Here is a 72,089-nt window from a genome sequence, read left to right as displayed (position 1 = left end):
CCTGTAATTTTCATTGTACTTTAACTCTAGTTATCCATACTTTTTGTGGATAGTTACATATATAGTTATATTCATATATTCATATATCCATATATATATGTATGCAATTATATAGTTATTTATAGAAATAGAGTTGCCCATATTTTATATTCTTTCAGTGTTAATGGGAGAATATCAGTTTGAAAAGGGTTTTGTTGTATGGAGAACCTAGTTTCTTTAAATGAATTCAAGTCTCTTGACCCAGATGAAATACATTTCAGGGTACTGAAAGAATTTGCAAATGTGATTGCTAAACCCCTGTTGAGCTTTGAGCAATCCTGGGAGATTGGATAAAAGTGCTAGAAGACTAGATAAAAGTCAATGTTTCCAAGGTTTTCAAAAAAGGTAAATCTGAAAACTTTAGGCCTCTTAGTTGGACATCTATTCCCAGATCACTGGATTATCAAATGGATAGTATGTGAATACCCAGAAAGGGTATCCAGAAAGGAGCTAGTGTGGATTCATTAAGAAGCAGTCATACCTAACTAACCTCACTTCCCTTTTTGATAGTGTTAATAGACTAGTAAATTAGGGAAATGTGGCAGATGTGATTTGTCTGGATTTGTGTAACACCTTGAATAAATTCTTTTGTGATGTTCTTGGGTAAAGGATGGAGAAATATAGGATATGTGACAGTATAGATAAAATGATTTGAACTGTTTTCAACATTTTATTACATTGAACTCATTTTAAAAAATAATAAATATTTTTTTAAAGTTTTGAGTTCCACATTTTATTCCTCCTTTCCTCCCTCCCTTCCCCCCTCCCTGAGGCAGCAAGCAATCAGATAAAGGTTATACATGTGCAGTCATGGAAAACATTGCCATATTAGTCATTTTCTATAAGAAAACTTGAATAAAAGAGTGAAAAATAGCATGTTTCAGTCTGTGTTCAATCATTATCAGTTCTTTCTTAGGAGGTAGATAGTATGCTTCATCATTAGTCCTTTGGGATTGTCTTGGGTCATTGTATTGTTGAAAATAGTTAATTCATTCACAGTTCTTCATCAAACAATATTGCTGTCACTATGCACAATGTTCTCTTGGTTCTATTCACTTCACTATACATCAGTTCATACAAATCTTTCCAGGCCTTTCTAAAATCATCCCGCTTGTCATTTCTTATAGCACAATAATATTCCATCACCATCATATACCACAGCTTATTTGGCCATTCCCTAATTGATTGGCATTCCTTTGATTTCCAATTCTTAGCTACTACAAAAAGAGCTGCTATAAATATTTTTGTACAAATGGGTCTTTTTATCTTTTTGGGAGATGATGTTGAACTCTTAGTACATATAACTGTTTGCCACATACCCTTTCCATCCCCTATTAGACTATGAACTTCATGAGGGCAAAGTCCTGATCTTATTTGTTTAAACTTTATAACTCCCAAAATGTTCCCCACATAGTCGGCACCTTCTGAATGATGGTTAATTGAATTAAATTGAACTGAATAGACTTTATAGCCAAATGACTGTTCCAAAAGAATGTTAATTAATTATCATTATCATTAAGAAAGATATTTCTGGGAGGTGTTTGGAAGAATGTTCAATATTCTTATTAGTGTCTTGTAGGAATATGTAGATAGAACATTGATCAAATTTGTGGAAGATATAAAGACAGGATGGGTAGCTAGCTAATGTGCGATATGATAGAATCAGAGATCAAAAATATTTTATAGGCAAGAAAAATTTACAAACCTAATAAAGTAAAATTGAACATAGAGTAAAGAGATTTCTATCTAAATGGTTTCTGAGTGCTTGAAAATGTCAGAGAACACCAGATACTTGCCAACCATACACTTTACTCAGTAGTTTAGGTATAGTTCTGGACAAAGAATACTTTGGTGTGAAATATTTTGGGGTCCAGGGGCAGCTAGGTGGTGCAGTGGATAGAGCACCAGCCCTGGAGTCAGGAGTACCTGAGTTCAAATCCGGCCTCAGACACTTAACACTTACTAGCTGTGTGACCCTGGACAAGTCACTTAACCCCAATTGCCTCACTAAAAAAAAAAAAATTGGGGGTCCTTTCCAAATGAAATCTTATTAACCCCTTAATATTTCTCTGAAATAGGAAGTAATGGCAAGGTAAACACATTTTAATAATAATAATAATAATAATAGAAACAAAATTTTTGTAGTTAACCAAACTTAACAAACAAACATTTTATCTTAGAAGAAGACATAGCCTGTGGAAATAATTATTTTACCAAAAATGATCCCAGGACTAGTGAATTATTCACCAAAATGTCATTGCTCTCTTCTATGTTTGAGCAGCAGACAGTTAAATAAAATAGTCCAGGACCAAAAAGGTCCCCATGTGAACATTGTATCACTAATGTCAAACATAGTCTCTACCCACTAGACCCTGTTTGCAAGCTCACTAATAATAGCAAATCATATCTGTATGTAATTGGGAGAACTTGCGGCTTTAGTCTTGAATTATCCAGAATGGAAATTTACACAGTCTAGATTCACAAAATAACTTCAAACTTTGTATTCATATTAAGAACTTGATGTCCTTAACTACCTGCTCCTGGAAGGAATCTGTAGTAGGCTAGGGAATAGAGGGTTAGAAGGCTTTTCTAGGGAAGCTCTAAGACATGGTATGGCATAACTTCCATGGGACTGATCAAAATCCTCTTGCATTGTGGTCATGGGGAGAAAGTCCAGAAAGGATGCTTTTTCATAGGCCAGAATATGACAATGGAGTAAAATTATCATATGGACCAGTAGATATATCTTGGAAATGAGTGGTACATAGTGAGCTCTAAAGCTGAAGCCTAGTTTAGAAGTCAAGATTATGGATCACAGGGCTGCAAAAAGCTGGAAAAGTCAGCATTGAAACAGGAGCAAAATTAGTATTGCAACAATGTCTAGAGTGGATAGGAAGAGGCATGATCTTGAGGTTTAGAAACAAAAAGTTTTGCATATTGGGTGAGTGACAGGACATTTATCTAGGCAGAATCCAATTTGTTACACTCACCAATTTTCAAGCACATGCATATTTCTTAAAGCCTTCTTGTGGGGGGCAGCTAGGTGGCACAGTGGATAAAGCACCAGCCCTGGACTCAGGAGGACCTGAGTTCAAATCCGCCCTCAGACACCTTGACACTTACTAGCTGTGTGACCCTGGGCAAGTCACTTAACCCTCATTTCCCTGCCAAAAAAAAAGGGCTTCTTGTAAATAGCCAAGTCATATCTTCCTGAATCCCTTTACTTCAACTGAAGAGGACCCACTCTTTGTCTTCCATTGCAAACATGTAGAGCCTATACATTGGAAGAAATCATTCTTCCCTCCTAAATCTCACCCAACCCTCAGGTCTTCCTGGATTCTGAGTCTAGGCTTGGTAGGATGCCATTAACATATTTAGGCAGTTAAGTGGTGGGTCTGTAGTCAGGAAGACTTGTGTGAAAATCTAGTCTTACAGACACTTAATAGCTATCTGATCTGGATCAATTTACTTAACCTCCATTTGTCTCAGTTTCTTCATCTATAAAATAAAGATAATAATAGCACCTACTTGCCAGGGCTGTTGTGAGGATCAAATGAGATAATAATTGTAAAGTGCTTAGCACAGTGCCTGGCACATCGTAAACACTAAATAAATGTTAGCTATTACTATGATCATATGCCACCAATGCTAACACTGGAAGATGCTGTATTATTTCCCAGGTTCTTTTCTTGTTCATGTATTTTTCATTCCATGGAGTACTGGAGGTTACCCCTCTGTCTCTCTACTTGAGTCAATAATTTCCTTCACGAGTAATTCATTTTTACCAGTAACAAGGTAATGTATTCATCTGGCAAAGGTAGGACTAGGGTGCTATGTGTATGGTGGAACAAGGACTAGTGAAATGCAGGGTTAATGCTGATTTAGAAGACCAGCTTTTAGTGAATAGACCACTGAGCTTAGGAATTTAACAATGGAGAAGAATTCTATAGCTTAGTCTGCCAGTTTCTTTATGGGGTTGTTCATATAAAGAATTGGTGTACTCAACTATAACCAGTCACTTACTTGTAAAGGCTTCCCTGTATTATATGGCTATTTATCTCTTAGGGGGTAGCTAGGAAGCACAATGGGTAGAGCCTGGAATTAGGAATACTCATCTTCCTGAGTTCCAGTATGGCCTTAGACACTAACTGTGTGACCCTGAATAAGTCACTTCACCCCATTTGCCTCAGTTTTCTCATCTGTAAAATGAGCTGGAGAAGGAAATGGCTAACCACTCCAGGATCTTTACCAAGAAATTCCAAATGGAGTTCAAAAAGAGTCAGACATTATTGAAAAATGATTGCCCTTAAAGGCCTCCTTGGTTACTTATAAATATCATGTCAATCAGCCAGAATCATTTTCAGCATTTCATATTAGTCATTTGTTCCTGGCATGGTGGTATGGAGGAATGAATTTGAAGGAAATCTGAGATTGGAAACTTCAGTTTGAATTCCATAGAAAGGAGTAGATCATTTTGGGCAGGGGTTGGATCAATCATTCTAGTAAGAGGAATTATAACAGTGGAACTGTTGGATTTCTTTGGTCATCAAATTAGGGAAGGGAGGAAGTTGATAGCCATTGGAACAGAGGAAACAACCTGGAGGATGGTGTACCAAAATGGAGCAAATCTATGACAGGATTATGCATCAGTATTCTTAGAATTGTAGAATGATAGAGCTGGAAGGGACCTTAGAGATCATCTAATTCTGTCTTTTTTGATTTATAGATTAGTATAATGAGGCTGAGAGGTGGTGTGGCATGATGTAAAGAACAGCACCAGATTTTCTACCATGAGACCTGAGTTCAAATGATGACTCTGCTGTCTAAAACCTGTGTGCCCTTCTTTGTCCCCTGTGAGAATCAGGGTGCCACCCCCTGCTGAGAAAGACATTGTGAGAAACAGGGCAAAGCCCCCCTGAAAAGAATGCATGTGACTATCCTCTGGAACCTGCCTGGTGCCTGGAAGTTATGTCTATTCATAGACCAACTGTAAGTCATGTCAATCAATGTACCAGTCAATTAGCTTGGAGCTGTGTGTGGGGACTGCCCCTCTTCTGCTCCCACAGGAAGCTTCCACTTGAAGAGACTGAGTAACTGTCTCTTGGGTTGCTGGGACAAGCTCGTGGTGGCAGAAGAAGCAGGCCAGGGGAGATAGGCTTTTTCTTAAACTTTCTGAACTCCATGTGTTCTCTTTACTAACCCCTAATATACTTTAATAAATGCTTAATGCCCAAAGACTGGTGCTAAAAGCTTCTAATTTAAGGTGATCACACATTAGATTTTAAACATCACACCCTCTGGGTTGTAGTTTACTAATTTATAAAATGATGGGGTTGGATCAGTAGGACTAGATGACTTTGAAGGTATGTTTCTATCCTAATTCTACAGTCCTTTAAGTGACAAAAGATAAGATCTCATAGTGGATAGAGGCCTGGACTTGGCATAAGGAAACCCTGGTTTCAACAACTGGTACATACTGATAGTTTGATCACGGACAATTCACTTAATCTTTCAATACTCCAAACCATCCTTTAGATTATGGATATTACAAGTTGCTTGTTCACATTGGTGGAAGAGGTTTCCATGTTAATAAAATCATAGGTCTGGAGAAAAAGAAATAATTTACTCAAAGTTATACAACAAATCTGTGGAAAAGAGATTAGAATTCAAGTTTTCTTATTCCCTATCCAGTGCTATTTTGAGTGTATGGTTTGGTCTAAAGCAAAAAGTGTTTTACCAGACACCTATACATAATAAAGGTAGCACTTAAATAAAAAATTTAGGCAGAAGGAGATACCTGTGAAGTGGTTTTATCTGCAGAGCTTTATTGTGAAGGTAGACTCCAAAACCATACTCAATAAGCATGGTTTGGCACTTAAGACATCGGATAGGGAATTTACAGGGACTTTCCAATATTATGTCAGACAGAGATTTCAGACAGAGACTGATATTAGTGTGGTTAGTGAGGTTAAAAAATAGACAATGCCTATGGACACTGGTTAGCTGGCTAATTAATTCCAAAGAACTTGACTCCTGAGCCCAGGACTCTCCTTGTGGAAAAGAAATGCTTCTTAGGGTCAAGGCTTTGAGGACTGACAGACTCTCCTCATGAGAAAGAAAAAAAAAGTCAAGGATTTTCTCTAGTCTCATAACTGGGTGTATATAGACCTTGTAGTATTTTCTAAAAAAGTAGATCCAAAAGATGTATAGCTTCTGTGTTATAAGAGAGAAGGTAGAATCAATTTGTTTTCTGTAAGGGGAAGAGGTAGCACCTCAGCTGAGAATTCCAGCTGAAGCCAGAAGCAAGAGCCAAATTCCAAATATACTTAATAGATCTTTGGCCCGGTAGCAAGCAGTAGTACCCCCAGAATCAGTGATGCCTGAAGACAGGAAGACCTACATGACACACCCATTGGCCCAGCAGAGACTACATATCTGGTCAAGACTGCCCAGCACATCACACCAGACCATCAGAGAGTAGTTCCCAGCAGATACAACATAATGACATGACCAGAAGACATATATATCTTTGGTGCATTAATGGTATGAACTGCTGCTCTACACATTCATTTTGACAACACGTACTCCCAATATGTGTATCCTTCCCCAGATATTCCTGGGTCCATCTGTTTGTGCCTCTCCATGCATGTTCCTTAAGAGTGTCCAATCTTCTGGTGGCATGTGTATTTACTGGAGAATGCACCTGAGGTTTATGAGGGAAATGTTCTCTCCCTACTTTTCTTACCATCCTGTTTCATTCAATGTCTTTGCTTTGAACTAATTATGTTCTCTGACTGAGTAGTCAAAATAAACACATCTGTTGAGGATTGTAAGCTAGGGCTTTTAATGGATGTGGTCCCACAGAGAATTTTTGAACCTGACTTAGCTTTTTCGGGGAACCTATGTGGAAATTGGGACGGGGAGATGCTCCCAGGTTCTATAGTCATATTTCATGCTGTCCCTCAGTGTTTGCCTTCATCCCTCCATACCTATGCTTTAGCCTTAATCATTACTTTATTCTACTTACCTCGTCCCTTTACATCATATTTATCATGCATTCCATGAGGTTTTTGGTGTCAAATAACTAGATGTTTATGAAGAAATATTTTGAAAAGATGATGATAGAGGATAGGAGGTTTGAGGAAATAATGGAATAGGGAGTGGATCTCTCCTGCCTCTGATCTTATTCTGCTTCCCAAAAGCAACGGCCTCCACTAAATGCCTTGTTATCCATATCTGCAAAATCCCTGCGGCCATCTTGGCATAGATCTCTTTCAATGGATGCCTGGGGCCAGGCACCCAGGCCTAGAAAGAGCAGCATTTGTGAAGTCATCTTCTAATAAGGGCAAAAGCCCAATGCATTCTGCAGCTCTGTGGGGTGCTTTACAAATGAGAGTAGGAGCGGATTGTTGTACTTGTTTGGGGTGCTTCATTTGGCTCCTGAGTCCGGTGTTCCCGAATCTATCTGTGGAACATGAATGGCATGGGGCACTGAAGAAAGCACAACTCTGAGCATCAGATGTCCCAGCATGCTACCTGATGCATGCAAAACAAGGGTGAAGGTTTTTTTTTCTAATCTGAGTGTTACTCTGCCTAGACTGGAAGCCGAACCAATGGAAAAAAAATTTAAAAATGCCCATGCTGTTTGCAAACCCTTCAAATGCTCCACTTTACCAAGTCTCTCAGTCACCTGCTAGCAGCCTAGGGAGCTTTTCCCCCCTCCTGCGGAGCAACGTAGGCTGTTAGTGGAAGGTGAGCAAGGACAACTGAGTGAGAGGAGAGCTCTGTAGGTTGTATTTTGGTGAACTTAATGAATAGTTTTGAGGCACAGAATTGAAGGCCAAAGCCTGACAGGCTGACAGGCCCTGATTGCCATTTGCATGAAAGGCGCTATGTAAGTGTAAGTGATTGATAGATTGATTGATTTGTTTTGCTGAGGCTCCTTTGTGGTCTCCTGGGTGGGTTTCTGGCCCCACCTCCCTGACTCAAAGCCCTTGCTCTGCCTGCTGTTGCTTTTTTATTTGGGGGTAATGAAAATTTGTTATAAGCCTTCCCTTTCATCTGTAAATGGCAAGCTGTCACACAGAAACGAGCCATTCTGGAGTTGTGCTCCTTTCCAAATGGCTAAATATTTTTTTTCCAATTGCTTCCCTAATGGGCTTGCATAATGGGAGCGGCATGCTCTCTGCCCACGCTGAAGATGCCAGAGCAGTTGTCCAGTGCACATGTGTGGTGGGCATCATCCTTTACTTCCTGGATGGGAGTCGGGACCTTGCTGCCGCTCCCCTCTTGTGGATGTATGCTCCTAGTGTGTGTTTCCCCCCTTGACTGTTCTCTTGAAAGCACAGGTGCCCTCACTGACTAGGGCTGTCAGCAGCTTACCTGACTGGGGAAGGAGAGCTGTGAGCTCGTCTCCTCGGGGGAGGGGAGTCCGCAGTACTCAGAGGCTGCAGAGCCCCTTGTACTGCGGGTAAGGAACAGCCGAACAGGGCTCTTGCTAATGGACTGGCCTGGCCAGCTTTTTATTGACTCCAGTTGCTGCTTTTCAGAGGGGCCGGCTCCAGTGCTCCCCACGGTCAGCAATTCCATGTGCTCTATGCTAAACTGTTGCTGACCCACTGCTTTATGAGCCTAAGTGCTTATCCAGGAACAGGAGTGAATAGGTTGTGTGTGATAAGAAAATAATTTGCCAAAACTGCAACAATAAAGAGGGCCTGATGGGATCTCTTATGGTATGAATAGCCTGGAGCAGCTGCAGATTTTTCTCTGCTTTCACAATTATTTTCATTTTTATAACAACTAAAAGCTAAATGCCTCATACAAGCTTGGTGAATCTTGCTTCAGTTCCCAACATTTCACTCTCTTCCTGTGCATCTTAAAGCCAGGGAGAACAGAATCCTTGGACAAAAGGCCCCTTAAGCATTGCAGCTTCAGCTGGTCTGATTCTTGTCCTTTCATGTCACCATGACAGTATATGTCCTCAGTGCTGAGCTTACAGCAACCAATCCCCTAGACACTGATAGCACCAAAAGCAAACCCCACCCCCCCACCCCACCCCATATGACAACAACAGCAACAACAACAAAACAAAAACTAACTCTGGCTTTCCAAGATAGGTGCTTCATAGAGCTAAGATCCAAAGGAAATGAATGCCTCTTAAAACTGCAAGTGCTGTTCCACTGACTAGGTGGGGGATGAGAGTGGGTGTCAGGGGAGGGAGGAACTGCAAGGGGAGAGTTGAGCAGGAACACTTTGTATTCCTTCCCAGAGGCAGGTAGTCATCAGCCTTTATTAAAGGAAGCATCATCAATATCATCAGCAGACATTTATTATGAACCTGCTCTGTCTATGTAGGGTACTAGACTGGAAGATGGAGACAGGGCAGTCAATTGGGATCAGCCCAACAGTCCAGGCAGAAGGTACCGAAGGTGCTTCTGCTACCAATTTCCCTTTTTAGTCCTACGGCTCTCTTCCATCTAAACCTGTGCAACCTTGTAAGCCCTTTGGGCCTCACTTCTCATCTGTAAAAGGAGGAAGTGGGATTAAATGACCTCCAAGGTCCCTTCCAGCTCAAGCTCTGTCACCTAAATGTTTATTGATTGATTTATGATCCCTGATCAATCATTCCCTTTCCATTAGTCAGTCAACAAATTAATTAATTAATGTTAGCTAAATTAATAAATGCAAATCTATTAAGCTTCTACTCTCCACTGGACACTGTACTAAAGACTGGAGTTACATAGAAAGGGAAAAAAACAGTGTCTTCTCTCAAACAGATTGTGGAGATAACATGCAATAGCTATGTACAGATAAGATTATGCAAATGTATATATGCATATATAGATAAGATAGAGAGATGATAGAGAGATGATAGATGATAGACAGATAGATAGATAGATAGATAGATAGATAGATAGATAGATAGATAGATAGATAGATAGAGATAGAAAGATAGATAGATAGATAGATAGATAGATAGATAGATAGATAGATAGATAGATAGATAGATAGATAGATAGATAGATAGTAGATAGATAGTAGATAGGTAGAGATAGATAGAAAGATAGATAGATAGATAGTAGATAGGTAGAGATAGATAGATAGATAGATAGATAGATAGATAGATAGATAGATAGATAGATAGATAGATAGATAGAAAGATAGATAGATAGAAAGATAGATAGAAAGATAGATAGATAGATAGATAGATAGATAGATAGATAGATAGATAGATAGATAGATAGATAGATATAGATAGATAGATAGATAGATAGATAGATAGATAGATAGATAGATAGATAGATAGATAGATAGATGATATGGATAGATAGATAGTTGGTAGATGATCAGATAGCAAAAACACTCGCATTAAGGGTGATTGGGAAAGGCTTACTGCATAGTAGGGGTTTTACCAGAGACTTGAAGGGAGACCCCAAATAAATGTTATGATTAGCTCTCTTCATGCTTACTCTCATGCCATTCCTGCCTAATTGTGGTGCCCGGTTACCTTTTTCCCATCCATCTCTAACAGTTTGTTGGATATCTCCATTTGAATGTCTCACCATCCCCTCAAATTCATTATTTATAGAACTGAACTCATCTTCCCTCCAGAACAACTCTACCTATGGATTAATGTAACATCATTAGTGAAACTATTATTCTCTCAGTAATACAGTTTCAAAACCTGGAACTTTTTCCTCTCCCTCTTTTTCTAAGGAGTTTGAACATTGGGAGTCCTTAGCATAGAGGTCATAGGTAAAGATCTGAGAGTACATGGGGTCTCCAAGGAGAAGTGTAGAGAGAAGTGGGGAGGATTTATGACTGAACCTTCAAGTCAGGAACTGAGAGGGCAGAAGGAAGAAGTAGTATCAATAGGTTTAGATAAAGAATGAAGTTTAGAGAAGGAGCAAGACTATATGTCAGTATGTTGTTCTGGAAGTTAAAGAGGGAGATACCTAGGGGCAGCTAGGTGGTGCAGTGGATAAAGTACCAGCCCTGGATTCAGGAGGACCTGAGTTCAAATCTGGCCTCAAACACTTAACACTTACTAGCTGTGTGACCCTGGACAAGTCACTTAACCCCAATTGCCTCACAAAAAAACAAAACAAAAAAAAGAGGGAGATACCTTGTTAAGAATGAAGAGGTGAGGAGGCAGCTAGGTGACACAGTGGATAGAGCACTAGCCCTGGACCTGAGTTCAAATCCAGCCTTAGACACTTGACAATAGCTTTGTGATCTTGGGCAAGTCACTTAACTGCTATTGCCTTGCCAAAAAAAAAAAGGAAAAGGAAAAAAGGAAAAAGAATGAAGAGGTGATCATTGATATTGCATATTGCATAGTGAAGATTGAGAAAAGGCCTGTTGGATTTGATGACTAAGAGTAGGCTTTTGGTGATTTTGAACAGAACAGTTTTAGGAGGATAGTAGAATCAAAAGAGTGATTGTAAGGAGTTAAAGGGTGAAAGGGCACTGAGAAATTGAAAGCAATAGATCATTGAGTTTGAAGGAGTGATACAGAAGTAGTAGATATGATGAATCTTGCAACACTCAGTCAGCTGCCTCCTGAATACAAAATTGCCTTAACACAAAAGGAGTAACTCTAATGATGGGAATTTAAGGCACAGTTGCAGGTTGGTAGAGAAGACATTTAAAGGGAATTTTAGACAGTTCTGAGACCACAGGACTTCAGTTTTCTGTTTCACTCTATCTTTATATGTATTTTATTTTTCAGAAAACCACCCCAGCATATACATTTACCTTTTCCCAAAATATCCTTGTGAAGTCCCATGTTAAGGAAGAGGAGAAAGGAAAGAGATTCACCATTGTCAGGGGACTGCAGTTGAAACTTGAATTAATTCATTCACTCATTCATTCACTCATTCATTCATTCATTCAATGCCTTTATACCTGATTCATGCCATTATGGAAATTGTTGAACCATCATTGGGAAGCCCCATTCCTTTATTTTCAATGGGGGTTCTCATCTAAAGCATCATGATAATTCAGATTTATGCAGTATAAGATTAGCCCAATGTGTTCCTCACAACAATCTTATGAAATAGGTAATGCAAATATTATTACAACTGTCTTACAGATGAGGAAACTGAGTCTCAAAGAAGTTAAGTGGCTTGTCTGTGGTCACCCAATTAGCAAGTGTCAGTGCTGTGATTCAAACCTATGTAAAGAAATTCACTAGGTTAATCAACTCCTGTTTGACTTGCCAAAAACTGTGGGGACCAATTTGTAATTTGGGGGGTGCTAGCTAAGCGGCTTGCCGCAATATTGGGGCAAGGAAGGAAACCGTCAGCCTCCCTCAAAACAGAACAAGATTTATTTTAACAAGAACGAACTTAAAAAAAAACACAAACAGGATCAGTAGGATCAAGGGAAAGGAAATAAAATGGGGAAAGAGAAATTATAATACCTGAATAATACCACCGCCCAGGAATCAGCTGAAAATACGCAGCAGAACGCCTGTCACTCTCCAGATTCCACCTAGAATGCTTAATTCTCCTCCCCCAATCCTAGAAACACCCCACACAGTCCCAGCCAATGGGATGGCCGTCTGACAGTCACATGACTGCCCTCACTAGGCTTCCAATCATTATAATTTTGCCAGGCCCATGTAAGCATTGGTGAGTGGTGATGACATGAGGTGCCAGAGCCCTGGCAATGGCTACAACCAGTGGGTGGAGCACTGTGCAGTTTGTGGAGCCCCAGGCCAGTGCTCTCCGAGGCATAAAAACCTCAAATAACAATTAATTCTTTACACCTATATCTTCTCATTCTACATCCACCAGTCCAGTATTCTTTTCATTATGCCCCAGTGCTTCTCAAAAATGAAAACTTCTTTTCACCTAGTAATAGTGATATAGAATGTTGATCAGGGGAGCCTCATCAACTTGATAAGGTCACAGGACATGAGCCTTTGGGGGGTGGGCTTTGATTCTATTTCCCTTTGGGAGGTGTGGACATGCCCAATTGTTTCACTGAGAGAACATCTTCTAGGTCTAGTAACTCATTCATACCTCATGAAGGAGAAGTCAGTATATCGAGTGTTCAGAGATGTGTTAACTGCCTAAGGCTAATCTCCCATGGACTAGAGCTTCCCCTTTGTATTTTGCCTATTGAAAAGGGGTTCTTTGGTAGTATGTTTATATCATCAGAGAGAGCAGTGGAATAAAACTAAGACCAGAGCTGAGCTCATGGACAAAGGTGAAGAATCTCTGCACTAGTGTAGCCTCCTTCAAGAGAGCCATTAATGGCAGCCTTGGTAAGGTAGGGAAAGAAAGAAGTGTGTTCCAGTTGCATGTGCTCTCAACTATTCAGACTGAGAGATGAGAGCCACAGCAAGTGGCTATGGTAGAGCCTCTCAACCATGATATAGAGTCACATGACAGCCTTCTAGGTAGAAGACCTTGTATATTCTGGACAAATTCTTGGCTGATTTCTTGGAGATATTGAGAGCCATGATAGAAATGAGCAAGAGCCTGGCTTTGCCCTCTACACTTTATTTGAGTTGTTTGAACTGTGCTAGCCCACTGAGGAGGGAAGTAGCATCTCTAAATATCACCAGTTTATTTCCTTTAAGAGGTGGTACAAATCCTTAGAGAGTAGTACTGTAAGTCTAGAGGTCTATCTAGGTCTCTGAAGTTTCCAGTATGAATGTTATCTTGAATGTTTGTAGAGATGCTGGGGACCACTGTGCATGGTGCATAGTAGGAGCTTAATAAATATTTGTCTACTTGACTTCTGTGGAGACCTAAATGTGTGCCATATTATGGGGTTCCCAGAGGAGTGTCTGGCTGGAGATAAAATGAACCAGAAATACGACTTTGGGGGCTGCTCCCAAGACTGACCTTGTGGGGGGGAGCTGGATCCAAGATTAAAGCAACAATAGATATGGAAAATTATTTTTCATTCTTAATATATATCAAATCCTCTTTTAGAGTATCCTCCAAAGTGCTCTAGGAAAAGAGATATCATCTCAGGGATGGCCCACATACAGACTCATCAAGGGTGAAATGAAGAGTCATTTAACAGTTTAGTTTAGTGCTTACCAGTTCAGGACTAGAAGGGAAGAAAAAATAATAGCAAGGGGATTAAATGCCTACCAATTTGTGAGCACCCAGTCTTAATACATATATTGATTCTGGACTCCACTTTAGTGCTTTAGCTGTCTCTAACCATCAAACTATGTATGAAGGTTATAGATCATCTCAGAGGAGGCACTGTAGCTCAGCATACTGATCCTCAACCAGAAAACATGAGATATGAGTTCTAATCTCCACTCTAATGTAGAATCCCTGTGAGATTTGGGGTAAGTCATTAGCTAATTGCTTTGGTTTCTCTCTATAGAAAGGGATTACCCAGGAGGCCTGTTTGAATGAAAGGTGAATATTAAACTTCAGAAATCAAAGGATAAAACTATAATGACACCAGTATTTCTTTGTTAGAAAGTGGAATCTCATGTATTTCTTATTCTTCCATTCTCCTTTCTAACAGAATAGAGAATTTGGGATGTAACATAATTAGGAGAATTCATCTGTCAATACTCTTTGTGTGTGTGTGTGTGTGTGTGTGTGTGTGTGTGTGTGTGTGTGTGTGAAGGGTCAGTCCAATATATTTACCTCGAATAGACCCTGCAAACAAACAATGACATGGGTACAGAATTGATTAGGAGGAAAAGGGGATGGATTGTCTTTGTAAAATCATTTTTAATCCTAAAGCCCCAAGCTTCTTCCTGAAACAAAGGCCCATTTAAAAATACTATATTGTACAGGGCAGCTAGGTGGCGCAGTGGATAAAGCACTGGCCCTGAGCTCAAATCTGGCCTCAGACACTTGATACTTACTAGCTGTGTGACCCTGGGAAAGTCACTTAACCCCCATTGCTCGCAAAAACAAAAACAAACCAAAAATCAAAAATACTATATTGTGTGGCTATGAGTCACACAACAATACAATCAACTATCAACAAACGTTGATTAAAAGCTGGTGCCACGAAAACAATAATATAGAAGTCTCTGTCCTCAAGGAGCTTACATTCTCTTGGAAAATAGTTGATGTTAAGGATCATCCAAAAGGTAACAAAAGAGTATGTGGTGAGTATAAACAGGTTACAGCACATTACAAAGAAGGAATTATGAAGTAGCATGAAGGATGCTCAATGTGCTACTTGAAAATAATATGGGAAAAAAAGCAAGATACTTTTAACTGATAAGTGATGGACAGTTTGAGTATTCAGTACAATGGAAACAGCAGAGCTTGGTTTCAATTTCTCCTACTGGTACTTATTTCCTTTGGGACCTTCAACAAACTCTATGGGCCTCAGCTTTATCTTCTATAGAATGAGGGCATTGAACCACATCACCAATATGGTAACTTCCAGCTTTTAGGTCTATGATCCCACTTCCTTTTGTATTGTTTCATGTTATGATGGTCCATGGTATCTTTGTGAGCCCAAGAAAATCCTTTAGCACATTGTGTGGAAAGAAATTCCCACCCCTTTATTTCCCTACCACTTTGTGGGAGGATATAAACAAGAATCTCTCGGGATAGAGAGCCATATCTGGGTTGTAATTGGAATTGTTGGAAGGGATAGTTGTATTTATGAGAGTAAAAATTCATTGGAGTATTAGATTATATAATAATCATCATGTCTTAAATTCTTATAGAACTTATCTTACAAAACACTTTCCTTGTGACAATCTTATAAAATGTGTATTATTGTTCTTGTTTTTTGATGTTCTGAAAGGTCAAAATGTAGTTAATAATACCATTAATATATTTACATAGCTACTTTGGTGCATCAATAATCTCATTGATATGAATGTTTTTTCCAAGTATTTTCTCTCTGATGGCATTTTTTATGCTACTGCTCTTGTGAAATTCTTTGGTTGTAATGTGGTATGGTTTGCTCATATTCACCTTGCTCCTTTTACCCAAAGAGCATTAATAATGTCTCAAATGAAAAAATAATTAAACTGTTTATACTTTTTAACCTAAAGAACCCCACCAATGGATATAAATTTCAAGGCAGTGAGGGGGGGGGTCAAGAAAAGAAAGATTATGACCAAACAAGAGATAGAGAATATTATGAAATGCAAAATGGATGATTTTTATTACATTAAAAAGATTTTGTACAAACAGAAGCAATACATCCAAAATTAGAAGGGAGGCAGAAAGCTGGGAAACAATTTTTATAGCCAGTACTTCTGATAAAGGCCTCGTTTCTAAAATATATCAGGAACTAAATCAAATTTATAAGAATCCAAGTCATTCCCCAATTGAGAAATGGTCAAAGGATATGAACAGGCAGTTTTCTGATGAAGAAACCAAAGCTATCTATTGCCATATAAAAAATGCTCTAAATCACTATTGATTAGAAAGATGCAAATTAACACAACTCTGAGGTACCACCTGACACCTATCAGATTGGCTAATATGACAAAAGAGGAAAATAATAAATGTTGGAGAAGCTGCGGAAAAATTGGAACACTAATGCATTGTTGGTGGAGCTGTGAACTGATCCAACCATTCTGGAGAGCAATTTAGAATTATGCCCAAAGGGCTATAAAGCTGTGCATACCCTTTGACCCAGCAATACCACTTTTGGGTCTTTTTCCCAAAGAGATCATGGAAAAGAGTAAAGGACCCAGATGTACAAAAATATTTATAGCTGCTCTTTTTGTGGTGGCAAGGAATTGGAAACTGAGGGGCTGCCTATCAATTGGGGAATGGCTGGACAAGTTGTGATATATGAATGTACTGGAATTCTACTGTGCTATAAGAAATGATAAGCAGGAAGAGTTCAGAGAAACCTGGAAGGACTTGCATGAACTGATGATGAGTGAGATGAGCAGAACCAGAAGAACATTGTACACAGTATCATCAACATTATGTGTTGATCAACTGTGATAGACTTGATTCTTCTCAGCAATACAATGGTACAAGATAGTTCCAAAGGACTCATGATGGAAAAGGCTCTCAGAAAAAAAAAGAACTGTGGAATATGGATGTGGATTGATCCACACTATTTCTTTTGGTTTTGGTTCTGTTGTTTTTTCTTTTTTGAGGTTTTTCCTTTTTGCTCTGATTCTTCTCTTATAACATGATTAATGCAGAAATATGTTTAATGTTATTGTACATGTATAACCTATATCAGACTACCTTGGGAAAAGGTCTTGGGGAAGGGGAGAGGGAGGAGAGGGAGGGAGAAAAATTTGAAATTGGAAATCTTATAAAAACAAATGTTGAAAACTATCTCTACATGTAACTGGAAAATAATAAAATACTTTTATAATTAAAAATTTAAAAAGAAAAATAAATTTTAAAAAAGAAAAGAAAGAAAAATCTGATACATACAAAAATCTTCATATTAGCACTTTTTGTGGCAGTGAAGAATAAGAAACTGAGTGGGTACCTGTTGATTAGAGAAGAGCTGAATAAACTGTAGTGTATGATTGGAATATATTATCACACAAAAAATTACAGACATGAGGAAATCAGAGAAACATGGGAAGATGTCTGTGACTTGACACAGTGAAATAAAATCCAGAAGAACATTGGACACAAGGCCTATGACAATGTCAATGAAAGAACTTGAGATTAACCTCTGAGTAACTGAAAAATCAATAATAGTACTGGAAAATTGATAATAAAGCATATCCTCATTGTGGCAAATAGGGAGTAGGAGTAGAATAGGGAATAGGAGTAGAATGTTTCAGGCATTGGGACAAGTAGTCATTGTACTAGTTGTTTTGACTTAAATGGTTTTCTTTATTAAAAAGAAGGGTTCATTGGGGAAGAGGGAAAGTTTTTATAGAAAGGAATGTGATGGGCAAACAAAAGATATCATTAGAGCATTTTAAAAGGTGAAAATTTTTTAAATGGCTTAAAAATATCAAGAATCTCTTTAAGCAACTGGATGAATAAGATTCAAGGCCTTTTCCCAAATCAAACTATCTACCATTGTGACAGTATTGAAATTCATGAGGATTCACTCAAGCTGCATTTTATTCAGATTGTTGCAGAGTATAATTATTAGGGGTTAACTTCAAAACAACGTTGTCAGGTTTGGGTTTGGGTTTTTTTTTTTTTTAGTTGGGGCAGTGGTATAGGAGATTAGAATATTTTGTCTAGCTCAAGTTAAGAGATGGTTAAAGCAGAATTTATTGATGTGGCAAATAAACTGACCTTTTTCCTTTTGGCCTCTCTCAGTAGACTACACCCACTTATGTACCTCATACACTCCCAAAGTCACAAAATGATGCCACTTGTATCAATATGGTCTAAGTACTGATAATTACTTTTGACCATTTATTGTAGTTGAGAACTAGAGCTAGAACACCATATTCCCCCCCACCTTTATTCTATAGTTGCCCCCATGCCTTGGTTTATGAGTATGCGTACGTGTGAATGGATGTGTCTATATACCCTTAATTATAGAGTTTAGCAAGGCAGATCTGAGGCTCACCTCAGCAGACATAGTTGCACTTGTTTAAGGAGAATGTTTCTTGTTTATGCTGCAGGCAAAACAATGAGGCTTACCTAGGGTCTGTTGTGAAAATGAGCCATCTGTGGCATCCGTGCTGTTCAGCCTGGACCCACTGTACCTTTCGTGCAGAACTCTTGGGTTTCTCCTGGCAGTCTGACAGCAATAGGGATGATTACAGGCCTCTTTTGTGGCTCAGATTGGTATAGGATCTTCCTTATGTCCATGGAAAACCTATTAGATCATCTGCATTGATGTGTAATGCAAGGCCCAGAAACGAGAGTGAATTATCAGTGTCTTCTTTATAGGGTGCCTAGGAAGCAAGGCCCAGCTGAGCTATAAGCTTATCAGCAGCTTATACATTGGCCGCATTGTTTCCAGGAGCAGGGAGAGAGGCATATTTCTCCTTCTTCTAAGGAAAAACAGATGGGAGAAATGATCTTTCATCATTCCATCCATATACTTGCCTGTAGCAATTTATCCCATATTTGGAGACCCAAAATCACAGGAAAGTTTGGGCTCCACAGTAACTTTCTTTCCTGTGGATGAAAATAGAGTGATGTCCTGAAGTTGTTCCCATTCACCCTAAGTGGTTTGTTCTTCTCCACAGGGAGGGGAGAATTGGATGCAATCAGATTTTCTGTTATTGTTACTGCTGCATCAGCTTGTAGGCATGGTGTCTCCCATTTAGAATGTGAGCACCTCGAGAGCAGGGATTGTCTTCCTTTTCTCTAATTGCACCCCTTTGCACTTAGCACAGTGCTTGGCACAAAGTAAGTGCTTAGTGAAGGCTTTTGCATTCATTCATGTTTTCATTCCTTGTCATTATCCTAGGTGGTTTTTTTGTTTGTTTGTTTGTTTTTTTGCAGGGCAATGAGGATTAAGTGACTTGCCCAGGGTCACACAGCTAGTGTCAAGTGTCTGAGGTCGGATTTGAACTCAGGTCCTCCTGAATCCAGGGCTGGTGCTTTATCCACTGTACCACCTAGCTGCCCTGCCTTGTTATTATCCTTATCACCATTACTACTATTTTTTCATACATTTGCCTGATTTTTCCTAACCCTCCTATGATACATCACTAAAAGATTATCAAAGGCTGCTAACTATAGCAAAGAAAAAACTTGATGCAGACTTCGAGGCAGAGTTGGTTATGGTTGCTCCTCTATATATAACACTTGCATTTACTTTCCATGGGTGTTCTCCTGGGACCCTCCATTTCCTGCTGCTTTATCTTCCCCCTCCTTCTCCCCTCACTCCCCTAACCTCCTTGTATCCTTGGAGGTTTTGCATCTTGGCAGCTTTCCCTCTGACCAAAGTAAGCTGAAAATGACTCCTGCTAGCTTTCTTTGGCACGTTGGTGTCAGCATGCACCCCATCTGGGACCTGAAATAGGGGGATCACTTAAAACCAGTGGAAGGCACTCTGAACCTTCCTTCCCCAGACTGTCAGGGGAGTAACCTAAGGTAGTCTCTGGCTTAAATGTAAGTCTCTTTGGCTAGCCCAGCCCTTTCATTTAATACTGAAAAACATCTTTTTACATTCCACAAAACTCTCCCTTTTGGGCCTTCCTTTGTCTAAAGTTAATATTTCCTTCATTGACTCCTATAACAATCATCACGTGAAAGGTCGAGGGCTAAGGAATTCAGAATCAATTAAGACTCTACCAGGAAATCAAAACCTTCTGTTAAGCTGTAAAATGTTCTGGGATGAATTGATGCCACCTGATAATATTGCATCAGAGATGCATTGTGAAGCATGATATTCAAGGCCAAATGTCTCTTTCCACAAAAGGTACAATCCCCTTATCACATGAAACTTATCAGGACTAGAAGAAAAGAAGTAATAAGGGAGAACATGGCACCTTAAATAATAGTTGGAGTATTTTTGAATGATTAAAAAATAAATTCTTGGTCCTGAAGATCATTTCCATGACTCTTATGTAGAGTAAATGTTGTATAGTTACAGAACCCACCTCAGACGTTATTATCTATATTGCACTAGGCAAGTCATGACCTGGTGGTACCTCAGTTTTCTCATCTGCAAAATGAGGAGGTTGGACTAGATTTCTCCCGGTTCTAAATCTAGAATCTTATGATTCTATGACAAAACCAAATAGCCATTAGACCCCTCAGGAGTGTAGAAAACAATGCCTTTATTAACACACGTTAGCAATGTTTGTGACTAAGGATAAATGGTGTCATCTGGATCTGATACATAGAAACAAAGTATGCTAAAACTAGTATCCCAGTCAGCCACTGTAGGCAGTTAATAATACCTGTGCTATATGAAGAAATTAAAAAAAAAAATTTTTTTCTTACTAATGGTGCCCCAGAAATAGTTACCAGGGACATAAAAATACAATGGCATTTACCATAGGCAGAAGAGATCATTCTGTTTCTCTCTTTCCCCACCCTGCTACTGGCTGGCTAAAGTGTCAATCAGCATCAAACTAGCCAAGTTCAAATAACCAATTAAAACTGTTGGATCCCAGCTGGTGTTGACCGACAACATTGCTGTTTAGTGTCAGGGGACATAAGAATGTGAGAGAATAATGGACACAGCCATCTCCTTCCCTTCTCATCTACCCATCCAACCCAAAAAGGGCACGGACAATGGATAACTGAAAATGCTATGTATTTATGTCTCCTCTCCAGATTCCAGAGGAGACTTCAAATGGCTGCTTAGTACCTTTCATACTACTTTAGAAATAACTGGGGTGAGAGAGGAGGGTATTTCTCATTAGGACTCAGACGTGGTCCAATATGTGGGCCAATACGTGAGCAATACCTCCAAATGCTCTATTGTGGCTATAACTGTGCCTATGGTTCAAATACAAGGAAGGGTACTATTGAAATCAATAGATATAAAGTCAAAATTCAGGAATAATCAAATGACAGGATCATAGACTTAGAGATGGAAGGGACCTGAGGGGGTAACTAGTCTAAACTTTTCATTTTACAATTAAGGAAAGTAAGCTCCAAAGAAGCAGTGATCCACCCAAAGTCACGTAGGTAGTAAATGACAAAGCCAGAATTTGAGCTCAAGTCCTCTCACCCCACATCCAGTATTCTTTCAACAGTTCCACATGACCTTATTTTAATAGGGAAGTAGACAGAAATGACTCAAGAATGACAACAACAACAACAATAATAATAGCAGCAGCAAGAATTCTTTCAAAGCTACTGATGCCTATTCAAGCCAAGCTAAAAAGACACTGTCCAGTTGTTTTTTGTTTTGTTTTGTTTTTTGATGCTGATTTTCATTCTTTCCTTCATTCTCCCCACAGAATGTTTGGGAAAGGTGGTGACTGGTGAGCTGCAGTGGTATAAATAAATGATGGTGGAGCATACTTCTTCATCCTTCCCCGACCACCAAAATGTATACTATGTTACTGTCCATACATGATTATACAGGGTGAACTGTCAGGTTTTCCAGAGAAAACTTTAATTTTTATCCATGTACTGTAGCCTCTTTTTAACCAGTAGGACCTCCTTCTACCCCACCCACCTATGTTTTGCACCCGAGTATCACTGCCTCTTTGGCTGTTTCCTTTGACCTTGGGAGATGGGACCCACAAGTTTCCCCAAAACACTAGATTGAAAAAAAAATGAAGTATGGCTTAACTGCCCAAAAGACTGTGACTGCCAAAGGCTTACCCACAATCCCTGTTCCCAGGTCCTTCTCCAATCCCACGACCCACAAGGGCTTTACTTTCTGATTGTGACAGGTGGGGCCTGCTTTTCCTTTAATGAGCCAGACTTGATTTTTATTCCCTGTTCTGGGAAGGACATCAACCTCTCGGCTTATATGAAGCCTTGCCTCAGCTCTGTTAATGGGATAGGCATGGCGTTTTGGTCTAATATGTCATTTTAATAGCATGTAGATTGTTCATCCATGGGAGTGTATATAAAACCAGGTAAGTGGTAAGTTTGCAATGTGCTCATATTGTATATATGTCTCTATATATCTCTAAATGCAGACCCTACTCCAGAAATATCACCCTCCTCTCCCGCAGTGTGTGAGCTGCTAGTAATCTTCTTACATTACCTGTGACCTGCTCCATCACTCCATTCACTGAATATGATAGATTACAGAACATAATATAGAAAAATGCAGTGTATAGCATATAAACTCACAGAGCATATCTGATTTAATATATAAATGCACAGAAGCCATTTTACAATACATAGTCAAAGAGGCTACAAGCTGCTGCATTGATGCCGTGCCCAGTTCAAGAGAATAAGGCAGGTTTCCATTGCCAGAAAAGAGCCTAGTATTCAATTTCTCATCCAGCATAGAGCATAAATAAAACATGGTGTACGGTAATACCAAACTGCATGAAGTGATTTCCCTTAGTACATAAACTTCTAGCACCCCAGTCTTTGCTTCAAGCTGAATTCCCCCAGTCGTCTCAGGCTGCAGCAGGGAATTGTATGACCTTCTGCTGCAGGAACTTCCCACTTAACAGATTCCAAGACTCTGCTGGGCCTCACGCTAATGGACAGCCATTAACCATTTTGGAGCTTCCTAGAATTCCCTGGAGCAATGTAAGCTGAGTCCTAGATCTCTCCAGAGCAAGAAGTTGACAGGCAGCTGTCAATCAATTGGGACTTCTTGGAGCTGTACCCTGTAGCTAATAAAAGTGCTCAGTGTTTGTCATAGGAAAAGATTATCATGCCAACATTAATGTGATTTAATAAAACCATTAACATAGATTCTCACCTACTATCTAGTTTATCTATATCTATCTATCTATCTATCTATCTATCTATCTATCTATCTATCTATCTATCTATCATCTCTATCTGGGCAAAAATAGATTTCTTCCTATCTGTATTTCCTCCACCCTCCTGGGGTTAGGTTGGTTTTTCCTTTGTAGTTAAAGAAGACATTTGGACTTTTCTGAACTGGTTGTCATCACTTATAGAAGTACTCAATTCCTGTGAAAATTATGCAAATGAAAAATGTATTTTAAGCCAAGGTAAAATAAGTAATTATCATTTTTGTTTTTACTAGAATTTTCTTTTTTATTTGATAGAGCTCAGGTAGAAAAGGTTATGGGACAAGTCTTGCTTTGGGGGGTTTTTCATGCTTAATATTCAGTAGATAATTATATAAGTAGATAAAACAATTGCTTATTATAATTAAATAGAAGTATTAGGATGAAAGCATATTTTTTGTAGCCTTACTGAAAGCATCTTTGGGATAACTCTAGTAACAGAGAGGATGACGGGGATGATATATTTCTTTCTCTTCCCACATAGTTCTAATTTCTTCTGTTTGGGCTGTAATGTAGAGGGTAGGTTATTGGTATGCGATACGATGATAGCTATTAAAATAATATTCTCAAATTTTATAGGTTATTTTTCTGTCTGAGGGATTATTATTCTTACTGATTTACTATTGCTTTCTTTTGGGAGGTGTGGTCTTGTAGGGGGGAAAATATCTGGCATTAGTAACTTTCTCTGTGCTAGTTACAGAATTCCAGAGCAAGAAGAGACTTTAGAGATCACCAATTCTTCTTCCTGAGGTTTAGTCCCAAATTCACTCTTTTGGGTTAGTTGCTGTATTTGCATTCGTTTCCTATCCCCCATCTGTAAATAAGGGTAATAATCTTATGTTGATTATCTTTGATCTATTGGCTAATGTTGGAAGAACAACTTTGGAATGAGACTCAGTAGATTACTTAGGGGGAAAAAAAGAGTCAGGACTGCTTAGTCAGGACTCATGTAGAGAAGCAAGTCACTCATTCTGTTGAAAACAACAGCTCTTCAAAGCTGATTTAAAACCCTTGGAGTCCCGTTGGAGTGGGAATTTTGAGTAGCTCCTGCCATGACCCCTTGCTCGAGGTGGCCAGAGTGCACCATCCATGTCAGAAGTTTATTCTATTTCCTAATTTGAATTTATAGGAAATAGATATAGGCTGGGAATAAAAGAAATAAGACCTGACCTTTCAAATCTGATTCTTTTCCTGACAGTGCAGATAAACTGCATATTTAAGTATTATGCTTCTGCCTGTCTTTTCTGACTAGTTCAGAGGAGCCCTCAGTCAACTGAGTAGCTCAAATCAAGCCATTTGCCTTTTCCTGATCCTGCTTGGTTATTCTAAACACATTTTGAGATATGTTTTCAGTGGAAAGAGCCTGGAGGTGAGCACTTTTCTTTGGGTACATGACCCTGACAGAGGACAGTACAGGAAGGTGTCTAAACCATAGAGTGTGTATCTCTTATGCCACGATTTAAGACATAGGCTTGAGAGAGACAGAGACACCAATAGAATTATTTCCACAGCTGGGTTTTACAGTCAGAAGTAGTGCTTCTGCCACGTTTACAGGAATTTTTTCCCCCCAGATGCTCTCCTAGAATCACTCAGTTGCATTTATTATTCTGTCAAATACAATGTGCAATAAAGAGCCAGCTCCTGAGGATGGGTACCTGTGTTTGGAATTTGGTGTGGAAATGCATAAATCACCAGTGGAGGGCAAGGCATATGTGCCTTTTGTTTCTTGCATCACCTTTTATTATCTTAAGACTGAAAAGTTAATAACCCGGTGTGTAATCATGCCATTATCAGTTTACATTGTAGTAAAGCCCATTCAAATGATGATTACATATGTTAATGAGTGTCGTTATAATGCACTACACAGTACATTACCTTCAATAAATATAATTGTTTATGCACTTTAATGAGGGGATATAATGCCCCAAAACTAATGGCATTGACTGAATTGTGATTTATTACTCTAAAACTTTGCCATTAGGAAAGGAAATCTTACAAAACCTTTTTATGTTTACCTAACTTTTCTTCTCCTCCTAAAAGCTGCCACTCATCTCTCCCTCCCCCTGGTAACAAGAAGAAAATAGCTCCAAGATGCTGCAACAATGCTCCCTGTCAATGCTTTTCTCAACCTGAAGAAGCAGGAGGTGGGTTCATTTAAAGGGTTTAATGAAGATCATTATGTTTACCCCTTAGTAAGGCTTAATGCATTATCTGGCAACAAGGCTTAAGCCACGTCAGAATTTTGGCTGCAAATCAAGCAACAAGGAATAAAAACATTGTTTGTTAAACTATATACTAGGAATAGAAAATCAGGCAAGGGATGGTATTTTGGCCCAGGGTCCTACATTGGGCCAGGGAAGAGCCCGAGAACAGTTGATCTGGCTGTGAATGAATACCTCTCCAGCTGGGTACAAAGCACATTGTGAGTAAACCTCACATACATCATTCTGTTTCCACGAGGTTCCCCCCCCCCCTTATTTGAAACTTTTTAAAAATAATAAATTAGACATGACAATGTAGCAGGGAAAAACATCTAAAATAAAATATAATCGGGGTTTCTGACCTGTTGATGGGCTGGGCATCTGAAATCATAGCCCCATGAGCCCATCTTGGGATCAAAGGAGCTTAGGAACTTAGGACCAAAGGGAAGTTGTATCCTCGTTTGCTATATATATTGCTTTGTATCTCCATGCATATATATATATATTTCTATGTATTTTTTCTTTGTTTCATGGATTGCTATAGCCAAAAAATTAATCAGTATGTGGCCAGCTCTACAAAGGATGGACTCTCTGTGGCCAATTTATGAAAAGACCTAGACAACAGTCATTGAATGGGTAGATATATGTAAGCTGTATTTAATATCACTGGAGAAAACATTCAAATTGATAAGGTCACAGATCCATTTGAGTGTAAATATGAGTCTATATATAGTTACACATGCATAGACCACAGTTATAGCCACACACATGAACATAATCCAGAACTGTGATTTTATCTGTGTGAGGAATCCCCAATGTGGAGGCTCCTTCCACTGGTGCATATTGGTGCATATTGGGTAATTTAGAGTCTTACAGAATTGCCTAAGGTACTAAGAGGTTCAGTGATTTGTCCCTAATCACAAAGATAGTTGTCATCAGAAGCAAAACTTAACTTGAACCAAGGTCTTCCTGATGCCAAGGAAAGGTATCTCTATACATTTAGCCATGCTGTCTTTACTGAATTAATTGATTAGAGATTAAATGATGAATAATCCGATTATCATCCACATAGACACTAAAAGCAGGGGTAGGGCTGGAGAATGTTCAAATGGGCTTCATATTTCCTTGTATTGGGACTTTAATTGACTATGTCTTAGACAAGCTGATGTAGTTAATATCCTTGGCAAAGATTTCATTAGGAAAATTCCCAGGAATTACTGGTTAATGTGCACAAAACAACAAAATCACTGCCCTTCATCTAAATGTGAACACAAACTCAGTCATCTCAAGAATAACCATAATTCTACCTTCCCCAACCAAGGAATAGGCAGCTTGTTTGGAGCATTATCTGGTCTCTGATTTTAGTGTGCATATTAACTAGCTAATTTACATATTATCCACAATTTGGTTCTTACCAATAGAGTGTGTATCCAAACCTTAATTGGAGCAATCTCTATAGCTCTTCAATATCATATACTTTACCCTCACAGATGATGTAGACTTGAAAAACAAGGCTTGTCAATGGAACTTTCCCCATAATTCACTGGAAATGCAGTTCTGTCACCTTCAGAGGGACATGTATACCTGGTGTACTATTTTTCCCACTTTTAGCAATTTTCTGTCTAAAAAAGGTTTCATGAGTCTTTATGAATAAATAAAGCCATGTAGCTTAAAAAAGGAGATTAATTCATCTAGATACTCTAAATACCCAGTAGAAATGACAGCAGGGAATTTGACATCTTTAAAGAAATAGTTTGAACAATAGTAGTTTCTTAAGATAGATTCCCAGGATGAGTAGGTAATCACCAGAGAAACTTCTTAAGGTTTATAATGGTGTTCCAAGTAGTTTGAAAGTCAGCAGTTTGGAGAGGAGAAAAGAAAGAAAGAAAAAGACAGAGAAAGAAAGAAAAAGAAGAAAAAAATAAGGTAAAAGGAAGAAAGGAAAAGAAAGAAAGCAAAAGGAAGAAAGAGAAACTTTGACATTGAGATGCAATTTGTGGTAAGATCTAATTAATTTTTTTTGCTCCTAAGAATAATTTATTATTTACACTTCTTATTATATATGTATTTTAGCTTCATTAGTCTGCAATGCTGGAAAAAATTATACCTTCAAGTCCTATTTATCAAATTAATGGTGCAGTTTCCAAGTGACACATTCCACATTCATTAAACCAAGTACAGTAAAAATGCATTTAAATTAGATTAGTGTGATGTAATAAAGATTCCAGTGTAGGGGCTGATATTCTAGCTGAAGAGAAACACCCAGATTGAGTTGAAAGCAACTTTGAGATAATTCTTCAGAATTGATTTTGGCACCAGTTAAAGTAGAAGAATAAGGGATGATGACTCTCTCCTCTAACTGTGCCCGCCTAGTCAATGTTATGCTTTCCTACAGCATGATGGGGACAAAGCCCATAGCATGATCTCCTTCTAGTAGAAATGCTCAAACCTGGCTCAGCCAAAGGCTGTAGGAGCAACTTGCTGAGAATTTCATGACTGTGTTAGATTTGCATATGATAGAACAGACCCTGCTGCCACCTTCTTATTAATTAGCTTGAGTTCCTAGGGCATGGAGATGATGAAAAGCACCATGTCATTGCTCCGTATTGTTGGTCCTATGCATGGAAAAACATTGCAAAGATCAAGAGGGAATTTTGTACTTTGGATATCATACTGACCCCCAAGTTTGCAAGACTAAAGACTTATGTTAAATAATGTTACGCTTATATTTTGGAGGAACACGGAGTTTGAAGCTGGAAGGAATCTTTGAGGGCACCCAGTACAATACTCCTGTCACCCCTGTCCCCATCTCCTGCTATTTTACAGATGAGCAAAGTAAGACTGAGAGAGGTGAACTGATCTGTCAGGGACTGCAGGTGGCAGACTTGGGAGAGAGAGACCTTTCTCCTCTATGTGTTCACAATATGAATATGTATATCTTTAACACATGTTTCTATTGGGTTCTTAGTATCTTTGCCTGTGTTATTAATTTGTGATCTCTTAGACTGAACTTCTTTAACTTACTAGCCTAGCACAGTAGCACATGTGAATAGGCATTTTATAAATCTTTTCATGAAGAGGTTTTGGGCTCTATGAAACTTGTAGGCTATTATATAGGAACCCTGGTACATCTACCCAAATAATGCAAGATGCATCAAGAAATGCGATGAATATCTTGCTGTGCCAAAGTCCAGTCTTTAAAGTTTGGGTCTTCAAAATACTGCTGTTGTTAAACACATTGTTCCAAGGATCAAAGGAAAATAGTGTGTTTTGGAGGGCAGGGTTGAAAAAGCAAAGGGACTGTACTACCCATGGTTTTATTCCTTTGTCATCACTCACCTCTATTGGCCAAGGCTATTCTGTATTCTGCCTCATGGGACAGCTAGGTGGTGAAGTGGATAGAGTGGGGCCTGGAGTCAGGAAGACCTGAGTTCAAAGTCAGCCTCAGATACTTAAGAGATATGTGACCCTGGGCAAGTAACCTAACCCTGTTTGCCTCAATTTCCTTATTTGCAAAATGCGCTGGAGAAGGAAATGGTAAATGACTCTGGTATCTTTACCAAGAAAACCCAAAAAAAGTGTCACGAAGAGTTGAACACAACCAAAAATGTGTAAGCAACAACAATGGCATTTTGCCTTTGCTCTAGGGGATGACTGCTGCAGATTCCAGGTTTTGTCCCCATGTCTTTGGAGCCAAGGTGAGAGAATCAAGAATAAGAGTGTGGGAGAAGAGAAAGTGAGATTCTTTGGAGTTTGCCTGAGATAATGTCTAATAAGTAGCAATCCTATTTAGACTGCCCCAGTTTAATAGTGAGTTCTATGAATGCAACCTTCACAAGGCAGGGGAGTTGATTATTAGTTTATACTAGGTAATTTATAAAGTTCCTTTCAATTCTTTGATTCAGTAAGATGTATTCCCTCCAATATTTTGCCTCAGTTGGGTCATCATAGTATGGAGATGACCCTGGATTATTGAGGTGGAGTGCAAGTTCTGGTGTATTCTAACATGCAAGAAAGACTTTGAGCACAGTGCCAGTAGCAGACTGTCTAATTTCTGAGGCTCATCACTTGTATGTTGGCCACTTGGTGAAGGTTTCTTTGGCTATGGCAATCCATGATATAGAGTCTGTATTGAAGAGGAATTCCCTGTAGATGCTTCTTGTTGTAGATTGTATTGTGCCAATAACATTAAGCCTTGAACATTGCAGAGCTTCCTGAATGACATCCATAATCACTCAGAAATGTGGCCTAATTATTTACACAGGAAAAACCAATTGGATGAAGTGTCTGTTTTCTAGATTGGGAGTTCTTAACTCATTTTGTGTCATTCACTCTTTGGCAGTCTGGAGAAACCCATGGGAGGCTTTTCAGAATAATGTTTTTAAATACATAAAATAAAATATGTGGGGTTACAAAGGAAACCAATGACACTTAAATACAGTTATAAATTTAAACAAAAGTCTGAGATCTCAACTAAAGAATCCTTGGGCTAGGTAATGATATCAAGTTGATTAACCAATAGAACTCATCTATGAGTGCATGTGTGTATGTATATGCAGTTGGCATAAACACATGTACTGATAGATGAGTTGGCATATATATGGCACATATATAACATGTATATTATGGGTATATTATGTGTATATGACACATATATAGTATATTAGCATGTGCATGGCACATTTATAATGTGAATATTATGTGAATGTGGTGCAGATGTATATGAAACATATATAATATAGAAATACCTGCATGAGGCCTATATATGCACATATGTATATATACATGCACATATGTGTACATACACATTGATATACTTATGTACGAGTATATATATATATATATATATATATATATGTCTCTCTCAGTTTCTGTCTCTGTTTCTCTCTCTCTCTCTCTGACAGATTCTGCAAATGGAAAATGTGTTGGGGTCCGAATTGAACAAGAGGGAGAGAGAGTGAATTTGGATCTCTTTGGAAAATTATATAGGTCTTTTAACTACATTAATGTATTCTTGAAACAATGGCCCATGTTTTCATTATGTATATTTTTCTGATGTTGTATGGTTGTATCATAGAGCATTACAGTCTCTGAAATATTAAAGTTGAGTTTCGGCACAGGTGGATAAGAGCCGTATGAATGAGGAATTGCAATGAAAATATAGAATGAGGGGTGTATGCTATCAGAGGGGTATATGACCAAAAAAAGAAAAGAAAATTGGATGATCATATAGTGAAAGTCAAAGAAAACCAATAGACAGGCCATGTACTCCATCGGCATTTATTAAATGTCAAGAAAATTAGAGAAAGAACCTCTATGTGGTGGGTGCACCACTGTGGAGTATTTATGGGAGGACATAGAAGCACAGCTTGGTCTACAGAAGGCCAGATTTGGAGTGAAGAAGACCTGGGTTCAAGGTTTTGTTATTTGAGGTTGAACAAGCCACTTCTCATGGCCCCCAGTAACTCTCTAAGAATAGAAGTTGCTAACCTGCTTTAGTTTAGGGAGTTCTCAATGCTAATGTAATCATGAATCCAGATCATTGGAGGTCTCCAAGCAGGATGTATTGGCGATATTACAGTGTTTGTGTTTAGTTATTTCAGTTGTGTCTCATTCTTTGTGACCCTCTTTAGGGTTTTCTTGCAAAAATACTAGAATGCTTTGCCATTTCCTTTTCCAGCTCATTTTATAGATGAGGAAAATGAAACAAACAGGGTTAAGTGACTTGCTCAGGGTCACACAGCTAGTAATGTCCGAGGCCTTGTTGTTGTTCAGTCCTTTCAGTCATGCCCAAATCTTGGTGACACCATCTGGGGTTTTCTTGGCAAAAATACTGGAATGGTTTGCTGTTTCCTTCTCCTGGTCATTTTACAGTTGAGGAAACTTGGGAAAACAGGGTTAAGTGACTTGCCTAGGGTACTTTCCCAGTTAGTCTGAGACCAGATTTGAACTCAGGAAGAAGAGTCTTCCAGACTCTAGGCCCTGCATGCTATCCACTGTGCCATCTAGCTGCCCTGTGTTATACTAAGTATTTTTTTAGGTATGGGTTGAACTTCAAGGAGACTGGAGTCCCTTCTAACTAAAAAATTTGGCAATACTATTATCTGTTGATTTTATAAAGTAAGAGAGGGGAAATAGGGGCTTAAAGCTACTAGAAATAATGAAAAAAAGACAAGAAATTGTGAGTTTAGTCAGTCCAGTGCAAACAGATGTACAATCTAGAAAATCAGGTTTATAGAGAGCTAAGTAAAGTATCACATGAGTAGGGGCAGCTAGGTGGCACGGTGGATAAAGCAACGGCCCTGGATTCAGGAGGACCTGAGTTCAGATCCGACCTCAGACACTTAACACTTATTGTGTGACCCTGGGCAAGTCATTTAACTCTCATTGCCCCAAAACAAACAAACAAAAAAGTGTCACATGAGTGATTTCCTGATAATAGCAAAAGCTCATGTTTACATAGAATGGGTTATAAATGCATTTTCCTCACAACAACTCTGTTGGGTTGATAGTACAAGTATTATCCCCATTTCACAGATTGGGGTTTAGAGAGGCTAAGTAGATTGTCCACAGTTAACAAGTGACAGAGTTTGAATTTGAGCCCAAGTCTTTTGAGTTTGATTGTCTTCTGAGTTTGAATCTAATGTTATTTCTACTGTTTCTCATTGTTTCTGATGAACTGAAGTAGTGTATACAGGCAATTTGGACAATTCAAAGAAAAATCCCACCTATTAGCCAGAACTTTACAGCCTGGCTGTTTGCAATGGCTTGAATCCCTAAATAATTGCCAGTGTTTTAGTTCAGTTTGTGCTGAGAAGACCTGGCCAAATATTTTTCCTCTGGGAAGATTCAACACCACAGTGACACCATTAATGCAGCTATCATCTACACCTGAGTTCCTGGACTACAATTTCCTTAGTAAATTGTATCTAGCCTTCCCTCCCAATTTTCTCTCTATCTTTTATCCCCTCTATCTCTTCTTCATGAACTTATGAGGCTATCTTCAACTTCTACTTTTCCCCCAAATAATTAATCTAGGTTGTGTGTTTTTTCCCCTGTAGCTGCATTTGCCCAGGAAGTTTAATTCTCATGAGATCTTGAGTACCTGACCCATGATATTAAGCATTATTTTAGGTTATCAAACTTCCACAGCAAATGTTAGCTTTAGCAAACATGAGGAGCAAGCGCAGTTGGTAAACAGCAGTCAACTTGTGAGCATGGTGAGTTTAAATCTTTGGCAAACAATTTCCTACAGCTCTCATCAAAATTAACATGCGATCAGAGGCTAAGTCTACAAGCATCCCCACTGGACATGCTGATGTTCCACCGAGTGTTAGTTTTATGGTCAAAGTTATAAACATTTCTTGGTGTCTTGTCATTTTCCCCCTTATGCCAACCCAAGCCCATTTTGTGAATTTCTGATGAAAATGGTTCCATTCACAGGGGGTAGTATCACAACAAAACAAAAGCAGCAGGATAAAGTATAGGTGCCATACTATTCCTTTATTTCCTGAAGCCACATCAGTTCCAGGGATGCCACATCCTAACCGGGGTAGGTACAAAGAATCTGAATTAGCTCCATCTAGGAAGTCAGACCAAAGTCAGCCCTGGACCGGATGACTCATGGTAGGCTGGGGCAATGGGGTAGAGTAGAAAAAGAATGGTACTGGGAGACCAGACACCCAGGTTTCTAAACCCTACTCTGTTACCAACAAGCTACATAACCCCAGGCAAATGACTTCAACTCTCAGGATCAAGCTAGAAACCCATGATGTGTCCCTGGGCTTAATCAAGCTCAGGGGTCAGCACTAGGGGCATTCTTCAGCCCCAGAACTCACCTGGTTGTTTTCTCCAGGGAATCATGTTTTGCTTGAAAGATAACTGACAATTCTTCTGGACTGAAGAAGCCACTGACAAAATGTATAGTCATGATAATAGTTTTAAAGTTGGAAGGAACCTTAGAGGTAATTTAGTCCAACTACTTCATTTTATAGTTCAGGAAATTGAGGTCCAAAGTCTCTCTTACCTCTGTTGACTCAAAGTAATTTCACTTCTTCCTGGAAACTGTCTATAATTATTTAGTTATTTTTCTCTCTTCTCTATGCTTTTTCATTAGTTGTCCCTCATGCCTGGTGTGAAATGATCCCATTTCTTTCTTTCTTTCTTTTTTTTTTTTTTGCAGGGCAATGGGGATTAAGTGACTTGCCCAGGGTCACACAGCTAGTAAGTGTCAAGTGTCTGAGGCCGGATTTGAACTCAGGTACTCCTGAATCCAGGGCCGGTGCTTTATCCACTGCGCCACCTAGCTGCCCCGATCCCATTTATTTCTAATGTCTTTGATACAAACAAAAGAAGGATTCTAAAAGGTTGTGGTGATAAATGAGCATATTGCAATCATGGAGGGGAGTCTGTACAGATGCATGCATGGTGATGGGATATAGAATATTATGTGTAAAGAACAGCAAAAGGACCAGTTTGTGTGATTATGTGAAGGAAAGCAATGTCTAACAAAGCTGGGAAAAGTAGGTTATGTTCAGGTGTCAAAGGGCTTTCAATGTCAAAGAGAGGAGTTTATATTTGGCCCTATAGATGTATTATGGGTCAGCTAGGTGGTACAGTGCCAGACTTGAGTAAGGAAGATTCATTGTTGTGAGTTCAAATCTAGCCTCATATACTTACTAGCTATATTACCCTGGGCAAGTAATTTAACCCTGTTTGCCTTGTCTTTAAAATGAGCTGGAGAAGGAAATGGCAAAATCCAGTATCTTTGCAAAGAAAACCCCAAAGAACAGGACACAATTGAATAATAAGAACAAAAAATATATAAGATTCTGTGTTGGTACAGTTGACAAGACTTGGCAATGTGGAAATGTGGGCTAAGGGAGAGTGAGGAAATGACAGCGACTCCAAGGTTCTAACTCTGGGTTGAAAGGATGGTGAAGACTTGAACTGAAAATGGGAAGTTGGGGAAAGGGGTGGGTTTAGAGGGAAAGATAATGAGTTTCAAATTTGACATGTCTGAGATATCTAGTTTTAAATAATAAACAAATGTCTATGGGACAGCTAGTTTGAAATATCTAAATGGTAGCTGATGATATGGCATTGGAGTTCAGGACAAAGACTGGTTACTGAGTTTTTATGAGGTCAAGAAAGGGATTCTCTATATACAGTAAATTATGGTACAGGATTATCTACCTTTGTAACAATTTAAGTTTGAAAAGTTCAAAGTTAAGTCATTGTTGGGAAATGGAATTTTCAGGTTGGGTGGGTGGGGTAAAGTGGGGTGACTGAACTTGAGGTTGATGATTTCTAAAAAGGGCTAAGCATAATTTACTACTTTTATTATGTTATCCTACTATAGCTCAACTTTTAAGACACCTATATTTATGCTAATATTTTTTTTCCTTTTTTCTTCTTTACAGGGTGGTATTAATTTATAAGAGATAGTGTAATGATTAGAATGATGCCACCTGCTGGAGACTTACTGTAGCAAAGCGCCACCGTGAGGTGAAGGCCTCTGAGGGAAAGCCACGTGGTCAAGGTCCTTAGCTCAGGAAGTGATGTTTGCTTGTGGGTACTATCTATCAAGGCTACCAGTCAATCAACTTGAGGAACCTCCCATTTCTGGGAGGAGGTAGGAAGCAGATGCTAGCAGAGGGGTTTGCTCTCTTTTGGTTCCTGACCTCGCCATGGTGGGTTGAATGATAGGGTCTCTTAGAAATAGTTAGATTTTTACCTTTCTCTCTGATCCTAATGCTCTTTAACAAATACTTAAACATTTAAATACTCTTGTTAAAGCTTATAATTTATTGGTGACCACTCATTAGATTTTAGATAGTTTAGCTAGAATTTTAGGCCTTACAATATCTACCAAATCTGAGAAATGAAAGCTTTAGTGAAGGAAACCATATTGACTTGTACTCACTGAAACTTTGTTATAAAGAACAGATTAATTTATACTCTCTGTGCTTCCAGTCTGCTCATCATATGTTTAAAAGCTTGCAATTGCACAGGCAAAGAAGCTCATGTGGAAATGTCACAGGGTATGGACAGAAATAGGTAAAAACTGCCATGAGATCTGTGGATCCTATTAATTTCATGGCTCACCATAACAAGCATGGAATTCTCACTGTGTACCCTACCCTGGTGTCATTTATTGAAATAGGATCATAAAATCACTTCACAACTGGGACTGAGATGATGGTGAGACAGACACTGGCTCTTTCTGGCAATGCCCTCAAGTTGTCATGTGTACATGTTTACTTTATTGGTATCTACCCATGAATGATTAGAATGATGATTTTGGTTGGAGAGGACTAATACTTACATACAAATTACTGTGGACTCAATAGTTAGAGAGAGCATGAATGAGTACTATGATAAAAAAATTGTAGCATTTATGAAGTTTTGCATTCAAATTTATGTTAAAGTATGCACAATATAAATTTAGATGCATCTAAATTGTTATTTTATAGAATTTTGCATCCTTTATGATTCTGGTCCCTATCCTTCCCTAAACCCTCATGTGTGTGCCTGATGTGATGGAGACTTGCTTGAGGTCTTCTTACTTTTCCTGGATACCACAATACCTGGATATTGCATATTGTTTTGCTTTTGTTGTGTGACCAGTCTGCCTCCTTTTCCAATCATTACTTCTTTTTTATAGTTCCCTTCTTGTGTACAAGTTGTTATTAGTGGTGAAAATCCTATTCTGATTCTGTATAATAGTATAGAAGTGACCCTGGGTTATTAAAAGCTTTGCCAGCATCCTGTAAATTCTAGCAGGTTCTAGTATATTGGAAAAACTTTGAATATACTGCCAGTGATAGACTAAGTAAAGGGCAAGGACTCGCTTCTTGTGGGCAACAAATAATTTTGGTCAACCGTATTATGGTTTTGTATGTTTATTCAAGTCTCAAAAAGTCTTTCTTCTGTATATTAATTTAATGTTACTTCTTCTTATGAGGAAGTGTGGCATAATGGGTAAAAGGATGGTGTATTTGGAGTCAACAACACTTGGGATCATATCCTACCTCAGATATTTAACTTATAGTGTGACCATGGCCAGATCATTTAACATCTCCAAGACTCAGTTTTCTCATCTGTATAGTAATGCTATTATTGTAATAGCATTACCTGACATGGTTGTTGTAAGGATCAAATGATATATGTATGTAAAATGTTTCATAAATCTTAATCCTATGTGTAAAATCAGGTATGATTATTATTATATAAAAGTTTTCATCAGAATTCTCATGGGACAAGCTATGATCTGCTTATTTTTCTATTATAGCTAATATTCTATGGATTATGACACAGATGAATATAAGACTTGCTTTTGGTAGTTAAATGCAAATATTAATATATAAACTCATCTTCTGAAAACATTCTTCATATAGCTTATAGGACTATGGGGATGATATGTTCCTCATCTTGTTCCTACATGACTTTATTATTATTATTTTGTATTTTTTCTCTTTTGTCATGTCTCAATAAATAATATGTAAGACTATTAGGCTCTTGTAACTTGAAGGAAAAATCTTTATTTCTTCAAGAATTTTTATTTCAATTAATGATTTTGTTAGTTTTTTTCAAAATTATTTTGATGAGCATTCCATATATTGCCTGATTTGAATCTTTAAATGATATTGTTAAAACGAAAATTCTTTCTTCAGGCCTTTACTTTTATTAAAGAAGCAAAACTCAGGAAGAGAAAGTTAAAAAGGTGAATTCAAACCAGGAACTGCTTTTATAGATAGAAGTAAGAGTCTTCCATAAAAGGGCAAAGGTCTTTTGATTAAATCATGCAATTATGAAGAGGTGGGATCAGCACCGCCTCAACTCCTCCTGAAGTATTTTGATTGGCTCACAATTCTAATGAGTACATGGGATTAATGAGTATGCCTGGTAGGATGCCAGGATTCATTATGAGGAGATGGGATTAGCACCAAGGAGCATCCTCTCCTACAGGACCTTCCTTCCCAAAGTCAAGCAAAGTTAAAACATGGGATCACTTCTGAATGATGCTGGAGTAGTGACTGATTTTAAACAGTATCTCCACTTTGGTACTAACCATACTCATGGGGCAACATAATTGGGTCTATATTGTTACTCTAGTCTTAACTACATCATCTCAGATATTTACTATCTGTGTGGCCCTGGGCAAGTCACTTAACCCCAATTGCCTTAAGCATCTATGGTCTTCTCCAGTCATCCTGATCTGTATCTTACCACTGGACTCAGATGGCTCTGTAGGAGAGTGAGGTTGGTGACTTTGCACAGCCCCCTCTCATTTAAATCTAATTCAGTACAAGTCATGATATTATCCCAATGTCATGATCCTCTTGGAAAATGAAGGACACACAACAACAACAACAACAACAACATCCAAGTTTCTGCTGTTCATGCTAAGTAACTTTTTTTTCCCCGGACAATGAGGGTTGAGTGACTTGCCCAGGGTCACACAGCTAGTAAGTGTCAAGTGCCTTTGGCTGGATTTGAACTCAGGTCCTCCTGAATCCAAGGTTGGTGTTTTATTCACTGCCACCCAGCTGCCCCTTGTGCAAAGTCAATGTAAGTAAGCAGTAGTGGCTGTAACTAGGGGACTTGAAGTTACAACAGGAAATACGTGTATGGAAACTCTGAGTATTACAAAAATCATAATCCCATGTTTCCTTCAATGTCATGAAAGTTAAATTTAATTAATCAGAGTAATAATCTCATACATCTCTTAAGGAAACAAACCTTGTTAAATAGGCTTTATAGATAAAAGTAAGGTTACAGATTACACCGCTTACATGGCCCATTATTGAGTCATTTTTCAGTCATGGCCAACTCTTCGTGACCCCATTTGGGGTGTTCTTGGCAAAGATACTGGAGTGGTTTGCCATTTCCTTCTCCAGCTCATTTTACAGGTGAGGAAACTGAGGCAGAGTTAAGTGACTTACCAGTGTTACACAACTACTAAATATCTGAGGTTGGATTTGAACTCAGGAAGATGAATTTTCATGCCTCTAGCTAGGGCTGACACTATCTACTGCACCATCTAGCAGCCCATCCTTAGGGAGTTCATCATGTATTATTTTGAGAGGGGAGATTTACTTATCACCAAGGTTCCTGATAAAACCTAGGAAACATAAACATAAAACAAACAACAAGGCAAAGTAATATAATGTTGATCTTTAACAGAAATAATATCAAGTATCTTTATAAAGTGGTAACCCACTCCCAATGTCCATTTAATCAATACATTTCAGCTTGAGTCTCAGATGTCATTGGTAGTTGTCTGGTCACTGGAAACATCTTCCCTTGGACATTCTGGGAAATAGGCAGCTTTGAAAGGATCTCCTCCTAGAAGATCTGCTTTTCAGGTTCCAAGTCACTTGCAGAGATTTTTAGGTAATTGTACTAAAATCTGCCAGAAGCAAGACTTAGTATGATTTAGTACAACCTCCCAAATTTGCTTTCTAGTAACTAGTTCATGTGATGAGAAGTGAAATCTTATGGATCTAACCCTACTAACAACATTTATATATGTGTGTGTATATATATAAAACATACACATATATGAACTATAAGAACAACAGTTTTATATATGTGTGATATATAAATATATGTATGTGTATGTATATCTATATATTTATATCTATATATCTATATAGCTATAAGAAGAACAAATTAGGAAGCCATAATTCACCTGAAACTTCAGAGAATTTCAGTTTTTATATACTACTTGTTCTTTCTATCTTTACCAAACTCTGTACCTGATATATATATTGCCATCAAAAGGCTGAAGGAAGAATATTAAGTGAAAAAAATTTCATGAGGGCCTCACTTGTAGAATGAACCCTTCTGTCTCTTAATATTATCAGACAGGGCTTCAAGATAGGAAAAAAAGGACATTGTTTAAAATTCTTTACAATTTTATATGTAAAAACCCTACTACAATTTTGATAACTTTTTACTAAGACATACTCAAGGCCTGTACATCTCATTAGAACTATTTGGAAGTCAATCATATACACTTCAGAATGACTGTGAATAATAAGTGACTGATTTTACACAATGCATTCTCCCTCATCTTTACCCATGTAAAGCTTATTTGCCCCCAAACCACCAAACAGCCATAAGGTTTGGGGTTTTCCAGTGTTTTCCCTCCACTACAAACTTACTCCACTTTCCCAATTAGTTCAGTAAGTGGAAGAAATGGTCTATAGACACATCCAAGTCCAGGAGACAAGGTCATTGTCTTTCCCACTTACCTAGGACAGGTATTTGGGGGAGGTAAATTTTAGAGAGAATACACTGCAGAACTTTGACAGGAATGTTAATTGCTACTTTTCTCAGAACATAATTTCATTAAATGTCTTTTTCCCCCTACCTGCCCAGCTGCATTCTGTGAGTTTGTTCTTAAACTCCCTAACCTCGATGTCCTCATCGGTAAAGGGAAGACATTGGACTATTCTTTCCAGCTCTGTCTATATTTCTTAAAAACAAAACAAAACAAAAAAACAACAGAGAAAAGATGTATTTTTTTAAAAAACCAACCTAACTTTGAGTTGTTGTATCTATGGATGAGTTTTGTGTGACTTTCCTACATTTTTAAGCTCCCAACAGCCCACCAGGAGCGTAGATCCCCTATCATTGGGTCACCATTACAAGAACACCTGTATTAAATAACTTGGAGCAGATCCACTGTGAAGAGTCAGTGTTCACTAGCCCTCAAAATTTCTCATTTCTTACCTGGGGTGGGTTGAGCTAACTCTAATAGTGGAACATTGGTCGGTCCAAACTTCTTACATCTTTTTTATTTGTTCCTGGCATGGTGCCTTGGCATTTCTTTAATTCCTACCATCCTTTGGTCCCTTTTCCTGTTTTAGCAAAGTGGAGAAAGCTGGGGGGAGGGGCAGGAATAGGCTTTAGAGATGTAATGATGCAGCTGTTTCAATTATAAAGGCACATATAAAAACAGAGCTACTCCACAATCAGGAAGAAACTGCAAACAGCTCACCTGAGAATAGAAAGATGCCATTTATACCTTGGAATTACAATGGTCTGCGTACATGCAATGGATGTGATTAATACATAAAATGCTATATTTTTATAGGAAGACCCAATTAATATTTTGTTCTAATTTTAAGCTAAGTAGAGAAAATGTGTGTGTGTGTGTGTGTGTGTGTGTGTGTGTGTGTGTGTGTGTTGGAGGGATTGAGAAGAAAGTAGGGGGATAAAATACCAATTCTCAAACAGTTTCATATGGCTTTCCTTTCCTTTCCTTTCCTTTCCTTTCCTTTCCTTTCCTTTCCTTTCCTTTCCTTTCCTTTCCTTTCCTTTCCTTTCCTTTCCTTTCCTTTCCTTTCCTTTCCTTTCCTTTCCTTTCCTTTCCTTTCCTTTCCTTTCCTTTCCTTTCCTTTCCTTTCCTTTCCTTTCCTTTCCTTTCCTTTCCTTTCCTTTCCTTTCCTTTCCTTTCCTTTCCTTTCCTTTCCTTTCCTTTCGACTTTCACATTTCCTCTAAAAAGTAGGATCCAGGGTAGGTACGTGGTGCAGTGGATAAAGCACCAGCTCTGGATTCAGGAGGACCTGAGTTCAAATCTGCTCCCAGACACTTGACACTTGCTACCTGTGTGACCCTGGGCAAGTCACAACCCTTATTGCCCACACCCCCCCCCCAAAAAAGTAAGATCCAAGAGTATCATTGGACTTGCCTGTAAATGTAAACATAAAACCAACTTGAAACCTAAATGAAGGGATCCAGTTTGTTTTTTCTATCCAAATATCTTGGACAAGAGTAAGACACTTGCAATTTCTCAAACCAATTAGGTGCTGGGTCTTAATACTTTTCAATGCTCTGGGCAGCTCTAAGATTTTAAGTTGCAGGGAGGGTGCCAACTTGCATTGGTAGAAGGTACTTACTCACCTGGGGGGCTTCCTATTTCAATGAAATCACAAGTCCAATCTCTGGTCTTACTAACTTTAACAGTCTAAGGAATTATTGACAGAGCATGTAATAAAAATAATTATATAGGATTCTGAAGTAGATTCTGTCTTTTGAAGTGGGGGGGTGTGGAATGATGGAATGCTAAGGACTTAAGAAACAGACTTGGGTTCTGATCTCTTTCACTCCATGCTTTGTGACCTTGAAAATCACTTCACTTCTTGAACCTTCATTTACCTCATCTGTAAATTAAGTGGTCTCTAAGGTCCCATCAAGCTGTGACATTTATGAATTGTGCCTTTAATGTATAGCAAGGATCAGACCAAACATTTATAATAATAGAAGTTAGCTAATTTCCTGGTACTTCATAATGCATAGAATCAAGAATGAAATAGAATGATAGTTAGTGGCCCCTAAAATTTAGAATCAAACCAAGTTGGAATGATACCTAGAAAGTGCAAGAGAATAACTAGTATTACACAAATCTCACTTAGATAGTTACATGGCTCCATGTGTAAGCACTCCTTCTAACAGTGCAAGCTTCCAATCCCCACACACCTTTCCATCCTTTGTAATTCTTATTCTTTCCCTCTATACAGTACATATGAAGGTCTTTGCTTCTTTGAGCAAATTGATACTATTGTCTACTGTCCTCCAGAATACTCCCTTTCTTTCCTCAGTGGCTCAATCTTTCCTCTCTAACTCCTTCCCTCATATGAGGGGACAGAGAGAGAGAGAGAGAGAGAGAGAGAGAGAGAGGTAGTAGATAGATAGATAGATGATAGATATACCTCTCAAGCACCATGACTTCACAGTTCCTCAATATACTAATTTCATATGACCTCTACCCCACCTCAGCCACACTCAAAGATGATCCTACGCTTGATCTTGACATCACTCACAAATACTGCACTTCCAATTCGTGTACTCTGAATTTTCCTTATCTGATCACAGTCTATTGGCATTTCACTTCTTTGCCTTGCAACACTAAACCTATTTCTTTATCCACACTGTAACATCCAATTTTTTGGCCATTCACTTCTCTCCAAGGACATAATCTCTGCATTAGTCACACTCTCCTCCTTTCTCCATCTTGGCCTCTTGGTGAAACCATCCAACTTCACACTGTATTCTTCTCTCGAGTCTCTTACTGCCTTTTCATGCCATTGATCATGTCCAGCCAAACCTCAACCTTGGATCACTCCCATCATCTACTGTCTTTTCTCCTGCACATTGGAGAAAATCCCAAAACATTCTGATTGGGTTCATGAGAAATTTATGTTCCCTAACCTCAACTGGGCCCTCACTGGGGCAAGGCAGTTCTACTATGCCTCCCTCATCAATTCATTTATTCTACTCTCCACATTAATTCTTCCAAACTTTTTCACACACCCTTAAACTTCTGATGGCTCCCATTTCCCTCACTCTCTCAGCTGAGATCATTGCTTCATATTTTGCTAAAAAAAATGAGTCCACTTACTACAAGCTTCCTCTTCTCCCCTATTCTTCATCTCATACCACCAAGATGCCTCCTACCACTATCTCCTCCTTCAATCTTGACTTACATGAAAATGTGCCCCTTCTCCTTGCTAAGGCCAAAACCTTTCTGTATGCCATCCTGTCTTCTCCAAAAGGTTACCCCCTCAATCTATTCCTAATTCCTGCTTCCCTATTGCCCTACAAACATGCCATGTATCTCCCATCCTTAAAAAAATCCTACTTGATTTATTCTTCCCCACTATCATCCCATATCTATCCTCCCTTTTGTGGTTAAACTCCTTGAGAAGGTAAATTAGGTACCTCCATGTTCTTTAACTTCTCTCTTTTTGTGACTCTCACAAGCTGGATTCTGACCTCATCATTCAGATGAAACTGCTCCCTCCAAAGATACTAAGGCCAAATCTAAGTTTTCCCCCCTCAATCCCTAGTCTTCTTAATCTCTCTAAAGCCTTTGATACTCTCAATCACCCTTTTCTCCTTGATAGTCTCTTTAGGTTTTCGTGACACTCCTCTCCTGGATCCTTTCTCCTACATATCTGACCACTCCTCAATCTCTTTTGCCGGACCTTCATGCCCATTGACTGTGGATTTCCCACAGGGCTCTGTTCTAGGCCCTCTGCTCTTCTCTCTCTATAGTATTTCACTGCATGATCTCATTAGCTCCCGTCGTTTCAATTTTCATATCTAGTGGATGACTGTCCAATCTCCTTATCCGGCTTTAACTTTTCTGCTGACTTCCAGTCTTGTATCTCCAACTTCCTGTTGGAGTTATTGAATTGGATGTCCTATAGACATCTTAAACTCAGCATGTCCAAAATTGAAATCATTACCTTACTTATCTACCTCTTAGACCTCTAGGCTCACAGCCTAGGTATCATCTTTGATTCTTTATACTCTTTTACCCTGTATCCAGTCTGTTGCCAACTCCTATATACTTTACCTTTGGAACATCTCTTGCATATTCTCCTTTCTCTCGTCTGACACTACCACTACATCTTCTCCTCATGTCTGGACCATGGCAGTAGCCTGCTGCTTAGCTCACGCTCACAAATCTCCCTCAGTTTCAATCCATCCTGAAATCAGCTGTCAAAATGATCTTCCTAAAGCATAAGTCCTACCATATCACCCTCCCCCTATTCAATAAACTCCAATGACTCTTTATTACCTTTAGGATCAAATACAAAATCCTCTATTTGGTGTGAAAGACCTTCATAACCTGTCTCCCTCTATCTCTCCTGTCTTCTCACACCTCCAACCTCCCCAATATACTCTTAGATCCAGCCACATTGGCTTCCTTGCTGTTCTTTGAATAAGATACTCCATTCCCCTACTCTGAGTGTCTTACCCTTTACAGGAAGACTTTCTTGATCCCTCTGAAGTCTATTGCCTTCTCTTTGTCAATTACTTCCAATTTATTCTTTCTATAGCTTGTTTCTACAGAATTATTTGGCTATGCTCTCCTCCATTAGATGGTGAGCTCCTTGAGTGCAGAGTTATACCTTTATTTATATTTTCATAGTAGGCATTTAATATTTATCGACTGACTCACCAATATTACAAAGCATCATCTTTGTTGTGAGTAATGACAAATTTATTTTTAACCATATAAATTGGTGGTGGTATTGTTCAGTTGTTGCAGTTGTGGCTGACTCTTTGTGACCCCATTTAGGGTTTTTGTGGCAAAGACACTGGAGTGATTTGCTATCTCTTTCTCTACCTCATTTTTACAGAGGAGGAAACTGAGGCAAATAGGGGTCAGTTACTTGCTCAGGGTCGCACAGCTAGGAAGTGCCTGAGGCTAGATTTGAACTCAGGTACACTCTATCAACTTTGCCACCTAATTGCCCTATATATTTGATATATGCCCTATGTAATTTGATAAATCACACTATAATCAGAATTTAATTTAATTCAATTCACCGAGTAATTTAAACACTAACTTTATGCCTTGCACTGTGCTGAGCTGGACATGAGTCAATCAATCAATTTGCAAACATTTATTGAGCATATGCTTTGTGTAGGCATTGTGATAAGTTCCAAGCATACAAAGATGAAAATGAAGTAGTCTCGGTCCTCCAGGAGTTTTTATTATATTGGAGGATACAGCATGCACACATATGAGTTTATATAGTACAGATCCAAATTAAATATGAAGTGATGAGTAGGGGCTGGGTGGGGCAGTGGAGAGAGTCCTGGGTGTGGATTCAGGAAGACCTGAGTTCAAATCTGGCCTCAGTCACTTCCTAGTTGTGTGATGCTGGGCAAGTCACTTAACCCTTATTTGCCTCAGTTTCCTCATCTGTAAAATGAGCCAGAGAAGGAAATGATGAACACTCCAGTATCTTTGCCAAGAAAACCCCAAATGGGTCCTTGAAGAGTTGGACATAACTGAAACGACTGAACAATAAGAACAACTACAATGAGGAGGAGAACTAGCAGCTGGCAGAAATTAGAATAGGCCTCGCATTGGAGGTAACATTTAAGGTGACAAAAGACAGTGATGTATAGATATGAACCAGCATAAACATTCTACACAAAAATATCTCCCTGGCTACATGACAATGTTGGGTCTAACAAAAACCAAGCAATAAGCTAATTGAGAAATGTAATGTACTTCCTAGGAATGCTGTCGCCTCCCCAAGTCAGCACCTAACAGTGTGTTGAACATAGGCCTTCAATACACATGAGTTGATTGGTTACTGTTATACTTTCTTTTTCAGTCTATTTTTATTTTATTTTGAAGTCATATATACGTACAACAGAACTTTAGGTGTGTTATAGCAAATGTGTGTGTTCTCCTAGTATATTACCGTGGGAGACAGGAGAAAGGATGACTCAGAGCTTCGTGCCTAGTTAGGTAAGTTCTGGTATCACATCATGTCCCTGGCACAGAAGGAAAAGACAAGACCTCAAGTCAAACATCTTACTCGCTGAGTCAGTAGTATCCTCTTCGTATTTACAAAATTTAGCTGGACCAAACTTAGCAAGCCACATAGAAATTTTGAAGGAGAAATGAACTTTAATAATTATTTGAAGGCCTATTATTTGCCGTCATTAAACCTAAGAAAATCTACCTTGTTCCCATCCTCGCAGAAACTAGCAGATCTGCTTTTCATTCTCTCACCCCATCCCATTCATTTCACGCAGAACTTAGCAGCTTCGGATTTAGAAGAGAACCTGACCTTAGCCCAGTCACAGGTGGTTAGCTGTAAAATTACTGATGGCTGGAAGACAGTAGCCACCTGTTTAATTGTATTTAAACTTGTCTGAACTGGTTCACCCCATCTCCCTTCCAAGGCCCACAGATAAGAACAAACCGGCATTTCCCTTTGACTCCATTCTTCTTGGGAAAGGTTTTGAAACTAAAAAGAGAAAGAGGGGGAGAGGAAAAAGAAAATTCTATTCTACAGCTTCTTCCCCCCCCCCCTGTCCCCCAGTAGCCCAGCAGTGCTGTGTACAGCATAAGGAAGCTCTGTTTCTGATTGAGGCTGCAGAGGTCACAAGATAGCAGTGTGATCCTCGACTTTAATGCTGAGCATTCAGCTTTTTGTGTCTTTTGTTAGGGGGTCCATACGGAACAGCATAGCACCTAGTCAGAGGTAGGCTAATTCCTTCTGGAATGAGAGGAGAGGGTGTGGGCCGGAGGGAAGTGAGCAGAAGCCCTGAGTGTCGCTGGGCCATGCCAAGATGAAGGCGGCTGCCTACTGAGCAGCAATTGCTTCGTGCCAGCTTCTCCTAAAAGAAAGCCAGCAGTGCAAGATGCCACTGGCTCCCTGGCAGCTGCAGAGACATAATCTCCAGTAATTATGCGGCCATGTGATTGTCTGTGCCACCAGTTCTCAGGCCCATAATGACAGTGGGGTAGGAAAGAGAGAGGCAAACTGGTGCTATTGACTAATGGGGAAGTTGCTCCCTCTATTCCACCGGGCCTGGGCTGCAGACTCTTGAGGACATAGGCTCTGCCTTTCTCTGCTCTGGAAGCAGGAGCATCTGGAAGCAGATGTCAGCTCTGGGAAGGACTCGGATTCCAGATAGCCAAGCCCTTCGTTATTTAGGGGCTAATTATACAGTAGTTGGGCATCCTTGCCTCTTACTAATGTCTCTACTTCCTCTCCCCAACTGCTAACCATTTGGCTCTCTTAATACCCCTTAGCTAGCCCATCAGAGACTAGCAAGGGGAGAAGGAAGGGCAAGACAAAGGAAGGGGCTTAGAAATCGAAATGTGAACTCTTTGAGACTAAGGATTATTTAATTCTTTTATTTATGTCTCCAGCTCCTAGGCCAGTACCTGGTACATGATCAGAGCTTAATTCATCATTATATGAAAATCTAAATTCAAGCATCTCCTACATACTCAGGGCCATCTTGGAATTGGACACAAATCAATCAGTCAACTGATAAGCATTTATTGTGTTCCTATTATACACCAGATTGATTGATTATATTGGGCTTACTTTCTCTGGTTAAAAAGATTCCCTGGTAATTATCAAAATAATCTGATATTGGCTAAGAAATAGAATATATAGAAATTACACTATAGTAAATAACTATAGTAATCTAGTATATGATAAATGCAAAGATCCAAGATTTTGGAACAAAAACTCATTGTTTAACAAAAACTGCTGGGAAAACTGGAAAACCATATGGCAGAAACTAAGTATAGACCAACATCTCACACTGTATACTAAAATAAGGTCAAAATGAGTACATGATTTACACATAAAGGATGATACCATAAGCAAATTAAGGAAGCATTGAATTGTTTATCTGTCAGATTTATGGTCAAGGGAAGAATTTAGGACCAAAGAAGATATAGAGAATAAAATTTAATGTAAATTAGATCCTTTTGATTATATAAAACTAAAAAAGCTTTTGCACAAATAAAACTAATGCAACCAAGATTAGAAGAGAAGTAGAAAACTGGGAAAGAAGTTTTGAAATAAATATCTCTGATAAAGGCCTCATTTCTCAAATATATAGAGAACTGAGTCAAATTTATAAAAGTACAAGTCATTCCCTAATTGATAAATGGTCAGAGGATATGAACAGGCAGTTCTCAGACAAAAAAATCAAAGATATCTATAATCATATGAAAAAATGCTCTAGATTCATATTGATCATTGAAATGCAAATTAAAACAACTCTGAGGTATCACCTCACACTTATCAAAGTGGAAAAATATAGCAAAAATGGAAAATATTAGATGTTGGAGGGGATGTCAGAAAGCTGGGATGCTAATCCACTTTTGGTGGAGTTCTGAAAAGATCCAATAATTCTGGAAAGCAATTTGGAACTATGCTCAAAAGGGATATAGAATTGTGCATACCCTTTGATCCAGCAATACCACTGCTAGGTTTATATCCCAAGATAGCCCCCAAAAGAGAAAAAGACCTATTTGTACAAAAATATTTATAGCAGCTCTTTTTGTGGTGGCTAAGAATTGGAAATCAAAGGAATGCCCATCAATTGAGGAATGGCTAAACAAACTGTGGTATATGATGGTGATGAAATATTACTATGCTATAAGAAATCACAAGCAGGATGACTTCAGAAAGGCCTGGAAAGACATGTATGAAATGATGTATAGTGAAGTGAGCAGAACCAAGAGAACATTGTACACAGAGACAGCAATATTGGTTGATGAAGAATTGTGAATGACTAGTCAAGTCTCAACAACACAATGATTCAAGACAATCCCAAAGGACTATTGATGAAGCATACTATTCACCTCCAAAGAAAGAACTGATATTGATGGAACAGAATGAAGCATGCTATTTTTCACTTTCACTTTTTAAATCAAGTTTGCTTGTACAAAATTACAAATATGGCAATGCTTTACATAATCATACATGTGTAACCCATATCTGATTGCTTGCCACCTCAGAGAGGGGAGAGGGGAGAGAGGGAAAGAGGGATAAAAACTGGAACCCAAAACTATAAATAAAAAAGTTATTATTAAAGAAAAAAGGTTCCCTGATGGAGGGTGGGCCTTGAAAGCAAGGAGCCATTAGGATTGGCCTGAGTTTCAAAGTAATCCTGTCTATCACCAAAGTGGATAATTGTGAACTGACCATATGACAGGAGCTTCCTACAACCTACTCCCAGAAAAACTCTTGTTACTCAGTGGTGCTAACATCCCTTGTGTTGGTCCAAATTCTTCCAGGGCTTCAGTTGCTACCTGGTAACAAGTTAGACTTTTTTGGCGACTAGTGAAACACTCAGATTAGTAGAGAACCATTTAGTACATGAACCGGAACCCTGTGTCCTTGTCCCAGCTCAGATGTGGGATAGTGAAAAGAGCATTAGACATGGAGGCAACAGACTGAGAGTATAGTTCAAGCTTTGCTACTAACTAACTCAGTTATCTTAAGCAAATTATTTCATTTTTCCCATTTCCTCAGCTGTAAAAGGAGTGAGTCATATTTGAAGGGGGATCCTTAACCTCTTTATGTCATTTGGCAGACCATTGAAGTTACGGACCCCCTCTTAAAAGATGCCTTTAAGTCTATAAAATAAAACATAGAGGATTACAAAGAAAACAATTATATTGAAATAGTTATCAAAACAGTAGGAAAAAAAAACCCAAACAAAAGCAAATTAACATACTGCCTGAAATTATCCCAGAATCTATGGATTCCAGGCAAAGAACCCCTGCATTTGATAACATCTAAGGTCCATTCCAAATCTGTCATTGTGAAAATGTAACAGCTGATTTGGGGTACTGAAGCAGGTGGGGGTGCTCTTTAAAAGGAAGAAAGTTGCCTAGGTGCCCCATTTCAGTGACAACTTTTAGTGCTCTATTGCCACAGGCAAAAAAGTGTGGGCAGGGCATCCATAGACTTTTCTTGGTGTAGACTAGAATGTTATTTCTGGTCATTTTCTGGTCTAATGTTAATCTGTCAGTCTATTCTTATTGCCCATAAAACTTGTAGAGGTTCACCATTTATTCATCTGAGTGAAAGGGGGGTCTGGGCTGTAGACAATCGAAAAACAGTGGATAATCCCAAAACATTTCTGCATGCTTAGTAATACATTATGTAATAAAACCACTCCCTGCAGCAGACTCTCAGTCCTTGATATATTTCTCTTAGACTGATTAGTTTCCATTCCTTGAACACACATCAACTGAAAAGGTTCTATCAGGATCTGTGGATGTGTAGATCTGGATATGTGTTTTGGGTAGGAAGTGGTCCACATGCCTCTGAGGTGACAAGGACACATATCCGCCGAGTAGATAAACTATGTGTGGATAATTTATAATCAGGTGTGTGTGTGTGTGTGTGTGTGTGTGTGTGTGTGCTTTATGATGAATGGTTCCAAAGATTTTGATCTGTTGGTGGCCTTTCTTGAATTATATCATTCATTAATTGTGTTATCTATCAAGGAAAGGAACAAGGGATAACAGATAACATTGTTACGCATTTTTTATGGATTAATTTTTTATTGATAACTATTGTTTTCACATTACCTTATTTTCAAATATAACCCTCCCTATTACCCAGAGAGCCACCCTTTGTAACAAACAATAGAAGAGAAAGAGAAGAAATTCCCAAGGATTAATAATCTTAAAAAATAACTAAAGGATTGTCTTGAACGTATAGGGTAAAAACCTCACTGGAGGACTTGAGGGAGGATGTGGCCAAGACAGGAAAAGGATGAGAAGGTACAAATAGATTGTAATCTGCACCATTGTAAGAAATATCCATATTAGTTATATCACAGATCCACTAAAATATTGAAGCATAGTTGCTGGTCATGAGTCAGAAAGTGGGTGATCCTTTTAAAATTAAATCTTGGGGGAACATGAAAAAAAGAGGAAGAACTTATCATTGATATTAGGTCCTTAAAATGATGGCGGTAGGCCTCTTGAACAAAAGTTGTAGCCACAGTATATGAGGACAGTTTCAGCAATGGATTTGCAAAAAGCCTGCTCATCTTAGATCTGTCTTTTCGATCACATCCATACCTTGGATAGCACTATCACCTGGAGCATCATATTCAAACAGAACATATGAGAGTTCCTGATGGAATCCTCTGCCCAGCTGGCACATCATAAATCCTATTGACTGACTATTAGGAAGTTGGGGAGCTGTGAATCCGAAATTGATGGTGTTTTCTTTCAGGCTTTTGACCCCAGCTGATGTTTGTCTTGGAAGCAGTATTTTTGGAAGGTGTGGGGATGAGGTGAGGGGGTGGGGTGGGGGAAGAGTTTCCATTATAATTCTAATTCCTTTGAGAAATATGGCCAGGACCTAGCCTCAGAGTTCTGTCTCATGTCCACTAATCTGTTACCAAGTAAGCATTTGCCTTTTGTTGTCTGACCTAGAACTACTGAACAGAGTAGATTTTTATCATGGGAGAGAATCTGGACCCAGCCCTCATATTTCAACATCTCCAGTTATTCACTGGAAAGCTGTCTACTTGAAATGTATAACAGCATTATTCTCCTTATAAATCAGACCTTGCCATTATCCTGCTTCTTAGAGAAATACTAGAGAGATGAAAGTCTTAAGTCTCTGAGAACATGCTTTTCAAACTCTGTCAGTGACTTGCCTATTCCCAGGGTTCTGTACATCATTAGAAGACATTAGGATTGATTCATGAAAAGAATGGCAGACATTATGGAATAAGTGACATTTTCCTTTGTTTAAAACTCATCTTTGCAACAAAAATGCCACTTTTATATTTTTTGAAGTGGGTCTTGAGATGCCTTTGCTATTTCAAAATTTGAAATTTCTGTAAATAATTAGCTGGAATACTTATTGTATTAGCATTTAGAAATTAGGGATCATGGGAAATGACATTTATTTGAGAAAGTTAGGGGAGAAATTTTTTAAAAATTAAACAACTTAATCCTAGTTTCTGATTGTGATTCAGTCAAGTCAGCAGAGCCTCCAACTCCCTTGGTGACCTGCATTTAATTCTATTTTGTTGAAACATTTTCCCTAAGTGCGGCATTCAGGAAGTCAGAACTGGCCCTGCCCACTTGGCTCAGCTTTTAAGCCCTTGCATTAGTTCTCCAAATGCACTTAGGAAGTTCTCAGCACCTCTTCCCAGAGCTCATCCTATTGTCAAGCCAGGCTTTCTCCCTGGTCCCCTGGTAATAGGCTCAGAAGCCTGTAGCCACATTGACTGTCAAGTTTCCTAATTCTAGCTACATATACAGGAACGAGTCTCAGTTTTCAAAAAGCTTCTTTCTGTTGCTTAGGTTCAGCCATGTGTCTTTTGCTCTTACCACATCCTATTCACTTACAACCCTGTCATTAGCCTCTGCCTTTTAATAGGTGCTAGTGCTAAGTCCTTGTAGGCAGCATTGTGGGAACACTCTTTGATACTTTGAAAGATGTGACTCTAGCAGTCGGTCCTCTCTCCTCTCTATACGGTCTCAAAAATCCTCAATACATTCTTTCATAAATCCTCAGTTGAAAATCTAACCACCATGCTGGTGGACCTGAGGAAAGGAGATCTAGCCACTCAGGTGGGGTCCCTTGTTTTCTGTCATACGATACTTTCCCTACATCATTATAATCTTTTATGGGATATTTCTCACATAAGGGAAAGAACTCTTTCTCTTCAAGACAGCAACCTGACAAATACTGTTAATGACTAGGTTAGTGTGGCACAAAATAATTGCATAATAAATGTTTGGCAAATAAATGAATGACACATGGAAAAATTCAACCATAGGGAAAAATCCTAGAACTGTTCAATGATGACACTGGACAGTGATGATCATTTGTCCTGTATGAAGGTACTGGTTCTATTTTAATTCTCTGTAACTTGAAAGGAGATATCGTGACTTTGGTAGCACTAAAAGGGAAATAATAAATGCGATAAGTTTTGAAAAGGAGGAATTATTAAGAAAGGTTGAATAATACATTGAAACATATAAAGAAAAATGGTGATCACATGATCTCCATTGAGGACAAATGAAATTATCATAGAGCCATAGATTTAGAGATGGAAGTCACCTTACATTTAGAGATGGAATAAACTTGATTTCCTATTTCCTAATTATGCTGTAAAAAGATAAACACAGTTTATCCTCTATCATAGTTATTTGCACATTGTTTCTTCCCCTTAGACTGTGAGCTCCTTGTAGTTAGGTCTCTTGCCTTTCTTTGTATGCCCAGCACTTTGCACAGTGCCTCACATATAGTAGTTGCTTAATAAATGTTTATTTACTGACTGACCTTAGAGATCATCTAGTTCAGATTCTTTATTTTAAATGATAAGAAAATAGAGGCCCAGAAAGGATTAGTGAGTGATTTGTCTAAGGTCCCATAGCTAGTTAGTGCCAAAACCAAGAAGTGAATTCATATCCCTTGACTCAAAATCCAGTGTTCTTTATACTACCTCATATAACTGTGGTGCAAATGGACTTAAATCATAATGGTGAGGCTTGTTAGGTGTAGGGAAGAACTTCCTGAGAGTTAGGTTTGTTGATTACTAAAATTAGTTGCTATAGGAAACTAGAATTTTCTTGCTGGAGGACTTTAAAAATGCAGAATTTTAGGATAATTTGGGCATAGTTCTTTCTGGAACTTGGTGAATAGAAAAGATAGTCTCAGTTACCTGTCTTCCCAGCTTGAGATTTCAATGATTCCTTTTCTCATTTCTTCGTTCAAGAGACATTTATTAAGGAAATGGTATGTGGGATGCCCCAAAGAAGACACTACTGTAGCCTTCATATAATTTATAGGAGAGTGATTTTATTCTAATAGATTATCTCTAGTTTCTTACTAGAATAATATAATTTTAGAGTAGGATGGGATCTTAGAGATCATTGAGTCTCATCTCTAACCTTATCTAGAAATCCCTTTTATAGCCTTCTTCTCAGGAAGTCCTTTGTCTTCTGTTTAAGCATTTTTCCTTCTACTTCCACTGCTGCTCATGTCCAACACTTGGGTAATATTTTCCTGTGCCGTGACCACATTCCATAATATTCTCAGTGCCCAAGTGAATCACACATATAGATAGACCTTGAATTAGTACCTTTTATGAGTAAGTAATGGGAGAAAGTTCTGGGCCCTACACTCTTAGCTGTCAAAGGCATGGGGAAAGGAAGTGGAGATAGTGTTTTAAACAAATCATTAGAACTCTGGAAATATGGTCCAGTGCTAAAAGAAAACTGTACTTAGTTGGAGATGTAACTCAGAGCTGTTTCTTGCTGAAATCAAATCCAGAGGAACCACATAGAATAAGGGATCTGTGCAAAGATCTTCTTACCATCAGTCTGCTCTCACTATTATAATCGCTGCTCTCTCCTGCTACAACTGAACCTATAGGATTCAATTTAGCCTAGAAATCAGTGTGAAGGCACAGTACCTTCTGAAACTGCTGTTTATAAATTTCCTTTTATGTTTTAGGGTTTTCCATTAGCTCCTTCCACCCTTCTACCACTTGATACAAATTGAAGCCTGACTTCTCCCTAAAGACATGACATCCTTTGCTACTTTCTCACCCTCTCTAATGTGGTCAATTCATTCCTTGGTCCCCCCCCCTCCACACACACACTCCCATTTCCCATCCCCTCCACAGAGTCAGGAGAAAATATGCCACCATCACAAAAATAATCTTTTTCCTTTGAGATTTATACCATGCTCTTCAGATCCTTATTGTGATCATTTACCAAGCAAGATATGCTTCCGCCCTTATCAATGACTTTACTTAAGTCTTTGGTTTCCTTTATTTTTCATCTCTCCCACCAATTCAACAAAATACCTTCATTCATCATTATCCTTGTTGACTTTGGTATTCGTGTAACCTTTCTAGCACACTGACCTCTCTTTAACTCCCATGACCACCACTGCTACCCCCACAGTCATCATTGAAGGGAACAACACTAGTTGAGAAGGGTCTCAAATTCCCATCCACCCGCTGAGGGCAGGCAAGTCAAAGATCCCTGGGAATAGCAAAACTCCCTCTCCCTCCAAGAGCACTGCTTCTCAACCAAGCCCTACAGTAATATTCAAAGGGAACAACCCTTGGCCAAGGGGCCTGTCATTTCTGTCTTCACCACTACCAACTACTGACCAAATGCCAAAGATGAATAAGTAAGCACAAGACCCCTTAGAGCTAGCAACTCTCTGACATACTACTTACCCTACTTTTAGCTTGCCCTTACAGTTATCATCCAGGGAAACAACCCTAGTGATATAGCAACTGCTTCTTCAGGTGCTGCATCCCTGGGATCCTCAGAACCCACTGCTACTGATGACATAGAAAAAGAGTCATTGGTACCATCAAATGGTTCAACATCAGAAGCAGATGTGGTTTTATTTATGGAAATGACATTAAAGAAGACATATCAGCATCTGTTTTGCCGTTGCAACCTAAGGATCCCTGGACTTTTCCATCTGACTTGGAGCTGATATCTCTGCTGTGTGTTATCTCTCTCTATTTGAATGTGAGCTCCTTGAACTTAGGGAGGTAATACCTTGCTTTTCTATTTGTACTCCCAATGCTTAACACAGTGCTTTGTACCTAGTAAGCACTTAATCGATATTTTTAGATGAATTCATTCTACTAAGCCACCTATCACCTGAAACTCTTCTTCATTCTTCAGGTTCCTAAACTCTGAGATTTCCTTCTAAACATAATCTCCTACCCTGTCTCCCATGGATTTAGTCCTCCTGACTCTATGATTTGACCCCATCCTGACTTCATGTGCTTCTGCTGTGGCTTCCCTTCCCTCCCTTCCTGGTCTTTGTCCCTGGTGCCTGCCATTTCAACAAAGACTCGTCTTCCATACTAGAAACCCTTCTGACCTTGTCCTCATACTTCCCTGCTGATCCCCAACCCTACGTCATCCTCAATAGTGATTTCCATGGCTTTTTTCATCCCTAGCTGCCAAATGCTGCTAGAGGCAGAGACAACCACTAAAAATGCATGTTATCTCCCTTCAGCTGGGCCATCATTACTGCTGCACAGGAATCCTTTTATTCATCTCTGATTGACTCCTTATCATGCTTTCCACAGCAACTATTTCAAACTTTCTCCTCTTTACTCAACCCCCCAGTTCCTCTCTCACTCCCTCCTCTCTCAGCATGTGACCATATCGTTAATAAGATTGAATCTATCCCTTATGAACTCCCTCATCTCCACCCTTGAAAACAGCTCTGTCCCACAGGATTATGGGATCATAGTGAATATATCACAGAACCATATATTTGAGTCACAAAGATCATTAAGCACGATCCCCTTCATCTTGCACATGAAGAAACAGAGGACCATAGAGGTTAAATGGCTTGTGCAAAGGTATACAAGTTGCCTTGATTGTGAGTTATGGGTCAGCTAGGTAATATAGTAGAGCACTGTGCTTGGCATCAGTAAGACTTGAGTTCAAATGCTGCCTCATATATTTAGTAGTTGTGTGACCTTGGGCAAATCATTCAAAATCTGTCTGCTTCAGTTTCCTCATTTATGATAATAGCTTCTACTTCCCAGGATTAATGTGAGGATAAAAATAAGATATTTATAAAGTCCTTTATAAAACTGAAAATTCAATATAAATCCTAGCTATTATTTACTGATATTATTATTGATTGGAGGCAGAGCCATGATTCAAACACACATCCTCTGGCTTCAAATTCAGTTATCTTTCTACTGTATCATATTTCTTTTCATCTTTTCTTTTCCTATAGCCTCACAGGGTGAAGGAGCCCTTGATTCCCACCACCCCCCCCCGTCTTCTCCATGATTGCTCTCTTTCTTTCATATTCATTCTATTCCTTTCTTCTGGCTCATGTCACTCTGTCTACAAACATGTTCAGTTTCTTTTACCCTAAAAATCAAAACAAAAACTTTCTTGTGATCATATCACCCCTTTATAGTATTATATATATATGTATGTATGTGTATATATATATATATATAATATTCCTTTTATTGCTAAACTTCTAGAAACCATACTCTATATAAGGGGTCAGCAAGTCCAAAGGCCAAATCCAGCCTGTTTTTGTAGGGCCTATGGATTTAGATACAAAAAATTCTTAGCTCTCTGCCTACAAAGAGGCAGTAGTCTGGATTTTGCCAAGCCCTGTTCTACATTTACTACCATACTGTTCATTCATTGCTGTTAATCTCATTCATTTTCTTGTTTACCTCCATGCAAATGACTTCACAATCCATTTATCTATCCCAATCCTGGATTTTCACCTGACCCAATGGACATTTCCATCTGGCTGTCTTGTTTATACCTCAAATTCAACTTAGCCAAAAGAGAACTTATTCCCTCCCCCCACCCCAAACCCACTCCAGTCTATTTCTACTGATGCTATTACAGCATTTTCTCAGGTATTATTAAGACTCCAAAGTCTCTGAGTCATCTTAGACTTCATCCCTCAAATATAATCATTTGCCAAGGCTTACTTTTCTGATTCCATAATATCTATCATGCATCTCTTTGCCTCTCACATTGCTACCACCCAAGCTGAAGCCCTATTACATCTCACACTCTCACATGGACTATTTTAATAGACTTCTAACAGATCGTGTATAAAAAAGCATTTTGCAAACCTTCTAGTGTCATGTAAATGTCAACTACTCCTTTTTTTCTCCTTCATAGCTGTCAAGTTATTCTTCCTAATTCACAGGCCTGACTGTATCACTCTTCCTTGAAAACTTTTAGTAGCTCCTTATTTTCTATAGAATAATGCACAAACTACATGGTCTCTCATTTAAGCACTTCTACAATATGTTTATGATCTAACCTACCTTTTCCCAAATCATTTCATATTAGTCTTCTTCACACAATCAATGTTTTAGCCAAACTGGACTACTAACTATTTCCTGCTTTCATCCTACATTTGGACAGTCTGTACAATGTACATCGAATATACTTCCTCCATATTTCTTCCTATTAAAAATTCTGTTCCTTCAAGGTGCTGTTAAAAGGAAAATTATTTGTTTTGGCTTTCATTCTGATTAATGAGGGAAAACTCAGGAAAAATAGAATTAATTAATTAAAAGGGTTTTATTAATGTGTCATGGTAGCAACATGTTGATGGGCTGATCACTAGAGATCAGCAAGGGATTCAAGATGACTTTCATAATGAGTTAAAGACCATTCAGATTGATCTACATTGGCAAAAGGAGATGGGTCATTGTGTCTCAGCTCCTCCCCAATTGCCCCCATGTGTTAAAGAGATGAGCTGATACATGCTGGATAACAGATAATACAAAAGCTACAGACGGGTCATACCTTCCCCAACACTGGTTAACAAGTAGGACTAGGAACAATGGGGTTACTGAGTTGGCACAACTTTCAATTGTGCCTCCTCTGCTTAAATCCTTCTTTCATTGTTCCAGTTGAATACAGACCCTTCTTCTTTAAATCTTCCTAGAAATTATGATCCGAGGAACTGCCACCTAGTTAATCATGGTGCCTACATTTGGGTACACAGGCCATATTGTCAGACTAGCTTGCAAGTTATTAACTCTGTATCTCTCCTTTGTCTTTATCATGGTTGGCTAATTCTAACCCTTCTTTATATGTGTGGTCTCCCTCTCTATTAGAAGGTAAGGGCTTTGAGGGCAGGGATTATTTTGCTTTTGTATTTGTATCCCTAGTATTTAGTATGGTTCACTAGAAAACAGCAGGCTTTTTCATTCATTCATTCATTCATTCATTCATTTGTTCATTCATTCATATTCATCTCTGTACTACTATTACATCCTGAGGTCTTGAGTCCAGGGCCTGTTATTTGTGTCTTTGAGACTAGTCCAATATTCTGCAAATAGCAGGTGTTTTATAAATATTGGATTGAATTTATTTGAAGAAACTTTTAATTTATTTAATAACTAGCTTTGATTCAGTTCTATTCAATTCAACAAACATTTTATTGCACACTATGTTTGATAAACTACATTCTTAGAACTATATATGTACAAATTCATCCTGATTAATGAGGCTCTATCCAGTCAAAGGTGGCTCCATCTTGAATCCCTTGCTGATCTCTAGTGATCAGCCCATCAACATGTTGCTACCATGACACATTAATAAACCCCTTTTAATTAGTTAATTCTCTTTTTCCTGAGTTTTGCCTCATTAATCAGGATGAAAGCTATATGTATACAAATTATTCAGCTAATCAGTACTTAACTGAGCACTCATTATATACAAGGCATCAGATAAATTTATGACAGAGGTATACATTATTCAACTCCTATAGAATTTGCCTTGCAGACCAAAACATGTAAAGTGATGACAAATATCATATAGAGGTAAGAACCATGTTATCTGCTTCCTATAACACTGCTTCCTATAACCTCAGATGTGATAGATTTTGTGGTAGATGAGGTGACAATGGGCAAACTATGCCCAAATAAGATATTTCCAGGATCAATGTGGGGTCATTTCAGAGGGAGACACTAACTCACAGATCCCTTGAAATCAATCTCTAGTGCTGTTTCTCAGATCCCTGTTAAGAAACTTTGGTTTAGAAAAAATGTCCTTAATTTAGCAAGTGTCTGTACAGTTATTTTCTCTCCACCCTCTCCTCTTCCTCCAGGGGTAGATCTGTCTCAGCTGACAAACAAATTGACTGATTTTTGAAATTTCAGAAAATTCTCTGCTTTAGAAGCTGCTTGGTAGGTAAATATGCTTAAGAGTAAAGAATCATACAATGAAAACAATAGTATTTACTTCAGAACTACCCAGGAATTAATTTTATTCTCAACCCTTTGGTGACATCCCTAGAAAGTCCTAGATCGAGACTACATAATGAAATAATTTCCCACCTTCTCAAGGGAAAGAAACTTCTGGTTTTAATGTTATGGTGTGCTTTATAATAGTAATAATCTTTATGGCTTTGTAGTATACTCCCAATAAACAGCTTTGGAGATAGATTAAATGATTCAGTTTTGCTTTGGCCATCAATCTATCTCAGCAGCCGTTTACTGCCTTATATACAATAAACCAATAGCGATTATCCTTTAATTCTAAATAACTACTATCAGGGATTCAATGACAATGAGAACAGCAGGAAACTCTAAGTAGTATGAAAATAACTTCATAAGCACCAGTGAGGTTTTCCATTACTCTGAGGTCTGAGGTGAGTCAGTAGCTGAGTGGGAGGGACAGGGAATATATGTCTTCTAAATACTGTCTCATTAACCTTTGGAAGAACAGTTGATTGAGAGGTGTCAATAAACAGGGACTTGAACCCCCAACTCCAATTGATTTCATGACCATAGAGAAGCTCTGTGCATTACCAAATTGGGTAATGACGTTTTCCTAACTTGGATCCATCGTGGGAAAATCACTAGAGACCCAGGGATGGGTAAGACATTAACTCTTGCTACCCTGCCAGATTTGTCAGCAGTCACAAGGGCTTAAAATTATAGATCTAGAATAGCTGATCTCCCCTGGTGACAGCAATCTGCTTTTCAATTTTGCTGTCTAGAACAGCCAGCTGTGAACCTTTATATAACTTTTCCCAGTCCCTTAATTACAACATGACAACCTCAGGGCTGCTAATCCTAATATTGTTCTGAAGTTAGGTGCTTATGACTTTATAAGTAGTCGAATACAACACTTTCTGTGATTCTTATTTTTATTTCAGTCTGGTCCTATGCTAAAGAAATGCAGATCACCAACTGTTCTATAATTTACAGTCTCATAGGGTAAGTTGTGGGCAGCCGAATGGTATAGTGGATAGAGCACCAGGAATGGAGTCAGGAAGATCTGAATTCAAATCCAGGTTCAGTCAGTAGTTGGGTAACCCTGGGCAAGTCACTTAACCTTGTTTGCCTCTGTTTCCTTACCTGTAAAATGAGCTGGAGAAGGAAATGGTAAATCATTCCAGTATCTTTGCCAAGAAAACCCCAAATGGGTTCATGAAGACTCTTCTGACTAGAAATAACTGAAACAGCTGAACAACAGCAAAGAGTTAGTAGAGACAAATGCGATGACTCATCCAGAGTCACACAGCCAGTGTATATGAAAGAACACACTTGGACACTGGTTTTCCTGGTTTTGAAGATAGCTCCCCATTAACTATACCATGTTGCTTATGGAAAATACAATTCAGTTACAGAGTTAAGGAATAGTTTTGGCTTAGATGTTCAACTAGGACAAATCTTTAATTTTTAAAATCCTAACAGGGATATATAAAGATATAAAATATGTAGCAAGGAATCAACTGGAAAAGGTTTTGGAGTAATTGGATAAAATTGGTGACTATCAACCACTTTTTCTGACCTAGGTAGAGAGATGAGGAGGATAATTTTATCTCCCCACAACCCATTTGGGAGAGTGAGAGTGTAGAGTTTGGATAGGAAACTCACAGGCTTTCCTAGTTTATTGAGCATAACAATTAGGGATTACATCTTTGCCCTATTTTTCTCTCTCCTTGGATCTGCCCCGCTCTTGTTTCACTGAATTTTGCTCTACCTCTAGATTAGGGATTGTCTCCACCCATGGATTCCCTTTCTTCATTGTCTTTGGCTGGTTCATTATACTTTTGGTCTCTAAACCATTGGCATTCTAGGATTCTAGGTTATACAGGTGGAAAGGGACCAACTCATACCTGAAGCAGTATTCTTTTCTTCAACTATATCTTCTCTCCTCCGGGATAAACATACCCTTCAACTAACCCTTGTATGTTTTGGTTTTGAGTCCTACTGACCATCTTGGGTACCCCCTCCCTCCTCTGCCTTGTTAATGTCATTCCTAAAATGTGATCTTTGAAATGAACCCAATGTGGACTGACTTGGATTTTGGATGCTGGATTTTTATTAATATAAACTGAAATCTTATTGACTTTTATTGGCTGCCATGTCACACAGCTCAAATTGGGCTCAGAGTTCTGTGGTACCTATAGGTCTTTTTTACATGAATATTTCTAGTCATGCCTCTCCATCCTTTGCAGGTGATGTTTTTTGAAGCCCAAAGCAGGATATTATATTTATGCTTATTAAATTTTGTCTTATTAGCTTCTTCCTATCTATTCAACCTATCAATTTTTTTCAGTTGCATCTGACTCTTTGTGACCCCAATTGGGGTTTTCTTGGCAAAGATAGTGGAGTGGTTTGTCATTTCCTTCTCCAGATAATTTTACAGGTGAGGAAACTGAGGCAAAAAGGGTGAAGTGACTTGTCTAGGGTCACACAGATAGTGAATGTCTGAGGCCAGATTTAAACTTAGGAAAATGAGCTTTCCTGACTCAAGGCCTGTGCCACCTAGCTTCCTCAACTTGTCAGTATCCCAAACTAATATTCAGTACATTGGTTCTATCCCAACTTCATGTTATCATATAAAAACAACTCATATTTACGTAGTGTTTTAAGATTTGTAAAACCTCCTCACAAAAATGATGTGAGTTAAGTAGTATAATATTATCCCTATTTTATAGATGAGGAAACTGGGTTTCATAGAGGATAAGGACTTGCCCATGTCATCTTCAGACTTAATAATCATGCCTTCATCTAGGTACTTAAATATTCAAATGAATCTATGACCTGATTGATTTAGGATGTTCCATCCAGTGATGCAGAAATCAACCTATCTATGCCTGTCCATCCTGGGCAAGTCTTTATATGTCCTCTCATAAGTTTACCATAATGGGTCTACCCAACATGCTTGAGGTCTTCCTCACTTTGTCTTGACATCATGAAGATACTAATGTTGCTCTTTGGCTGGCCATTTGTCATACCGCATCATCACCCCATTTCCAGCCCACATATTTACTCAATAGCGTCCTTCTTTTTTCTTTGAAGTTCCTTAGTGGCTAAATGTGGCATTCTGTTCATACCTGCCATGTGCTTCTTTCTTTCCCTCTGTGTGATATTAATTTTTAATTCTTTAGAAACTGTTGTATTTCCTTTCTTTCTTCCATACAGCAGTTAATTAATATTAGAAAGATGGACTTTTGTCCCTGAGAGAAATTTGAAGTCATTAAATGAGCTTAAAAATGTTTTGAAGGCAATCCAGCCTGCTCTCCTCTTCATTTTAAATTCTGAGGCCCATTCTTTGTCTACCTGGACTGTCAATCTCAGATATATATACTGATATATGTTTTATACATTATCCATTCTAATGCATGTCATAATCAGAATAATAGATATTTTTCATCCACTTGGTTTTTCTCACATGAATGATCAAGACAATCTATTTGGAATAGTTATAGATGTCTTCTAGTAATTTCTTTGATTTGAAAAGCAAAATGATATCTGCAAGATCATACATACTATCCACAGGTAATCCTGCTTTAACTTGACCTCTGAACTAGATCTAATTCATTACAATTCTAATTACTTCTGGTGAGCATATATCACTTTATTTTATGCTTTAGTTGATGGTAAGGATCAGAGAGCTGCTGAACAGTTATTTCTGCTATTATTTCTTTTAATTAATTTTTAATGATTTTTGTACATGGATGGGAAACCTTGTTGGAAGAGAGATTTCAATGATTATTTTTCCCCCTCTCCAAATCAAATGCTTTCTCAAAATGAATGAACAGTAGCCACAGTGGGATCTTGTGTCATTGACATTTTTCAGTCAATTGTGAAATAGCAAAGATATGATCCATTGTTGAATATTTCTTTTGAAAGCCTGCTTACTCCCTACTAATATGATCACCAGGGATGTTTAATTCCTGTAAAAATGATGCTTATAAGTAAGTGATTGTTAGCTGTTTTCTCATTTACATATTTTTAAAAAATTTATTAATTCCAAGTACAGGGAGTAGTGGCTAAAGAGCACTTTTCAGAGGGGCATCTAGGTGGCACAATGGCCCTAGATTCAGGAGGACCTGAGTTCAAATCCGGTCTCAGACCCTTGACACTTACTAGCCATGTGACCCTGGGCAAGTCAGTTAGCCTCAACTGCCTCACCAAAAAAAATTCTTAAAAATAAAAAGAAAGAAAGAAAGAAAGAAAGAGCAGGTTTCAGAGCCAGAGAAATCTGGGTTCAAGTTCTGCCTCAGATACATATTAGCCATGACCCTGAGCTAGTCACAACCTCTGTGTTCTAGGCCAGTGGTGTCAAACATACATAGAAACAGACTCACTAATCCATGCATTAAGAGCCATGTGGGTCACATGTTAACTTAGTCCTAAAGTATAATGTTATCTATATTTTATTGTATTTTTACTTATTTTGTTAAACCTTTCTTAATTACATTTGAATATGGAGTGTTAAAATGACTCTGCTCAGACTCCAAGTTATGAAGGTTCTGATCTACATTGGTAGAAGTTTCCTTATCTGAGCATACCCTATACAAGGGAAATCACAGGTTTAGCTCCTATCAACATTATTTTCCATATCTTGGATGTTTTCCCTTCCTTCAGATACCTTATGAGTTGATCTGTTCAGTTTGACTGTTCTCATCTGAATTCTCTTTAGTGACAATTCTACCTTCCTTATAAGTTCACGTAGGTCTATGATGTTAGAGGAAAAGTATAGGGCTCTAACACTGTCCTTATTTTCTCAGTAATTGATAAAAAGTGTTGAAAAGAAAAGGACCTAGGACAGAGTTACTGGGGTATTCCACTTGAGAGCTTTATCCAGCTTTCCTAAATCCATTAATCACCATTCTTTGGGTCATGTCATCCGACCAGTTTTGAACCCCTATAACTGGGCAATTCACTTTGCTCCATCTTGTGCACAAGGATAACAAGGCAATGTCAAATACCTTGCTGTCTTCCAAGTATTCTATATATTCTTTGTCAATTCAGTAGCAGTTGTTCTATAGTGATCCCAGCCCTAGGGGATTGTCAGCAGGCAGATTTCAGTTTGAATATATCCTCAAAGACTTACAACAGCTCTTCATTGTCAGGGACTGCAAAAGAATCCATAAAATATAGTAAAGTTGGCTGATTGCACAGCTGTTTGTATCACCAACCACAGTCCTATTCAGAGTTAATTAGCTTGATCATCCTAGTGATAGCCATTCTTCTGGGTCACACTGGAGGCACTACCAAGAGAGAGCAGCTGCACTCTGTCCCATGGGTAAATTATAGGACCATCAACCAACTGGACGACAAAAATAAAATATGGCCACTCCGGTTCTGAAAAGAAAAAAACTGTCTTAGATGGAAAGACAGAGACAGGAGATGGCATCACCAAATCTATACAGTGATCTGCACACAGTAGGCACTCAATTACTGCTTATAGCATGAGGGTGAAAAATCAATCAAGATCCTTGGGTTATTGTTTCCCTGGGGTATTGATCAGTTCTGGTAAAAATGAGGAGGCAGACCCTAGGATATGGTACCCAAGTAAACAGTATTTATTATGCATTTTGTGCAGAGTATTTTACTAGATAAAAGTTATTTTCTTGCTCTTTGTTTGAGGGCAGGTAGCAGTTGAATATACTCTTGAAATAATTGTAATTCATCTTGCCCTCTCCATGTAGGACTCTTGCTTAGCTTGAGAACTAGTCTGGTACTCAGTCCTAGACATTTCTGGAAGGACCCCACCCTTCATCTACTACAATAAAGTCAATATCAATTTCACAATTTGCTCTAGAGTAGTAGTTCTCAAAGTGTAGTCCAAGGAACCCTGGGAGGCTCCAAGACCCTTTCAGGGGGTCTGCAAGATTAAAAAAAGCAAACTATTTTCATAACAATACTAAGACATATCAGTTCCTATTATAGAAAATAACAATAGCTATAATAAACAGAAACAAAATTGCTCTTGGATGGTCCTCAATAATTTTTAAGAGTATAAAAGCGTCCTGTGACCAAAATATCTGAGAACTATTACCCTAGGGTTCCAACCAGTAGCACTGCTTGGCTTCTGCTGTTTTTAATCCTCTTTTGGTTTAGATCAGGGGTTTTTGAAGCTTATGGATTCTTCAGAAAAATATTTTTAAATGCATAAATTAAAAAGAGATAGGATTGCAAAGGAAACCAGTTATATTGAGATTGTTACCAAATAATTACAACAAAACCCCATGGAACCCAGTTTAAGAACTCTTGATCTAGACAACCATATCCCTAAAAGTGTTCCATGGAACAGAAACTGAAAAATAGACAGACAGAAAGAAAGAGACAAGGAGAACAGAAGGAGAATGGAAGGAGGGAGGGAGGAAAGGAGAAAGGAAGGGATCAAGAAAGGAATGGAGGAAGGAAGATAGGAAGGAAGGAAGGGTAACATTAGCTTGTATCTATAAGACAAATTAATAATATGGCCTGCATTTATAGTAATTTTGTCCTTAGAAGGATAGTTATGAAATAGTTCATGTTTTTGCCTCCAGTTGGAGAACAAAACTCTCTCATTATAATCTTGGGGGCCCTTTTCTAGGAAAGGTCCCTCTCTCCTGTGTGGCTTTCATTGTTTCCTCATTTTGCATACAAAAGGACACTAGGCAACATAGGGTTAATCACAAGTGTTTATGAGAGGTAACATCAAATCTGATAAATGAATTAGGTGGAAGTAAGGCAGGAGAAGGGTAGGGCCTGTCACTTCTAATTTTTCTTTTCACTCCTATTACTAGAGGCAGAGCCCATGATAAAAATAATACACCTCCCCGCCAAAAAACAACAACAACAACAACCCAAGACCATAGTCATACAGCCCCACTTAGGCCCTTTAAAAGCCATCTCATAGTATTAAAAAAAGGAACCACATATGTGGCAGACACTGGTTGTTCCTTTGGTCTTACTACTACCATGGGAAGATGGCCACCTCTCCTTTCTTCTGTTCTTTTTCGACTTCGGGTTCCTCATTTCCACTATAGCTTATATGTGAAAACCTCCACCTTCCAGTCTGAGGGCTGACTTCATTTTAATTTCCTCTTTTCCAAAATCATAAAAAACAACAAATCTTTGGGCCTTTGTGTCAACAGCTTACCCCTTACCAAAGGTGGGAAGGAAGGAAAGAGAAAAACAAGGAAGTATATAAGGAACACGTGAAGGAAGAAAGAAAAGCAAGAAGGAAGGAAAGAAAGGAGGAATAGAGGGAGGGAAGAAAAGGAAGAATATTTAAATGTAAAAAAATCCTTTTATAATCCATTTGAAAAATTAAATATAGTGTTACTTTGGTAAAGAAGATAATTAACCTGACAAACTATTAAGTATTTGCCCCCAAGAACCCAATTTTATAAATGGTGCAAATGCGTGCAACAATTTTTTCTCATGAATACTAATGCACGACCTATATTATTTATATAGCATACAAGGAGGAATTTGTCATTTGGTTGATGTTCAATGGACTTCCACTTCTGGTGAATTGTGAAAAGGTTTTGAGTGTGGTTAGGAATCACATTTTCCTATGGTTTTAGATTTTTTTCTTTTGCTGATGATCACATTTTTGAAAAGGAACTATATGGACATTCATGTCATTCTAGATCCAATAAAACTCACAGATATTATCAATGAGTTTTTCATCATGAGTTGGAATATGTTCAGCATTACAACTTTGTGGGGTCCACAGAGTGGTAGATCTACTTAGACTCAGAACTGTTCCCTTTAAAAAATTAAAAAATGAAAGTACACATCACAATACTTAACTACAAACAACAATATTTGAAATGTGAAAATCAGCTCAGTTTCCTCCATTTTGCGCTGCAATTTCCCCAAACATCATTTATCCTTATAGCATTCCACATACCCTCAACATTTATGGGTTTTAATCTTTGCCTCTGTCTCTCTGTCTATCTCTGTTTCTGTCTCACAGCTGCTTTGCAGCTGAATTAGTTTATGCACCACTGGTGTGGGCATAGGAATTTGCTTAGTTCTCAGTGAAATGTTGCCATATTTAAATTTAACTTTTTTTTCTACATTTGATGGTCTAGCATACTTGATAAAGGTCTGGTTTCTCAAATTAGGAGATTTTGGTTTGGCCTTTGATACACACTGTCTTTGTGGACTTTATAAAGCTATAGTGTAGATATTTAACCCAATTACTGTTGCTCATCTTTGACTCTTCACTCTCACTTGTTCCATATATTCCATCTCTTACCAAGTTTTATCCTTTCTATTATTTCATCTCTTGGATACTTCTTTCCACTCACTCAGCCTCCACTGAAGCATGGTCCTGACATCTGGGCTGTTACAATAGCCTGTTGGTTGGTTTCTCTCCCTCAAATCTCAGTTCACTTCAGTCTATCCTCCACTCCATTGCCAACCTGATCTTCCTAAAGTGCAGTTCTGACCATGTCACCATTCTCCACCAAACTTCAGATTCCCTATTATCTCTAGGGTCAAATATAAACCCATCTGTTTGGCTTTTAAAGCTCTTTACGAGAACTGGAAAGTGAGGGGATGCCCATCAATTATATAATGGCTAAACAAGTTATGGTATATGGTTGTAATGGAATTCTATTGTGTGGTAAGAAATGATGAGCAGGTTAATCTTAGAAAACCATGGAAAGATTTGCATGAAATAATGAAAAGTGAAGTGAGCAGAACCAAGAGAACATTGGGTCTGTAAGAAAAAATTACTAATGGGGCAGCTAGGTAGTGCAGTGGATAAAGCACCTGCCCTGGATTCAGGAATACCTAAGTTCAAATCCATCCTCAGACACTTGACACTTACTAGCTGTGTGACCCTGGGCAAGTCACTTAACCCTCATTCCCCCCCCCCAAATTAGTAATAAGCAATATCTTAGGGGACCCAGTGATCTTCCATTCTTTCTTAGTCCTTATCTGCACCACCATCTCACTCCTCACCTCCAAAAGCAAGTTCTCCTTGAAAGTCAGATCCATCTGGGTCAAACACAAACCAAGCTTACAAAGGAGTCTTGGGTGGAAACAGATCCTTTTGTCTAAATAGATAAAGGACGTTACTCATGAGATTTGGCCTGTATAATCACATCTAGGTGGAAACTATTTTGCTCTGATCAGCTTGGGTGGGGGGCTTACATTCTTTCTCTGATGTCAATCTTACCAAGATTTTAGTGACCAAAGTTACTTATCCCAGACTTCATGTCAACCACTTAGATTTGATTGCTATGTGATGGACCTCCTACAGTTAGAATGATATATAACCTGTGACCCCACTGCCATTGGGGGTCTTTGGTCTGAGAGAGAAGGCCAATAGACTATCCTTTTATTAATAACCTGACTATTAACAATAACCTAATCATTAATAACTAACCTATTAACAAGATGATTAAATTACCCAGAAACTATGTCTCTCATATTTTTAATTGCCACATAACAGCAATATTGTTCTGAGTAACTGTGAATGACTAGGCTATTCTGAATATTATAAATATTCAAATCAACTCCAAAGGACCTATGAAGGAAGATGTTATTCACCTCCAGAGAAAGAATTGACAAGAGGTATGCATAGTATGTGTGTGTGTGTGTGTGAGAGAGAGAGAGAGAGAGAGAGAGAGAGAGAGAGAGAGAGAGAGACTGGAACTTTGGAACTTAAAATGTAACCAAAAAATTAAATGAAATTAGAGCTCTTTATAACCCAGCTGCTCCGTAACTTCTTAGTGTTCTGATACTTTATTCCCCTCCATGTATGAACTTGGTACATAGCACTTTAATTTATTATTTTTGAAAATAATCTTTTCCCCTAGTTACATGTAAAGACAATTTTTAGCATTCATTAAAAATTTTTAAGTTCCACATTTTCTCTCTCCCTTCCTCACCTCCCCCCTCCCTAAGGCAGTAAGCAATTTGATACAGGTTATACATGTTCAATCATGCAAAACATATTAGCATATTAGTTAGGCAGATAGCACTTAAGAAAATGCTTAGTGATTGATTAATCTTGTTTCTTTCTCTACAGTGTCTTTTGGCTACATCCCCTTCTCCCCCCCAGCATAGTCCCTACCCTAGTTTGGACTCTCAGTTTGCCTGAGCTATTGCAATGGCTTTCTTTTTTTTTTTTTTTTTTTGCAGGGCAATGGGGGTTAAGTGACTTGCCCAGGGTCACACAGCTAGTAAGTGTCAAGTGTCTGAGGCCGGATTTGAACTCAAGTACTCCTGAATCCAGGGCTGGTGCTTTATCCACTGCACCACCTAGCTGCCCCTGCAATGGCTTTCTAATTGTTCTCCCCATCTCAACTCTCTTTCTGCCCCAGTACATCCTCCACACAACTTCCAGAAAGATTTTCTTAAAGTAGGGATGTTACTCCCATATTCAGCAAATGTCTATTATTCTCCATCATTATCTTTAGGATCAAACATAAACTCCTGTAAAGCTCTTCATAATCTGACCTCTGCCTACCTTTCCTCTCTTCTTATACTTGACTACCTTCCGTACATTGTGTAGTCCAACCATATTGGTTTATCCCCCTATCCCTCCATCTCCCATCTCTGTGGCCTTGTAGTGGCTTCGTCCCATTCTTGGAATGTTCTTCCTCCTCAGTCGTTCTTTTAGGATCCTTGACTTCCTTCAAGGCTCAGCTTAAATGCCACCTTCTTTAAGTGGCCTTACCAGATGCCCCTTCTCCAAAAATGCTAGTGCCTTCCCCTTTGGGGAGGGGCAATGAGGGTTAAGTGACTTGCCCAGGGCCACACAGCTAGTAAGTGTCAAGTGTTTGAGGCTGGATTTGAACTCAGGTCCTCCTGAATCCAGGGCCGGTACTTTATTCACCACACCACGTAGCTGCCCTGTGCCTTCCCCTTTAAGGCTACTTACAACCTACTCTATATCTTGCATATACTTATTTATGTGTATGTTAAACATTTTCCACATTAGAATATAAGCTCCCTGATGACAGGAATTAGTTTTGCTTTTTTTTTTTTTAAATCTTCAGTACTTAGCACTGTGTCTGGCATATAGTAAGCATTTAATAAATGCTTGTTGATGGATTCATTGACTGATGGATATAATTTGTTGGAGAAGCGTTGATCATGTTTAAAGATGTTAGGTCCCCCCCCCCCCGCCACCGAAAAAAAGGTGTTGAGGGTGTGAGAGAGGAATAAAGAAGTAAAGTTAGCAATACAAGCTAACCAAGGGAGTGAGCTTGGCAGTGAGTGAGACAGCTGCTTTGTAAAATCACAAGCTTCCAACTAATTCTGAGTTAGAAGTGATTGAAGATCAAAAGCTGGGTGGAGGAATGGAAAATCATTCAGACTGGGCCTAGGTAGCAGGATCTGTGTAAAGCCAAGGCCTTGGGGCTGTTCTGAAGTTTTTCTTTGTCATTTGTTTCCCCTCTGACAGGACGAAGTGCTAGGAACAGGTGCACCTAATCCTGCTCACAGGGCTTTGGCCCAGGGCACCATCCCACTTGGAGGCCAACTACAAATACAGCATTTGTCTCTTGCATTGTGTGTTTGTTACCAGAAGAGCTTGACTTGGGAAATGCTTCTCTCACTTTCCTAGGTCCCTTTCTTTTATCAAGTGCTTCAAACTATGAGTATCTTTTTTCATATTAACACACTCCTAACATGAGAGTCTGGCAAATTTTTCTAAGGCTCTGTTTCTAAATAACTTCCCCATGTGATGCTGATGTAGGGTGGTGGGGGAACCTTTACAGGTTTGAATCAGCTCCAGGACCATGTTCTGCTGAGCTTAAGGAATATTTATAGATGGACTAATTTGATATATGCCTTAGAGGTAATCTCTACTTGCCTTCTATCCCCTCTTTATGTAGATTGCATGTACTAGTAATTTACAAGTTCTCTCCTCCAAATGGATGCAAAGCTCTTTGATGGAAGTGACTGGTTTTGTCTTTGTAGTCCGAAGCCTGTAGTATAGTGATTGGCATATAGTAAGCATCAAGTGTTTGATTCCAAGAGGCCTTTCCCTGTGCCCGCCCCCAGTTGCTAGTGCCTTCCCACCCAAGGTTGCTTACCTTGTATCTGCTTTGTATTTGTATATGTATGTGTGTCTAATATGAATATAAGTATGTGTATACTTCTATGTATTACATATAGAAACAAGTTCACTTTTTAATTGATTGATGATTGGACTATTATTTCTAGGCTGGCATCCATGGTGGAGTATTTGCCATGTGCATATACAGATTTTTAATTAATTAATTTTTTCCCAATTACATGTAAAAATAATGTTGAACATTCATTAAAAATTTTTTTGGAGTTCCTATTTCTCTTCCTCCTTTCCTGGGATAGTAAGCAATTTGATAGAGGTTATACATGGGCAGTCATGCAAAATATATTTCTACACTGGTCATGCTATGAAAGAAGATAAGCCCCCCCCAAAAAAATAAAGTAAAAAATAATATGTTTCAATCTGCATTCAGACTCCATCTATCAGTTCTTTCACTGC

The sequence above is a fragment of the Dromiciops gliroides genome, chromosome 1 (genome assembly GCF_019393635.1).
Source record: "Dromiciops gliroides isolate mDroGli1 chromosome 1, mDroGli1.pri, whole genome shotgun sequence".
Lineage (NCBI taxonomy): Eukaryota > Metazoa > Chordata > Mammalia > Microbiotheria > Microbiotheriidae > Dromiciops > Dromiciops gliroides.
The sequence above is the reverse complement of the archived record's forward strand: the minus strand, read 5'-3'. Positions refer to the sequence as shown.